This window comes from Dama dama, chromosome 21, assembly GCF_033118175.1.
Source record: "Dama dama isolate Ldn47 chromosome 21, ASM3311817v1, whole genome shotgun sequence".
Classification (NCBI taxonomy): domain Eukaryota; kingdom Metazoa; phylum Chordata; class Mammalia; order Artiodactyla; family Cervidae; genus Dama; species Dama dama.
Genome location: NC_083701.1, coordinates 16,919,014 through 16,976,336, shown reverse-complemented (window position 1 = coordinate 16,976,336; position 57,323 = coordinate 16,919,014). Strand labels below are relative to the sequence as shown.

The 57,323-nt window shown below is 44.1% G+C and overlaps 1 protein-coding gene and 2 non-coding genes across 4 annotated transcripts; 1 reads left to right on the top strand and 2 right to left on the bottom strand.

Moving 5' to 3' along the window:
• Positions 1 to 13,035: 13,035 nt before the first annotated feature.
• Positions 13,036 to 13,171, bottom strand: LOC133042914 (small nucleolar RNA SNORA21). Its single transcript, XR_009689617.1, has one exon. It is a non-coding gene; the product is annotated as a small nucleolar RNA SNORA21 (small nucleolar RNA).
• Positions 13,172 to 14,451: 1,280 nt separating this feature from the next.
• On the top strand, positions 14,452 to 32,836 carry NTAQ1 (N-terminal glutamine amidase 1). 2 transcript variants are annotated; one of them, XM_061123256.1, is made up of 6 exons: positions 14,454 to 14,654; positions 19,705 to 19,804; positions 20,604 to 20,654; positions 24,758 to 24,906; positions 25,902 to 26,026; positions 32,184 to 32,836. In XM_061123256.1, exons 1-6 carry the CDS (start codon positions 14,566 to 14,568, stop codon positions 32,291 to 32,293), a joined length of 624 nt encoding a protein of 207 aa, XP_060979239.1. In that variant the 5' UTR covers positions 14,454 to 14,565; the 3' UTR covers positions 32,294 to 32,836. The 2 variants fall into 2 exon arrangements, with proteins under 2 accessions (XP_060979240.1, XP_060979239.1); XM_061123257.1 differs by lacking the exon at positions 20,604 to 20,654 and having other exon boundaries at positions 14,452 to 14,654.
• A 20,053-nt stretch (positions 32,837 to 52,889) lies between these two features.
• On the bottom strand, positions 52,890 to 52,962 carry TRNAG-CCC (transfer RNA glycine (anticodon CCC)). Its single transcript has one exon. It is a non-coding gene; the product is annotated as a tRNA-Gly (tRNA).
• Positions 52,963 to 57,323: the final 4,361 nt, after the last annotated feature.

Sequence of the window (57,323 nt, the reverse complement as noted above, 5' to 3'; positions counted from 1 at the left end):
ACTGATGACCCAGACGAGTTTAAGAGACAGAGTTAGAAGCGAGCGGGTAGAGTATTATAGTTAAAAGCAGGTTCTGTAACCCAGCGCCACCGGTTCCCGCGATCTTGAGCAAACGATTCGCCCCGCCTGGTCTTAAATCTCCTAATCTGTAAATTAACTCTAATTTTTAACACCTAAGGTTCTAAGATATTATTATGCCTTATATATAAATGTTGGCTACTATTCCCGAAGACAATAACTTATCTGAAAATAAAGCTGTTACACGACTACTTTGATAATAGCATGCTGAATGATCAGAATGTGAGCGGAGCCCTAGCAAAACAGAAACAAAAACTATTTATTGATTTGGACGTCTGCGTTTCCTTAACTCTAGGTGTATTAAATATTTATTGAGCACCTATTACGTGCCAGGCAGTATTCTAAGCAGTCGGAATGCAGGTGTTAACAAAAAGCAAAAATGCCCTCGTGGAACTTAAATTCTGGTGAAAGGAAGACTAAATACATGATATGTTTGTTACAAGGTAGTAAGTGTTAACACAGAAATGTGAAGTAGGGAAGGTGAACGGAAGCTGAGATTTTAAATAGCGATTAGAGAGAGTTTCATGAAGTTTAAGCAGAGATCTAAAGGAGGTTATGTATATCTGGGAGAAGAGAGATGTAAGCAGAAGGGTGGGGGCGGGGAGGTACAGCGGGCCAGTGAGATCAAAGAGGAAAATGCTGCTAGAAGCAGATCCTGCAAGGCCTCAAAGGTTTTTTTGCTTTTTATTATAAGTGAGATGAAAAGACATCACAGGGTTTGAACAGAGGAGTGACCTATTCGGACTTTTGGAAAGAATCCCTTTCACTGCTGCCTTGAGAATGCAATATTGGGGACAAACTTATGGGTTTTTTTAAAAAAAAAAAAATGAAACTCAGTTTTAACTGGGTCTCCTGTATTTTTTGGTAAATCTGGCAATTATACCTAGGAGGGCACCAGGATTATCCAGGCAACAGATGAAGTGACACAGACCAGAATGAGAGCCGTGGAGGTAATGAGACATGGTCAAATACTAGGCATGTTTGGAAGAAAGAGCCAACTGAATTTGCTCATTAATTGGATTTAGGCATGAGGGAAAGAGAGGAGTCGAAGAAGATTACCCCAGTATCTGGTTGCTTGTTTGCTTCAGCTAATGGCAAGATGAAGCTGTACTTAACTTAGAGAAAGCTATGGCTAAAGCAAGTTTGGAGGGAATATCTGAAATTCCTTTCCATTCACACCTAAGATACAGAGGTTATTAAATATTCAGCACTTAAAATTTGACCTTTTAAGAGATTTTAGAAATGTATGCACCGTGATATTTACCTACCACGGCATTATTTATAATGTCAAAAAGCAAAGAACAACTTGAATGGCCCTCAGAGGATCCTTGAGAAGACTGCGATACAGTAGAATTACAATGCAGGACTTCCCTGGTGGTCCAATGGCTAAGACTGTGTCCTTAATGCAGGGGGCCCAGGTTCGATCCTTTGTTAGGGATATAGATCCCACATGCCACGACTAAAGATCCTGTATGCCATAACTAAGATTTGGTACAGCCACATAAATAAACATTTTTAAAAATTATGACCAGCTGTTTTAATTACATGGAAAGTTGTGCATAATACATTGTAACTTGTTAAGAAAGTACAAAGACTTATATACAATTCCATCTTTGTTTAAAAAAAGGATATGTGTATATTCGCATTGGAAAAAGTCCAAAAGAAACTACAACAAAATATTAATGGTTAGTTTCTGGATGGCAATATTATGGTGGTTGTGTAGTTTCTTGGTACTTTTATCAATTTTTCTGATTTTTTTTGCACTAAATATGTATTACTTTTACAACAGAAAAAAAAAAAAGCTTTCAGATGATTGTTTACCCAATGTAAATGAAAGCAAAAACGAACAATATTTAAATCAGCCTAGTCTGTTCCCTTTTCTTTATGCATTGCTGTACCTTGATTGTTGTTAAGAGCCCCTAAGTCCTGTCTGACTCTGTTCCAACCCCATGGACTGTAGCCTGCCAGGCTCCTTTGTCCTAGGGATTTCCCAGGCAAGAATACTGGAATAAGTTTCCATTTCCTTCTTCAGGGGATCTTCCTGGACCAGGGATCTAAACTGTGTCTCCTGCATTGGCAGATAGGTTCTTTACCACTGAGTCACCAGGGAAGCCCTTATACCTCGATAAGCATTTATAAAAAGAACTTCCACCCCCAAAACATGCGCATTTATGATTTTGTTTGATACTACCAAATTGACCTCCACAGAAGTTGTCATTTTAGGTTTTAGTTTTGTTTTAAATAAGCAATGAATAAAAATTTCAGAACACCAAGAGACAGAGGCAGCCAAATGGTTTTCTCTGTTCAACATTAAGAAATATCACACTTGCTTTAGCCTTTAGTTGATGTAGTGGGTGATATGTGTACCCCAACAGGATACATCCAAGTCCTAAACTCTGGCATCTGAAAACATGACCTAATTTGAAATAGGGCTTTTGCAGCTGTAATTAAGATCTTGAAATGAGGTCATCCTGGGTATATCAGTTCAGTTCAGTCACTCAATCCGACTCTTTGCGATCCCATGAGTTGCAGCATGCCAGGCCTCCCTGTCCATCACCAACTCCCGGAGTTTACTCAAACTCATGTCCATCGAGTCGGTGATGCCATCCAGCCATCTCATCCTCTGTCGTCCCCTTCTCCTCCTGCCCCCAATCCCTCCCAGCATCAGGGTCTTTTCCAATGAGTCAACTCTTCACATGATGTGGCCAAAGTATTGGAGTTTCAGCTTCAGCATGAGTCCTTCCAATGAACATCCAGGACTGATCTCCTTTAGGATGGACTGGTTGGATCTCCTTGCAATCCAAGGGACTCTCAAGAGTCTTCTCCAACATCACAGTTCAAAAGCATCAATTCTTTGGCGCTCAGCTTTCTTCACAGTCCAACTCTCACATCCATACATGACCACTGGTAAAACCGTGGCCTTGACTAGATGGACATTTGTTAGCAAAGTAATGTCTCTGCTTTTTAATATGCTATCTAGATTGGTCATAACTTTACTTCCAAGGAGTAAGCGTCTTTTAATTTCATGGCTGCAATCACCATCTGCAGTGATTTTGGAGCCCCCCAAAATAAAGTCTGACACTATTTTCACTGTTTCCCCATCTATTTCCAATGAAGTCATGGGACCAGATGCCATGATCTTAGTTTTCTGAATGTTGAGCTTTAAGCCAACTTTTTCACTCTCCTCTTTCACTTTCATCAAGAGGCTTTTTAGTTCTTCTTCACTTTCTGCCATAAGGGTGGTGTCATCTGCATATCTGAGGTTATTGATATTTCTCCTGGATATCTTGATTCCAGCTTGTGCTTCTTCCAGCCCAGCATTTCTCATGATGTACTCTGCATATAAGTTAAATAAGCAGGGTGACAATATACAGCCTTGACTTACTCTTTTTCCTATTTGGAACCAGTCTGTTGTTCCATGTCCAGTTCTAACTGTTGCTTCCTGACCTGCACACAGGTTTCTCAAGAGGCAGGTCAGGTGGTCTGGTAGTTCCATCTCTTTCAGAATTTTCCACACTTTATTGTGATCCACACAGACAATGGCTTTGGCATAGTCAATAAAGCAGAAATAGATGTTTTTCTGGAACTCTCTTGCTTTTTTGATGATCCAGAAGATGTTGGCAATTTGATCTCTGGTTCCTCTGCCTTTTCTAAAACCAGATTGAACATCTGGAAGTTGACGGTTCATGTATTGCTGAAGACTGGCTTGGAGAATTTTGAGCTTTACTTTCCTAGTGTGTGAGATGAGTGCAATTGTGTGGTAGTTGGAGCATTCTTTGGCATTGCCTTTCTTTGGGATTGGAATGAAAACTGACCTTTTCCAGTCCTGTGGCCACTGCTGAGTTTTCCAAATTTGCTCTGCAGCACTTTCTCAGCATCATCTTTCAGGATTTGAAATAACTCAACTGGAATTCCATCACATCCACTACCTTTGTTCGTAGTGATGCTTTCTAAGGCCCACTTGATTTCACATTCCAGGATGTCTGGCTCTAGGTGAGTGATCACACCATCATGATTATCTGGGTCATGAAGATCTTTTTTGTACAGTTCCTCTGTGTTTTCTTGCCACCTCTTCTTAATATCTTCTGTTTCTGTTAGGTCCATACCATTTCTGTCCTTTATGGAGCCCATCTTTGCATGAAATGTTCCCTTGCTATGTCTAATTTTCTTGAAGAGATCTCTAGTCTTTCCCATTCTGTTGTTTTCCTCTATTTCTTTGCACTGATCACTGAGGAAGGCTTTCTTATCTCTCCTGGCTATTCTTTGGAACTCTGCATTCAAATAGGAATATCTTTCCTTTTCTCCTTTGCTTTTCGCTTCTCTTCTTTTCACAGCTATTTGTAAGGCCTCCTCAGACAACCATTTTGCTTTTTTGCATTTCTTTTCCATGCTGATGGTCTTAATCCCTGTCTCCTGTACAATGTCACAAAACTCTGTTGTCCATAGTTCATCAGGCACACTGTCTATCAGATCTAGTCCCTTAAGTCTATTTCTCATTTCCATTGTATAATCATAAGGGACTTGATTTAGGTCATACCTGAAGGGTCTAGTGGTTTTCCCTACTTTCTTCAATTTAAGTCTGAATTTGGCAATAAGGAGTTCATGATCTGAGCCACAGTCAGCTCCCAGTCTTGTTTTTGCTGACTGTATAGAGCTTCTCCATCTTTGGTTGCAAAGAATATAATCAATCTGATTTCGGTGTTGACCATCTGGTGATGTCCACGTGTAGAGTCTTCTCTTGTGTTGTTGGAAGAGGGTGTTTGCTATGACCAGGGCGTTATCTTGGCAGAACTCTATTAGCCTTTGCCCTGCTTCATTCTGTACTCCAAGGCCAAATTTGCCTGTTATTCCAGGTGTTTCTTGACTTCCTACTTTTGCATTCCAGTCCCCTATAATGAAAAGGACATCTTTATTGGGTGTTAGTTCTAAAAGGTCTTGTAGGTCTTCAAAGAACCGTTCGACTTCAGCTTCTTCAGTGTTACTGGTCGGGGCATAGGCTTGGATTACCATGATAGTGAATGGTTTGCCTTGGAAATGAACAAAGATCATTCTGTCATTTTTGAGACTGCATCTAAGTACTGCATTTTGGACTCTTTTTTGTTGACCATGATGGCTACTCCATTTCTTCTAAGGGATTCCTGCCCACAGTAGTAGATATAATGGTCATCTGAGTTAAATTCACCCATTCCAGTCCATTTTAGTTCACTGATTCCTAGAATGTCGACATTCACTCTTGCCATCTCTTGTTTGACTACTTCCAATTTGCCTTGATTCATGGACCTAACATTCTAGGTTCCTATGCAATATTGCTCTTTACAGCATCAGACCTTGCTTCTATCACCAGTCACATCCATAACTGGGTATTGTTTTTGCTTTGGCTCCATCCCTTTATTCTTGCTGGAGTTATTTCTCCATGATCTCCAGTAGCATATTGGGCACCTACCGACCTGGGGAGTTCCTCTCAGTATCCTATCTTTTTACCTTTTCATACTGTTCATGGGGTTCTCAAGGCAAGAATACTGAAGTGGTTTTCCATTCCCTTCTCCAGGGGACCACATTCTGTCAGACCTCTCCACCATGACCTGACCGTCTTGGGTGGCCCCACACGGCATGGCTTAGTTTCATTGAGTTAGACAAGGCTGTGATCCATGTGCTCAGATTGGCTAGTTTTCTGTGATTATGGTTTTAGTGTGTCTGCCCTCTGATGCCCTCTCGCAACACCTACCGTCTTACTTGGGTTTCTCTTACCTCGGACGTGGGGTATCTCTTTACGGCTGCTCCAGCAAAGTGCAGCTGCTGCTCCTTACCTTGGGATGAGGGGTATCTCCTCACGGCCGCCCCTCCTAACCTTGAACCTGGTCAGGAGGAGGAGGAGGATATATGGTGGACCCTAAATCCAAGTCTGGTGTCCTAACAGAAAGGAAAGGAAGCTTTGACACAGAGACACACGTAGGGAAGAAGGTGATGTGAAGATGGAGGCAGAAATTGGAGTGGTGCCTCTGTAAGCCCAGGAACACCAAGGACTGCCAGCAACCACCAGAAGCTCAGAGAGAAGTACAGGGCATTCTCTCTAAGAGTCTGCGGACAGAACCAGTGGTACTGACACCTTGATTTTAGGCTTCTGGCCTCCTGAACTGTGAGAACAAATGTCTCCCTGTGTGTGTGTGTGTGTGTGTGTGTGTGTGTGTTTAAGGCACATTATTTGTGGTAATTTGTTACAGCAGCCTTAGGAAACAGAATTGGTCTGGAATTGGTCTTTATTCTTGCTTAGTGGCTATCTAGTCCAACTCTTGTGACCCCATGGACTGTAGCCTGCCAGACTTGTGTCCATGGAATTTTCCCAGCTAAGAACACTGCAGTGGGTTGCCATTTCCTACTCCAAGGGATCTTCCCCACCCAAGGATTGAACCAAATCTCCTGTGTTACAGGTGGATTGCCTGGAACTGGTATTCAGCAAGTCATATTTCTTTCTTTTGCTGAAGTCTTAGCTATGGTTAATAGGAATGTCTTTAGGAAAAGAGGAGGGGGAGCAGAAACTCAGGTTCTTTCCTCCCCACCCCCACCCCCACTTCCTAAAGAGGGTCAGTGTTCTTAGCTCACATGAGACAGAAAAGAGGGCTGAAGTCAGAGTTAATCATAATTCCATGACCTCACTTGACATGAGGTCAGAGGTGGGACCCTTTCTGTTCTTCAGTAACAATTAGAAAGCAAGTATCAGTTTGAAGAGGGATTTCTCTCAATGTTATAAATCTGACCTTAGTTAAATTTGATAGCTAATTTCAGTGATTTCCCACAAAAGAGGAGAAAATCATTAATCATGTGGGGTGGGGGGCTGCAGTTGACAGTGTCCGTTTTTCAGCTACTCCAAATTTAAACATCTCTCCTACATGAGAGATTTTCTCTTTGGGTGGGTTTGGGTGAGGAGGGCCCACCTCCTTTGATGGGAATCCCATAGGGATTGATACTTCATTTCCCTGTTGACCTGGCCTCCAGGGCTCAGGCATGTTATCTCATCTCAATTACTAAGCCTCTCCTACCTGAGACATTCATCACATCTTGAAGTGACCCAAAGATTCAGGGACAGAGATTATTCACCACCACCGTTCTTGAATCCTTGGAGCATTTTATCAGTGTGATCTGGCTGTGCTTCCCCAAGCCCACCCCACTCTCCTCCCCATTCTTCTTGTAAATTTGATTTCCTGTTTAAGTCAGCCAGAGATGGTTTGTGGGGACTTTCCTGGTAGTCCAGTGGTTAAGACCTCGTGCTTCCAATGCCAGGGGTACAGGTTCAATCCCTGGTCGGGGGACTAAAATCTCACATGCCTTGTAGCATGGCCAAAATTTTTTTTGTTTTTAAAAAGAACTCTGGTACAGACGCTTCAGGTCAGAACAGGGACTTTTACCAGTGGTTTCCTATAAGGGGCACAGCATGAGACAGACACCCCTATCAGATGTGGAGGAGGGAAGGCCAGGAGAGAGGATGTGAAGTGAGCCAGACAGACATGTCATAATTCTAGGATGTGGTTTTCAGACATTCTGTCTTTATCAGCCTCCCCTGAATATACTTCAGTTTCTCAATTTGCCCATGTAAGGTGTGGTTCACAGCCCTGAGGCATAAGCACGGGTCCTGGTACCATTGCTCCCTTTCCACCCCATTCTAAGTAAGATTGGTAATAATAGTATTGCATTCCAAGCCAGCCCAACTCCCCACCCTCAATGATGAGGTGCTACACCCCTGCCCAGAGCTCACATAGCACATGGCTGCCTTAGCATTTATCGCTTTATGTTAAAATTATCCTTTAACATGGGAAAACTGAAAGTGAAGTAGCTCAGTCGTGTCCGACTCTTTGAGACCCCATGGACTGTAGCGTGCCAGACTCCTCTGTCCATGGGATTTTCCAGGCAAGAATACTGGAGTGGGTTGCCATTTCCTTCTCCATAACATGGAAAAGTCGTAATCAGATAAATGCAAAAGAAATGACAATAGGAATGCCATATTTTACCTATACTTTTATTTTTTTAATAAACATACTCAATGTGATATTGAGGTAGAGGTTTGTTTCTTAAAAGTAACATAGCCACATATATTAAGGGACCTGGAAAATATTTAAAGCTGTTAATCCAGGAATTCTACTTCTAGGACTCCTTCCAAACATAAATAATCAGAGGCTCAGAGGTGAGGATGAAGGTTTATGTGCAAAGATGTTGAGTGCAGCTTTATTTATAATAGTAAGACCTGAAAACAAACTAAAGGTACAACAATAGGGGGAAAGTTGAAGCTGCACAGGTGGCTCAGTGGTAAAGAATCTGCCTGCCTATGCAGGAATGCAGGTTCAATCCCAGGGTCGGGAAGATCCCCTGGAGAAGGAAATGGCAACCCTCTCCAGTATTCTTGCCTGGAGAATCCCATGGACAGAGGTGCCTCATGGATCACAGTCGGTGGGGTCACAGAGTCAGACACGACTGAGCAACTCAACAACAAGGGGAAGAGCTAAGTAAACAATAGTCTGTCCATGTAGCTTTTTTTTTTTTTCCATGTAGCTTTTTATACTGCTGTTGATAACTTTGATTTTTTAGAAACGTATTAAAAATTTATTAAAAAAGTATCCCATGTGAAAAATTCATTCAGTACAGAAATGTGAAAAATAAAGGTACAAGTCACTCTGTGTGATTGCCATGAGGAAAAAGAAGTTTTCTCTTTCCACAAGGGTTGCCAAGCTTGGAAAATATGAATAGGGGGTTGCCAGTGGCCATCCTCCTACAGCAAGAAGTGAAGTCACGTCAGGATGAAGCCAAGCACTGAGCAGACAGAGATGGGGAGCAAGAAGGCCTGGGGGAAGTGAGTGCCACTTCTGGTCCTTTGAGACCCTGGTTTCTGCAGCTCATCTTTCAACTGTGAGAGCCACTTCAGTGTCCTTCCTGTTCAACAGACTAATAAACAGCCTCCCTGCCTTGACTTTTAACTGACTGAGTCATGACTAATACAATAGGGACAGCTGCTGTGCTGGAATCAAATTATATTCTGTTTGTGCTATAATCCTCTTCTAATGATCAATTAATTCTTCCAACAACATGAAGTGAGGTCCATTTGGCATGAAGTGGGCTTGGCAAATCAGTAGAGGCCTCTAAATAATAACTGTTTTTTTTTTTTTTTCATGGTCACAAATCATCCTGGGAATAGACATCAAGTTCATCAGGGTGTAGTGTCTGGAATACATATATATATATTTTTTCCTTTTATGAATCTGAAGACAGCAACTATTCATATTTAGTCTTATGTCATCTTTTCCAACATACTTTCTCAAAGATCCATAAGAAAGGCTTTGGGGTCATAAACTAAAGCACTTTAAGTATACTGGAATGTAACTCATCTGAGTCTAAACATTTTTTTAACCCCTTTAATACAGCTTGGTGATTTCTACCACTGCACCTATCTTAGCTTTTTTAAATTTTTCCCAGACTTTTTATTTTGTATTGTGGTAGAGCCGATTAACAATTATCTCGGCTTTAATTTCCTCTTACAGCTATTTTCTTTATTCTTTACAGCTTGAGGATTTTTTCTTTTTTTTTTTTTTTTGATAGAGAAAATGCTAGCAAAATAGACACTGGGTATTTCTGTTTTCTTTCAGTTGTCTGATCACATTTGGTCTCAAGCAATGAGATTCTCTTTCTTTTTCTTCTAGCTCTTAATACTGAGCATTAAAATACCCCCTCCCCTAACAAAAAATAAAAGCCCCTTTTGTTCTTAAACCCGACTGTATTCCTGAATCTCCCCTTTCACGTCTGTGGCCCTTTTTTGTATTTTCCTTTGTTATGAGTTACTCCTCCAAACCCCTGCCCTTTAACATCCTGATTTTATTGGGCATTGACTTGTGAGTGCATCTCTTTTCTTCCACATTCACATCACTAGGGTTTGCAGGTCAGAATCTGGGTCTATGTACTTCCCAACTCCTCTGAGACCATACTCTTTTTAATAGACTTTACCATGAAATCATGTGTGTTTTAAAAATACAATCTTTTATCCCCCCAATTTAAAAATTGCTGCTTTTAAGAAAAGGTTTAGTAGCTTAAAGAAAGCACCTTATAGCAGAGACTTCTGACTCTCTGAATATCCATCCTTCCTTCTGCTTGAGATACTGTTGTTACCCGGGCTGCCCAGAATCAACCCTACATCTCCTCATCTCCCTTGCATGTGGATGTGACCTTGTGATTATCTTTTAGACAGTGGAATGTGAGCAGAAGTGATATGTACCATTTTGTGGATTTTTGTTCTTAAACCTTCTGCTACTCCTTTTTCCTGATTTTGCTGGCCAGAATGAAATTGCAGCTGATTTGGTGGTGAGCATTCTTCAACTAGGCTCAGCTGTAAAGAATCTGCCTGCAATGCAGGAGACATAAGAGATATGGGTTCGATCCCTGGATTAGGAAGATCCCCTGGAGGAGGGCATGGCATTCCATTCCAGTATTCTTGCTTGGAGGACCCCATGAACAGAGGAACCAGGGGGGCTACAGTCCATAGGGTCGCCAAGAGTCAGGCATGACTGAAGCGATTTTTTTTTAACTATGTGCAACCAGGGCAACATCCTAGATATGGTCTTCCATCCAGATCTCAGGCGCCTGGGTACAGACACTGTGGAGACAGTCTATCGGCTCTGGAATGTAAACATCCAGGGTGTTATATAAGAAATGCATTTGTATCTCCCCTAAACCAAATTTTTGGGTTTGTGACAGTAACCTCACTTGTATCTTAGCAAAACAGTTGTTAATTCAATAGGGATTTATCCCAGTCACAGTGCTTACACTTTGTTCACAAAGAACCATAATGATGATGATTATAGTTGCAACACTTGGTAGTTGTTTACTCCATAGGGTACTTCTCTGTTGTGCCAGGCGCTATGCTTTTTGCACAGATTAGTTTATTTAATGCTCATGACAACTTTGTTAGGTAGATACTATACTTGTATTACTCTCATTTTACAAAAAAAATTTGACACACAGGAAGATTGGTGAATTGTCTAAGGTCACACAGGACAGTTAGCCGAGAAAGGATTTGAGTCAGTCTGTCTGACTCTGGAGCTATTATTTTGTACTGTCTCAAGACAAGACCATGTCATGGTGCTGCTCATGGCAGATCCTGAGACAGGTCAAGTTACTTAGCATGATAATAATAGTAAAGACATATGACTAAAATGTTGTGGCAAAACAGAAAAAAAAAAGCTGTGCAGAATTGGAAGGCAGCAATGAACTTTCCCTGGGAAAAGCTGAAAATAAGGAAAGTGAAAGAGCACACATTAGATAGAAGATACATGCATCTTCTGCAAAGGTTTATCTGAGTAGTAAGACACTCAGTGATGGGAATTAGGATCTATTGGAGATAATGGAGTGAAACTATACCATAAATCATGACTGCTACCATTTATCATTATGTGTTGGGTTTCCCTGGTGGTTCAGATGGTAAAGAATCAGCCTGCAACAGGGGAAACCTGGGTTCAATCCCTGGGTTGGGAAGATTCCCTGGAGGAGGGCATGGGAACCCGCCCCAGTATTCTTGCCTGGAGAATCCCCATGGACCAGAGGAGCCTGGTGGGCTGCAATCCACAGGATCGCAAAGAGTGGAACATGACTGAGTGACTAAGCACGTCATTATGTGTCAGTACATATTCGTTCTACTTTATATACATAAATTCAGTCAATCCTCATAACAGCCCTCTGAGGTAGGTGTTGTTATCATTAACTTCATTTTAGATGAAGACACTGAGCCACAGAGAGGTGAAGTAACTTGGCCCAAGGTCACACAACTAGTAAGTAATAGAACCTACTAGTTTGGCTTCAGAGTCCTGCAGCAGTCTAGGTCCAATCAGAAGAAACCACATGGTAGGTTAAAGAGGGGATGTGAATGTCAAGAATTAGATAAAAGTAAAATGTGAGATAAAAGGAAACTATGGTATCTTGGGCTGAGAAAGGGTCCTCAAGGACAAATTTGAGAGGGGTCTGGATCTCACTGGAGAGAGCATTGGCTACCAGATAGCAGAGACATTTGCTCATTTAGCAGGTTGGAGGCAGTCCAGGTAGCTGGGTAAACAAGAGAGAAGAGGGTGGAGGAGCGTGATCACTAACCAGACTCGCGGGGAGCCATGGGAATCTGGGAGCCAGCAAGGACAGAAGACCTTTAAGACGCTGGGGACTGGAGAGATGGAGGCAGAAGGACTGCTCAGTGTGTCACCTGCCCCACTGAAAGGCTTGCTAGGTGGCTGCCTGCAGCCCTTGCAGGGCTCTAGTTTCTGAGTCAAGAGGGCTGCATAAAGGTTATTGCAAGGCTAGAGCTGCAAGGTCACAGAAGGACAGATCTTGGGGCTGTGGCTGGAGCAGACCCTATTGGATGTTTTTGAGACCACACTCCTAACCCTGGTTGGTTCCCAGAAACCGCAGGAAGCTTCTTCCTTCAGTGCATTTTTTTTTTTTTGGGGGGGAGCAAGTAATATTTATTTTTTACAAATACACCAAAGAATCATGCAATGCTGCCAGCATTGGATGCAATCCTGGGCCACAAGTCTGCACATTCCTTTGCAACTGGTCCTGTGATGGCAGAACCTTTCATCTCGCCTTTATTGTTTACTATGACCCCTGCATTATCTTCAAAATAAAGAAACACACCATCTTTTCTCCGGTATGACTTTCGTTGTCGAATTACCACCGCTGGATGTACCTTCTTTCTGAGCTCTGGTTTGCCTTTCTTGACTGTGGCCATCACCATGTCACCCACACCAGCAGCAGGAAGTCTATTCAATCGTCCCTTGATCCCCTTTACAGAGATGATATACAGATTTTTGGCTCCTATAAAACAATGTAAACAAAAATGGAGACTAGTTTTGAGGGCCAATCAGGCAGTGCTGCGATTTTCCAACATCACCTCCTCCAGTCACACTCCCTAGCAGTTAGTCCCCACTAGGTGGAACACCTTGTCACACCACCGATTGAAGCAGAACAACACAACGTGCTGCTGCTTCACCCAAAAGCGGTGTTTTCACTCTGCCCTTTCTTGACGGCTCAGCGGGTCATCAGCAAAAGGCCCACTGAGTGCATTTAAAAGGGTGTTCCTTCAGTGCATTTAATAGAGAAGGTTTAACACTGTGCTCATTTTAAAGGATAAACACTTAAAGGAATTCCATTATTTATTATTAAGTCTGTTGAAGTATGTATTTGGACCTGAGAGGTAATACACTGATAACTGACACAACGACTTATATTAAGTCTTGAGGACTTTTGGGCTTTAGAACTCATGAGACTGGGAGAATCGGACTGCATATATATATATATATATATATATATATATATATACACATATATATATGATCTATAATCCAATCTAACAATTTCGGTTTTCAGAATGGGAAATACCCGATCAGCTGTATATGTCCCTTGCAAATATAAACATTCAGAAGGATACAAATCTAAAGTGAAAGTCCTCCATGCCATTCATTCACCAGAGATAAACACTTTTAACAATCTGGTGTCTTTCCTTCCAGACTGCTGGCAAATAAATATATGATTAACACTAAAAGGGCACTATGAGGACTTTCAAAACTGTTCTTACTTACTCTACGAAAGAATCAATATATCTTTTTGAGTCAGTATATTTGGAATGAACATCCCTCCACCATTCCACCATCCTTTTCGTTCCCCGCGCCCCCTCGCCTCTCTCAAAAATAAACCTTTTTCACACACAAGGTCCTCTTATTTCACTTGCACACGTGAAGCTTTCCCAATCTCATCGGCCGCAGCTGGCAAGGGGTTAAAGGGTGTCAGACTCCTCCGGGACTCATGAAGCACCGTTTACCAATTCCAAGCCCTCCCCTGACTCCCCTCTCAAGCGGCCAGCCGGTGACCTCTTTTTTTCCCACGCTGATCGAAACCACGCTGTTCCAAGTCTCCAACACTCTCGGCACACTGCCGCTCTAGGACCACGTGCCGCGTGGCCCCGCCCCTAGCCCCCGACCCCACCCACCTGGCGGGGTTTCGCAAACCAGGAACCACAAGATCCTCCACGTTCCTGGCTCCGCCCACTATGAACTCAAGCTGCTGTCGCTCAGACTCCACCCTCAACCGCACTGCCACGGAGCGCCTCGAGCTCCGCCCACCTCTTTCCGCGCCAGGACTTTGCATCGCTCGCCCCGCCCAAGCTCCGCCCACCAGAACCTGCCCAGCCAATCCAGGGCCGCCCGAGTCCAGCCACTGACAACAACTCTCTCCCTCCCGGAACCTGCCACGGGCCTCTCGAGCTTCTGCGCGGGATCTTGCGCTTTCAGCCACTCAGGCTCCGCCCACCCTGCCCCAGGCCCCATCACCCGGGGGCGCCACCGGCGGCCTCGGGCTCCTCCCAGTCCGCCCAGCGAACCAGCGCTGCGTGTGGTGCGCCGGCTCCTCCTCCGAAGCCCGCCGGCGGGGCCGGTCTGTTTCGTACGCCTCTGGCCCGTGCCCAGGCCCGCCATGGAAGGGGACGCCCCCGTCGCCGCAGCCGCCCACTACCAGCCGGCCAGCCCCCCGCGGGACGCCTGTGTCTACAACAGCTGCTACTGGTGAGGGGGCGCGGGGGCAGCCCCCGGCGTCTCCGCGGCCCACTCGGCGGTGGAGACGCAGCCGGGCTCCGCCTCTTCCCGGCCCCTCCCCGGGGGCGCTCTGGGCCTGGCTTGAGGGTTTTCCGGTTTGAGAGGCGGAGGGAGCCAGAATGGCAGACCTAGAGTCTTGCGTGGAGCGTGGGCATTCGGAGGGTGTTGGGGGAGGGGGGTGGTATCCGCCAGGAAGGGTCGAGTCGCTGGTGGTTTAATTCTGCCTGGCCTTTTTCTCCTGGACCTTTCTCAGGGGATCTCAGTGCTTGGGGGCGCCTGGAAGGGGAGTTGGAGGCGGAGGGTGGAGGGTAGAGAGCCTTTGAAGATTATTGTACTAAATTAAAGCCCAAGTGGTTTCGCACTGATATGAAGGTCATTTTAATTTTGGAAGAGAATGAAAGCACAGAGATTTTGCAATAACATTCCCAAGGTCACTCATTGAAGGCAGCCAGGATTCCAAGTCAGGCCCCGTTGTAACAGAAACTAGGAGCCTAAAGACCACCACGTCGTTACTATAATAGTGGTTACGTTTACACGTGGTACTCAGTATATGCCGAGCATTGTTCCCAGACGTTTCAGTAAATGAATTCGTTTCTCCCTACAGTGCATTAGGAGGAAGGTACTATTACTCCCGTTTTAAGGGTGAGCACGTCGAAGCACAGAGGGTTGCAAGAAATTTGCCTACGGCCGCATAACTTGTGAGGGACAGGGAGGCCTAGCTGTAGTCCGTAGGATGGCAAAGAGTCGGATACAACTTAGCGACTGAACAACAACAGCATAGCTTGTGAGTGAAGGAAGGCAGATTGGGAACAGAGTCCACACACTGTACCCCTTTCCTAGACTTCTGTGATGGAATAACAACCCTTAATCTTAGTCTTTTTCACTCCCACGCCTACCATTCCCTTGCTTGAATGGAGACTTCCAGTCCTGCACAAGAAACCTCAGGGTCCTCTGAAACTACCTTTCCTCCTTCAGCTGGTCACCAAACCAGTGCTACGAAGAGCTGGAGTTTGTTCAGCTCTGACTGCATGTCAGGCCCAGTGCCAAGTACTTCCTTTCAGGTTTAGGAGATAGATCTTTTATTATCCTTTTTCTCATTTCCTTTCCTAATGAAAATACTGAATCACAGGGAGGTCTTTAGTTTGCCCAAGGTCACACATCTAGCAAGGGCTTCCCTCGCGGCTCCGGTGGTAAAGAATCTACCTGCATTGCAGGAAACCTGGGTTCGATCCGAGTTGGGAAGATCCCCTGGAGAAGGGAAAGGCTACCCACTCCAGTATTCTGGCCTGGAGAATCCCATGGATTCTAGGGTCGCAAGGAGTGGGACAGGACTGAGTGACTTTCACTTTCACACATCTAGCAAGTGGTGGTGCTGAACTTGGAACCTCCAGGATAGGTGCTGCTTCTACATTTTATTTCTGCCCCTCCTCTCACCTCAGTCCTCTTAGTTCTTGTCTCTGAGATCCATTCATTTTTTTATTCATTAATTCAATAAATGTTTACAGAGGATGTGAAGCAGGATCCTAGACACTAGGGATACTGCAGTGAACAATGTAGACATATTCCCTGGTAAGATTTCATAGTTCGTACATTTTTGTTGGGGGAAAGCAGACAAAAGCAAGTTTAACCACACTTGGGTGTGTTGAGTGCTGTGAGAAAAATAGAACAAGATAAGAGATGATGACTCACTATATTATTAGGATACTTAAAGACGTTGATAAAATGACATTTGAACAGAGAGCTGACGAAAGAGGGCAGGAGCTTTGTGGATATTGGCAGGAGATTCCTCCAGGCAGGGGGACAGCAGGTACAGAGGCTCTCAGAAGGAAGCAGGCGAGAGTATTCGAGGAATAACACAGAGGCTGACATAATAGGAGTGCAGTGATTCAGTGGAAAAATACTAGGAGATGAATATCTGTTCAGTTGATCGTCTCCTCTTGGTTCCTTTGGCCGTAGATAGGTCTGTCCCTCCTCGGGTCTGGCCACTGGGGCCTGTTCTGGTCCTTCCTAACAGGCATCTCTGCCCAGCTCTCCCATAGCCCATTAAGTCTTTAGTTTTCAGCTGGCTTCATACTGCTCAAAGCCAGTCTAAATTTGAATGTACCCAGAGAGCCACCTGGAGCTTATAGAATATGCAGATCTTAGGGTCCAACCCCTGAGAGCCTGGATGTGTGAGCTGCACGGTAGAGCAGTCTGAGTCTGGCCCATTGATCCTGTTTCAGGATCTCAGGGCCAGACAAAAAAGTCTATCTCCTGCGTATAGCAAGCACTCTGAAGATCTGGTCACCATCTGTTCCTGTGACCTATTCGTGAACCTGGCTTCTCTGCTCTGCCCAAGGGTTTCTCAGCCTTGCCTCTGTTGACATTTTGAGCATGGAGATTCTTTGTTTGGGCATCTGTTCTGTGTAGGGCAGGCTCTACCCATTAGATGCCCACCCTCCCCCAATCTGTCACAACCCAAAATGTCACCAGCTATTGCCAAATGTTCCTTGGGGGACAAGATTACCTCTGATGGAGAACCAGTGCTCTATCCTGTCCAAACGCATCAGGCTGGCACACCTTTCTGTCTGCTCCTGCGGATTCTTCGAACTTGGAATAAATCCCTCCTCTTGATGTCTGTTAGCTTCTGTCAAATGTCACTTAGCTTTTAAGACCCAGCTTAATGATAATAGTGGTAGATAATGTTTGTGTTTCTGCGCAGTTTGCAAAGCATTTAAAAATTATTTATTTGGCTGCACCAGGTCTTTGTTGCAGCATTCAGGATCTTTAGTTGTGGCATGTGAACTCTTATGAGTTGTGGCATGTGGGATTTAGTTCCCTGACCAGGGCTCAAACCCAGGCCCCCTGCATTGGAAGCACAGAGTCTTAGCCCCTGGACTACCAGGGAAGTCTCCTGCAAAGCATTTTTGATTCCGTTGTAATTGTTTCAGATTTTTCAAATAGTTGTTAAGCACTTGTGTTCCAGGGATCCTCCCCTTCTGCATGCTTCTCTATCAGCTCATCACCAGTCACCCCTGCAGAATCCCAGTCCCAGTACTGCTTTGTCAGCGTCTCTGCTACCCACTCAGCTGACAGCCTGGGGCATTATTGTTATCACCCCCCCCCCCCCCCAGCCCATTTTTTTAAACCAATTAAATGAGTTGCAGGACTCACAGCTAATCTGCAGCACTTTCTATTCCAGTGATGACTCCCAGCATTTTCAAGGATGAGGCCCTGGTTTTTTTTTTTTAAATTAGCATCAAAAGTTTTATGAGATCCTCCTTCATGATATTAGTTGTACTCTTGAAAACAAAATTGTTGATTAAAAGGGACTACAAATTCAATATCTCTTAGGGTTAATTTTTTTCTCTGTGTAATGTTGACTTATGTTTGAAAAGTAATAAGCAAAATATGTCCAAGCTACATGTGTATTTAGCCAACCAGTAGTGCTCATGGTGCATATGGCTTTGAGGACTTTTGGGGTTAACTCTTTGTCCATTCTTGGGAGGGGAAAGAAGAACACACACGGAGAACCCGCTGACCTATTTCCTCCATCATCCTGTATCCCTCAAAATGAATGACTCCCTCCTCTGCACTTGCTCTATGCATCTTTTATGGTCTCCTGTGATGCTCGATTATTTATGGATATGTGTGACTCCTCTCATTGTCTGCGACTCTGATTTATCATTCTAAACTCCAAGCTCTTAGCACAGTGATTTGTACATCACTGGCTGTTGTTGGTAGTCAGTGCTCCTGAATGTCTCTAGGTTGGAAGGACAAATGTCTTCTCAAAGCTCTGTCTGAGAACATCCAGGTTAAAAAAATTTTAGCTACTACATTGTTATATGTCATATTGAAACAGTTAACATATTATTACTCTGTGCTGCACGTCCCATAGAATTATTAGCATTCTCCTGTTGGTATCTCTGCCACCATTTTTTTCCCCCATAAGACTTCTTAGATATTCTAGGGAAAAACAAAATCATGGGAGAAAAATACAGACACTTAACGGGTACTTTAAGTCTGGCTGTGTGAAGTGTTGAGGCAGGTGGACAAGGGCAAGGCTGAGTGAAAAGTGTTTCTGCACAGAATTGTACCAGTCCTCACTGCCACTTCCCGGTTGCATGGTGTAGGTGGCTGGAATGAAGGTTTTGACAAATTGAGTCACTTGTGTGAGCAGAATATTGGCGTAGCTCGTTTTGAGCAAAGCTGCTGTGTGCCCCGATAGAAGGAGACGGGAACCCAAAGCTTGGGCTGTGAATACTGCCAAGGAGTGCTGGAGTGTGACTGCCAGCGTGGCTTGGCTTTATGCACTGGGCATTGCTCTACTTCGGTAGTTCCACCATTGCTTCATAACAGCTGAAGGCCTCTCATACAGAAGAGAGATTCTTCTAGGGTAGGAGAATAAGAAAGATGGATTTCAGTTCAGCCTGAGGAAGAGCTTTCTAAAAGTCAGGACCTCCTCCATACCAGAGGGGCTTGGGGAATAGCATTCACAAGAGGCTCCCTCTAGAAGAATTCCTGGACATATCCCATAACCATCCTGATCTTTTCCAGGCAGGAGCCCTCCTACACAATACCCATCCTGCCATTTCCAAAGGGAAGCAGGCAATCAATGTTAAGATTTATTGAGTATTGATGATATGATTATGCGCACTTTACAGAGGAGAAAATCAGACACTCAGAGAGGTCAAGGTGTCCAAAACTTACTACCTTGTAAGTGGCTGAACTGGAATTCAAGTCCCTGGACTCAGAACTTTTAGAATATTGATGGAGCATTTGAGCACTTAAAATGCCTCTGGTAACAGAGGCAGTGAGCTCTGTGTGCGCAGAGGGGTCCACGCACAGTTCAGGTTGGTAACAGCTGTTGCTGGGGATGTTTCGGAGGAGGTACAATTGTTAGCCAGTTTTTGGAGGAGGTGGTGTTTAAGGTCTCTGCCAACTTTTTTTTTTTAATGTAATAATCAGTCTTTTGTTCAAATGTGAAAGACACTGAGTGTTCTTGCTTAATTATATTGCTTAAACAATTATTTTATTCCAGTGAAGAAAATATTTGGAAGCTCTGTGAATACATCAAAAACCATGACCAGTATCCTTTAGAAGAGTGTTACGCTGTCTTCATATCTAATGAGAGGAAGATGGTAAGTTGGGGAGTGATTACAGAAAGAACACAAATTCAGGATGACATTTGAAGCTAAACAGAGGATGGGTTTAGCTTATTCTAAAATGTGCTTTAAAAAATAAATAAATAAAATGTGCTTTTATAAAATATGGCAACAGTTCAAAGTTTGTTTTTGAATCAGATTTTTTTCCTACAAGGATGTAGTTAAGAGTTTAGTTTCTAACTTGCAGGTAGGGAAATATGTGATGGTATGTTTATGCGAATTCAGTTCCCTTTCTTTAAGTATTAAGTTAGAGCTTTTTAAAATGCTTAGATTAGAAGTACATATGCTCAGGTTTGAAGGAAAAGTTTCTTTTCCTGAGTTTTATGGAACTACATTAAACTTCTATAAAGTATTAAAAAAAAAAAGTAAACTCTTCATAGTTTGTAAAGCACTTTTGTGAACATCATGTTGTTTGATTCCAGTGGATACCTTGTGAAGTAGTCAGGGTCTGGACAGCTGTTTCCGTTTTGTAGATGAGGAAATAGAGACTTAGGAAGATTCCGTGAATGATTAAGTGGGCGAGCAAGAGGTGAACCTGCCAGGACTTCCGATCCCTAGTTTGGGTCTCTTTCTACTCTCCAGAGAACATCTTAACAATGAATTATTGCTCCTTCGTCATTAAGGACCCTTGGAAAGATTTGGATTCTTCTTATCTGTTCATTCTTACATCTCACTTGTTGGTTGTTTTGAAATATTTTACTTTTCACGTGTGTGTTGCCTAAAGGAAGTGGTTGCTCTGTAAAGTTGTGACTCAGGAACTGTATTGTATTTGTAGATACCTATCTGGAAGCAGCAGGCACGACCTGGAGATGGACCCGTCATCTGGGTAAGATGGTTAGCACAGACAGCCTCTGATGCAGCAGTACTTGTAATCCTGTGTTTTGGTAAAGCAGAAATGATGGGGCAGTAGAGAAAGACTATGATAGTTATTAATAATTGGACCTTTGGATGACAGATGTTATTTGGTCTAAGGCAGAAGCACTGACGGGCATGTTTTCTTTTAACTTTCAAATTATTATAGAAGTGATTTTAAATGGCTGATGTAGCAGATATAATTGTTGTCTAGACTCTTGTCTGTCTAGCACTGGAAGGAACTTCAGCAGCATCTCATCCATCTTCACAGTAGAGTTATCCAGAGACTGTGAAAAATACAGGTTTCTGAGAATTCCAGTGTTTAGGACTCAGGGCTTTCACTGGCAGAAGCCTAGGTTCAATCCCTAATTGGGAAACTAAGATCCTGCTTGTTGCCTGATATGGCCAAAAAAAAAAAATATATATATATATAGGCTTCTAATCTAGTTGATCTAAAGGTTTGGGAATTTGTGTTCTTGGCAAACTTCTGAGAGCATGATTGGCATTTGAAAAACACAGATCTGTTCCAACCCATTCATTTTTCAGGTGAAGAAACAAGCCCAGAAAGGCAAAGTGACTAGGTCAGGGTCACCTGGCTGATCGGTGGCAGAATAGGGTCCTTTCCAGCACACATCCATATGTCACCTTAACCTGAAGAATGGTGCCCTGAAGAATGGAATTGTTTGTGCTAAGAAACATGGAGATAAAATAAAAGCTCCATTCATGATAATGTAACAAACATCAAGTTTCTGATGCATATTTAGGATAAGACATCATTTGAATTGGCTTCATTTATTTATTTAACATGTATGTATTGAGTGCGTGTTATATACGAGGCACAAAATAGACTGAAACTCTTGGCCTCATGGAGCTCACACTCATGCTTCCTTCACCAGCAGGAGACTCCCTGCTCTAAAGTGCGAATCCAGCAGTGTTGGGCTGGGAGCACAGGCTGAGTGAGGCACATTGGGGTTAAGCCCAAGTCCCCTCCTGGTGGGCTGTGTGAGCTGGACGGGTTAGTTACCGTCCTTCTTTGGTGTCCTCTGGTCACTGCAGGCCTCAGGGAGATGCTTATTTGAAGCATCACTCTGGTATCTGCACCAGCGCTCTAAAAGCGTTAGCAGTTTTTGTTGGCAGAGCAGTAGAAGCCCAGCTGTGGACTGTCCATCTGCCCTAGCATCATGCCCCTTGCTGAAGTGCTCAGCTTCCGGGCTTCAGGGAATTTGCAGGGAAAGGACCTGTGGTCATGCCCTCCTTACACAGCAGCTCATGGCAGCTCCTGGTGGAGAATCCTGTCTCAGGAAGTCGCCCACACACTTCCTGTGTGGAATGCACCTCTGGCAGTTGATCTATGCCTCACTGCTGTTCTGTTGTAGGCGATGGGTGAGCCTCCCTCAGTGGGTGGAGACCAACCCCCCAGGAAGAGGTCACTTTCTAAGTGGGCGCTCCTGCCTCTAGCCTGTGGTGTCTTTCCCAGGTGTTTGGACAAGCTCTTCACCTGGCTCAGAGTGATGCTGCTTCTCGAGTCTGTACTCCTTGGTCCCCATCTCTGCCTCTTCTCGTGGAAGTGGCCTGCTTTCCCTCTCGAGTTCATTGGCTATCTGCTATGTAGGAACATAGAGCTAAGCTAGCCAGAAGGATATTCCTTGTTTATGCCTTTCCATTTTTAAAAATTTTTTTTGCAGTATGCAGGATCTTAGTTCCCCAACTAGGGATCAAACCTGTCATCCCTTTGGTAGAAGAGCAGAGTCCTAAGCACTGGACTGCCTAGAAAGTCTCTGTTTATGCCTTTCCACAAGCTATGTCCTCTTTCTGGAAAGCTCTCCCCTTTAGGCAAGATACAGCCTTTCCTCAGTGAAACTCCCCTTATTAGTTGGGTCCCCATCCCCCTTGTGGGGGCCTCCTGCCACTTTGGTTGGTTTTTAAGAAGGCTGAGTATTTACATAATAATTTCATTAATTCTCTCAGTAACACTGTGAGTAATACTATGAGGTAAACACTACAGTTGGGCTTCCCTTGTGGCTCAGCTGGTAAAGAATCCGCCTGCAATGCAGAAGACCCTGGTTTGCTTCCTGAGTTGGGAAGATCCCCTGGGAAAGGGAATGGCTACCCACTCCAGTATTCTGGCCTGGAGAAGATTCTAGCGGGCTACAGTTCATGGAGCCACAAAGAGTTGGACACAACTGAGCAACTTTCACTTTCAAACACTACAGTTATCCCCATTTTACAGAAGAGGAAATGGAGGCAGGTTGGTGGTGGGGCTGAGGTTGAACTGGGTGATCCTGCCTCACATGCCCTAACCTGCAGGCTCTCCTGCCTCCTGCCTTCCCTCATCCTCTCACTTCTCTGCCACCGTTGACTTGGGATTCCCACTCACTTCTCCAGCAGCTTCTTGAATGTTTGGACCTATCTTTCTCATCTCTGTATCTGTATTTTAATAGCAGGGTTTCCCACAAGTAATTGGGAATATGTATTTAAAAAAAAAATAACATGAAGTAGATGTCAGGAGAGAACCCGATTTGGGATATGGCAGAGACTACTGCTGGCAGGGATGGGAGAAGATCAAAGATGGACTGCTGGGTGGGGAAAGCATTTGAGCCGGAGCTGGAGTGATGAATTGGGGGAGAGCAGTGGAGACGGCAGTGCAGGTGGAGTGGAATAACATGAAGAAGCCCAGGGGGCCGAAGTCGTGGACTGTTACAGTGGAGGGTTGGATGCATTAAAGGGAGGATAGGGGAGAAGCGTTCATTTCTGATGCTCTTTCTGCTTTCCTAAGATAGAATTGGAGCCAAAGGAAGCACTTTGGGCTCTGATGGCGCAGTGTCTCCAGTCTCAATTAATTGTCTTCTCCCTACCTCACAGGGTCAAATGAAACATCATTTAAGAAAGTGCTTTGCAAGCTCTGAAGTACTAGAAACGTATGGTATTCCTAACATTGTACTAATGTGATTGGACTTTTTAATCTCACGGTGCTGTTCTCTGTGCGAGCGTTTTTCCGAGGCACTGTAGGCATCAGACTGCCCTCATGTCCATTGATAAATCTTCCTGACATCCGTTCCACCTCTTAGCTGGCTTGGGCAGTACCCCGTGTCTGGGGGTGAAAGTGAGAGTTCACATGCATGCTGGGACCCAGCTCTGTGGGAGAAGCTCTCCATGTCCTTTTTAATGGCTCCAGATTAGGGCATGGCTGATTGAAAATCAATAGCAGCAATATTTAAAAAAATTTATTTCTTGAGCTGCGCTGGGTCTTGGTTGCAGCATGAGGGATCTTTTATCTTCCTTGCAGCATGAGAACTCTCAGTTGTGGCATGTGGGATCCAGTTCCTTGACCAGGGGTTGAACCCAGGCCCTCTGCATTGGGAGCACGGAGTCTTAGTCACTGGACCACCAGAGAAGTCCCAGCAACAACATTTTAAAGTCCTTCTTCCCCTCTCCAGGCTGACCTCAGGCCGTTCCCCTTTGTTAATGGTTTCTAGGATATCCTTATAGACTTTTTCTCTGTACTCATATGCATGCCTGTGTACTTCTGAACACACACATCTGTCTTTATATACACATCAATTTTAAAATAATGTATGATACATAATCTGCAATTTGCTTTTTCCATCCAACTGTGTAACACAGAGTTAATCCAGTTTCCACAGAAGTTCACCTAATTCTTTTTAGCAACTGCACAGTACCCCATCTTATGGCTGCCTTGTGGTTTGTTAGCCTTTCCCCTCTTGGTGGACTTCTAATTGTTTCTGAATCTTCACTGTTAAAAACAGCACTTCAGAGATTTTCTTTGAATATATACCTTTACTTGCATATGGCAGTTTTTCTCTAGGATGAATTCCTAATGGTAAAATTGCTGGGTTCAAGGTATACATTTAATGTACATGAACATTTCCACTTTGATGTAACTGTTCCCTGTCACTGGACATCTGGTCTGTTTTCAGGGTTTTGTATTTGCTTTGTTATTTTAAGGAGGGCTGTATTAGTTTTGTATATGTTTTTGGTGGGAGATAGGCATTATTACTATAACCTTGGAATACTCCATCATAAGGTAACCTGGTTAACTTCAACTTTTACTTCTAGGATTACCATGTTGTCTTGCTTCATGTTTCAAGCGGAGGACAGAGCTTCATTTATGACCTTGACACTGTCCTGCCATTCCCCTGCCCCTTTGACACATACGTGGAAGATGCCTTTAAGTCTGACGAGGACATCCATCCACAGTTCAGAAGGTGAGGAAATTCAGGGTGGATTTACCTACTTTTCTGAAGTTAGACTTTGACGATTATACAGTTACTTTCTTTGCGTGTTTGTTTCTGCGTTGGTTTTGTAAAGATTGCTTGTCTTGGCTTCACCATTGAGTTGATATTTGAGAGTCATGTACTACACAGAAGATTCAAAATATTTTGAAGTTTTAAAGGTTGTCCGTCATATGAAAGGCTGGCAGTCTTTAAAACTTTGTGTGATGAGATCCAAAACATTTTCTGTAAGTCAGTTTCAGAATGTCTCTCATACTCCTTATTTTTGGGTGTGTGGGTGGTGGGGTAGTGTGGGTTGGGGGAGCTGGATGCCATATGATGCCAAAATTGGGAGGACTATGATAGACTTCCTTGGTAGCTTAGATGGTAAAGAATCTTCCCACAATGCAGGAGACCCAGGTTCAACCCCTAGGTCAGGAAGATCCCCTGGAAAAGGGAATGGCAACCCACTCCAGTATTCTTATCTGGAGAATCCCATGGACAGAGGAGCCTGGCGGGCTCCAGTCCTTGGGGTCACAAAGTGTCCGACACGACTGAGTGACTAACACTTTCATGATATCAGCACCTGAAAATTATGCCCTTGACCCCTGATATATTCATTGAGTAAGTAAAGGCAACTGGATAGATTTCCATGCCTTTGTAGTTTGGAATGTCAGCTGATCATTTCTCATGGCATCTTTAACAGGTGTTATAGCCACATATCTGTTTGTGTATCACTGATAGTGGAGAAGGAAATGGCAACTGACTCCAGTATTCTTGCCTGGACAATTCCATGGACAGAGGAACCTGGTCGGCTATAGCCCATGGGGTTGCAAGAGTCGGACAAGACTTAGCAACTAAACTATCTGCCTGTCACTAATAGTAAAAAAATGTCTGCCTAGTTTTGTTCATGTCATAGAAGATGAGTCTCTATAAGAATTGAGTTAGAATTTCAACTGTTACATAAATGAGTGTTGGTTTACGTGCAGGAAATTTAGAGTGATCCGTGCAGACTCGTATCTGAAGAACTTTGCTTCTGACCGATCTCACATGAAAGACTCCAGCGGGAACTGGAGAGAGCCTCCCCCGTCGTATCCCTGCATCGAGACTGGAGGTGAGCCAGGGGCACCCTCTCAGAGGGGTTTCCCATCAGCGTGCCGGTGAGCGAGTTCCCTTAACCAAGGACAGGAAGTGCACTCTCGTTGGGGTAAGACTCCCGGGGTGGTCCGGAGGTGAGAGGGAGTGTAGTTGTGTGTATTTATCAGACTCGGGAAGGGAGGCTCAGAGAGCAGGATTGGACGGTTTCATGGGAGAGGAAAGGCTTCAGGGAGCCAAACCACAATCCTGTTGCCGGAGTATCAGCCGTCCCTGCCTCTGGTCCACCAGACTTGGGGAGGACTGTGTTTGTGCCACTTCACCATGGGACTTGTAGAGCCTCCCCGTGGTGGGGCTTCGTGTTGTGGTGAAGGGAATCCCCTGGCGCCTCTTTGAGGCCTGTGAAATCGCTGCAGTAAAATCCGCATTAGAAAGACAGTGAGGGCCAGCCGGTTTTATTGCCCCGCTCATCTCACTTATGTTCTTCTGGCATCAGTCCAGTTAATAATTTCTCAACACTTAAGTAGATCAAGGGTTCTTCACCATATTACTGTTGTCTGGCATTCACCTGGGTGAATTTATGGTGGGAAGTAATTCACAAGGTTGCCATTAATTGGTAAAAACCATCCTATGATGAGGATGCTGCTGTCTGAGTCAAGATGCTCTGCAGGCTATAAAGGAGGCCAGAGAAATAAGACATTAGAGTTCAGAGTTCAGCAGGGAAGAAAGTAAAAAGTGTATTTGGTATATTTGAAGGAAGTGAACACTGAAGGAGGATTCCATCTCTGATTTTTGAGGCTCTCTGTGGAAAGCTGTCATGATTTTTAAAGTTCACATTGGCATTGCTTTGGGTCCACCAACCTGGTTCCCAGGCTCAGCATCAGAACTGGGCTAGCTTAGGTCAAGAGAGGGCTTCGTGGGTCTTGCTTTCATCTCGCACACCCTACTGGGTGTGGTCTGGACAGTGCCCGTGTGGCTCGCTATGTCTCTTCCACATAGGAGCACCGACATAGACGCTGACATGTCGTAAGCCTTCAGCAAACCTTGTCAGCCCCCGTCCTCTCTGAGGTGTTCCTTTGGGTTTTGGTGACTGCTTCCCAGGAGGTGCTGTTTGTGCCAGCCCCCTCCTATCTTATGTTCGCCTCCTCTTCACTCGGCCGACACGAACACTGGAGCCCATGGAGGTCCAGCCCTCTGCCTGCCCCCGGGCACAGCTGGAGGAGAGTGGCAGGGTCTGTTACCTCCCTGTGCTCGAGAGCAGGGAAGGGGATGTCTTTTTTTGCCTCTGTGTAACTAGCTCATCGGTGGCCTCCTGAACTTGAGGTTGGAACTCAAAAGAATCTGCTCTGAAGTGTGGGGTAAACATACTGGTTTCTCATGTAGTAATTTAACCACGTGGCCATGTTCTCTTGTGTGGTCAATCCATTAATTCAAGCCCTGTATTTATCAATTGAACCGACCCAGGAGTGGACCTGGGGTCTCCTGCATTGCAGGCGGATTCTTTACCAGCTGATCTGCCAGGGAAGCTCCATTTATCAAAGGAATGTGTTTGAAGCTGGGATAAGGGAGAATTACTTTTAGCTCAGTTGTGTCCAACTCTTTGCAACCCAATGGACTATACAGTCCATGGACTTCTCCAGGCCAGAATATTGCAATAGGTAGCTGTTCCCTTTTCCAGGGGATCTTCCCAACCCAGGGGTCGAACCCAGGTCTGCACTGCAGGCGGATTCTTTACCAGCTGAGCCACCAGGGAAGCCCTGCTTATCAAAGGAATGTGTTTGAAGTTAGGATAAAGGGGGATTACTTTTAGCTAATTAGTATTGCTTTATTTAAAAAAAAAAAGTTAAAAAAGGTTCCAAGAAGACATCAAACTTTCAATTAATCCCTGTTTTAGATACTTTCATAGCAGCTTTACTTGGTTCCCTGCATTTAGTTGTGGAATTGGCCCTTAGGGGCTTAAAATTTATCACATTTCATACATTTCACATTATATTTTGGCCCCAATATTTAATAATTTTGGTGGCCATGTGTCTGCAGGCCCCGTTTTTAATTTAGCATTTAGTGTATTTTAGATAAAGGAAACTACCCCCTCCTTTTTTGCCCATCTCTGATAAGAAGGAAAACGAGATTCAGTCTTGCAGCCTTGCCCTAAAGGCTCAGTTCCAGCACTAGCCTTTGATGGCTCAGTTTTTAAGGACCTTTCCCAAGTCTTGGACTGAACTCTAGGGTACACCGTGACTGTCCCTTTCTCTTTCTAAGCCCTTTGCTGCCTCTCATCCTTTCATTTCCTGTTCTCAAATGATGTGTTATAGTGACACTGGCTCATTTGAGCTCAGCTGGCGGATCAATGTTATACGTAAATAGAAATATTATAGTGCCTCTTAGGAGGTATAGGCAAATGCTGATTTGTTACACACTGATCTTTAAAAATTTTATTTTTATACACTGGTAGGTAATGAATGCCTGCAGATAATCATTTTTTATTTAATTACATTAAAAAGTCCTAGAAAATGAATACCACTGTATTTCAGAACTTGAGGTTTCCTTTAGCCATTTGTTAAAGATTTTAGCTGACTTACATGGAATAAGTCAAGTAAGTAAGTACATCTACCCCATCTAAGCAAGAACTTTTGCCCCTTTTCTCCTGGGAGGCGCATGTGTTTCCTTTATTTTGGATTACTGGTCATCCGGCATCCCTGGCTGTCTGATCACGTCAGCAGAAGTCCTGGTTTTGCTGATTATCTAGCCTTTTTGTTGTAAGACTCTGTTTCTCGTGTTCTGTATCCTAAGTGTTTACCTGCATTTTTGAAAAGATGTATTTGTTAGATAATATACGCTAGTTTTACATGTTTTTTCTTTCAGTTTTTTAAAGGTGTCTTTCTGCTTGCTTAGTTTCTGATCAAGAAGCATGCTGTTGTTCTTATATTTGTTTCTCTAAACGTAGTGTATCTCCCCCCCCGCCCTGCCCCCGGCTGCTTTTTAAGGTTTTTTTCTCTTTCTCATTTTCAGCAATCTGATTATGATGGACTTTAGTTTTCTTTAGACTTAGTCCACATGAGGTTTGTTCAGATTCTTAGATTGGTAGATTTATGGTTTTCATCAAATTTGGGAACATTTGGCCATTATTTCTTCAAATATTTTCTTTGACTGCCACCTTTACCTCCCCTTTTAAAAATAATTCTTGTCCTTTACCTACACATACATTAGATGACTTGTTCTTATCCTCTTAAGTCAGTGATCACTTTTTTCCAGATTTTTTCTGTATGTGTTTCATTTTGAATAATTATTTTGTCTGTAAATTCATTCATCTTTTTTGCTGCATTAATTTGCTGTTAATCCCATCCAGTGCGTTTTTTTTTTTCATTTTACATATTTTATTTTTTCATCTTTAAAAATTCCACTTGAGGCTGATTTAATATCTCCCATTTCTCTCTGTTGTGCCCATGTTTTCCTCTACTCTTTTGAATGTACAGAGTGTGTTTATAATAGCTGATCCATGTCTGCTGGTTGCGTTCTGTTATTTCAGTCTGTTTACGTTGATGGATTTTGTTCCTGATGTTGAGTCGCGTTTTCCTGTTTCTTTGTGTGATTCATGATATTTGGTTGGGTGCTGGACTTCGTGAATTTTACATTGTTAGTTGCTAGATCTTGCTGGTGCTGCTGCTGCTGCTAAGTCGCTTCAGTCGTGTCCGACTCTGTGTGACCCCGTAGACAGCAGCCCACCAGGCTCCACCATCCCTGGGATTCTCCAGGCAAGAACACTGGAGTGGGTTGCCATTTCCTTCTCCAGTGCATGAAAGTGAAAAGTGAAAGTGAAGTCGCTCATTCGTGTCTGACTTTGTGCGACCCCATGAACTGCAGCCTACCAGGCTCCTCCGTCCATGGGATTTTCCAGGCAAGAGCACTGGAGTGGGTTTCCATTGCCTTCTCCGTGCTAGATCTTGAGGTACTTTTAAAAACAATGTTGGATTCGGTTCTGGCATACAGTTAAATTATAGGGGTCAGGTGTACTTGAAGGCTTACTGTGTTAGTACGGGCTTCCCAGGTGGCACTGGTAGTAAAGAACCCACCTGCCAGTGCAGGAGACATAAGAGTTGTGGGCTTGATCCCTGGGTCGAGAAGATCCCCTGGAGGGGGAAATGGCAACCCACTCCAGTATTCTTGCCTGGGAAATCCCATGGACAGAGGAGCCTGGCTGGCTACAGTCCATGGGGTCACAAAGAGCTGGACACGACTGAAGTGACTGAGTGCAGATTCTCAGCAGCCTTTCACCCTGCGCTCATTTAGCCCTGCTGCTCAGGTGTAACCTTTCTGAGGTTTCTGCCAAATGCCCATGTGTTACGAATTCTCTCCCCCCTTGGCTGGTGGGGACCGTGGAAGTTCTGGGAGTTACTAGACCAACTGCTTTCTGGGCTTCTTTCCTAGCTTCATGAGTTCAGTCCGTAGGCAGACTTGGGGGTAGAGGGTGAGTCCCCTCTGCAGAAATCTAGAACACTGTCTGCATAGTTCGTCTTCTTCCACACTCTGTCCCCTACACGTAGCTGCTGTGCCCTCCTGGACTCCGGTCTCTGTCTTCCCGTGGGCAGAACCCCCGTGCTGTTCGTGTGGCTCCTTCTGTGCTGTGGTCTGGAAATGCCCCCTGAGCAGTGAACTGGGGGATCCTAGGGCTCCCTCCCTGTTTCTGCTTTCTTAGCGGTCAGTCATGTTGCCCGTTGTCTGGCTTGTGGAAAGGGTTGCTGAATATACTTTGTCCACTTTCCTGATGGTTTTTGATAGGAGTACAGTTCTATAACTATTCTTGAATGAGGACAAGAAGAAATGTGTACACACTTTTAAAATATGTATGGTATGGAAAATTTAAATAATAAACAAAACTAGACAGAAAATTAGACTTGTCAACAGTTATCAGCTCATGGCTGATAGCCCATCCAATTTCCCCCTTCTTGTGTTATGTTGAAGTGAACTCCAGATAGTATGTCCTTTCAACTCTAAATATTTCAGTATGAATCTCTAAAGTATAAGGATTAGTTTATTTAAAGTATGACCACAGTGTCATTATTATAGCTAAAAAATTAACAGTTCTTTAACATCAGCATTTATCTCTCTAGTCAGTGTTTACATTCACAGTCATCTCATAAAGTCATAATCTTTTTCTTATAGTTCATTTATTTAAATTATTATCCAAATAAAACCCCTACCTTATGCTTAGTTGTTATGTCTCTGAGGAGTCTTTTTTTAATATGTAGAGATTCCTAGTCAAGCTCTTTTTTTTCCTTGTAATTTATTTGTTGAAGAAATGAATCTGGGAGAAAAGATCTGGCTTTGCGGATTGTATCTCTTGTATCCTCTTAATTTCCTATAAATTGGGAGTCATATCCAGTAGATCGGCAGTTTATTTGTGCATTGTTTCATTTGCTTTTTATTTTGACATAACTTCAGATTGCTAGAGAATTGGGTAAAACAGCACAGAAAGTTCCTTTGTACCTTTTGCTCAGATTCCAGGGTATCTAAGAAAACCATGGTGTAATTATCTAAAGAAAGAAAATAATAAATCAATACAAAAGTATCAGTGCAGTACTGTTCACTTACAGACCTTATTTATAGTTTGCGACTTTTACCCCAATTTCTTTTTTCTGGTCCAGAATCTAACCCAGGATGTTACATGTAGTTGTCACGTCTCCTCACACTCCTTCAATGTGTGACAATTTCTTTTTTCCTTTACTTTTACACTTTTGCCCTTTCGAAGGGGCTTCCCTGGTGGCTCAGCGGTAAAGAATTTTCCTTCCAGTGCAGAAGATGTGGGTTTGGTCTCTGGGTTGGAAAGATCCCCTTGCGATAGAAATGGCAACCCACTCCAGCATTCTTGCCTGGGAAGTCCCATGGACAGAGGAGCCTGGTGGGCTGCAGTCCATGGGGTCGCAAGTCAGACACAACTTAGCAACTAAACAACAGACCTTTCAAAGGATGCTGATCAGTGACTGTGTGTGGTGTCCCTCAGTTTGGGTTTGTGTGATGTTTTTCATGATTCAGTTGAGGTTATACTTGGAGACAAGAATATCACAGAATGATATTGATCCCTTATGAAACCTTTGAATAATTTTCCCTACTTTTGGTCTTTGGGGCTGTTAAACCAGAGTTGTGCCTGCAGTGGACATTTCTTTCATGTATTTTTTTAGATTCCAAGATGAACCTGAATGATTTTATCAGCATGGATCCTGAGGTCGGATGGGGAGCCGTCTACTCGCTGTCTGAGTTTGTACATCGGTTTAGCAGCCAGAACTACTGAACTTGACCTCGGGATGTGGTGCTGCGGGGAAACACTAGAACCTGAACCATCCACCCCTTCATCTGAGACAGCAAACATTATGGTACATTTGGCTTGGAATTATGCTTTCCCCTTTTAATTCAGTTGAGTTGAAAAAAATAGAAACCATTTTTTCGATATGTCAGGTTGAAACTTGATGTAGTTGCTCAGATATTCCTACTGTTCATTTGTTAAAACCTGTGAAGACTTATGCCAGTAATTGCTTTTGTTTTGATGTTGATACATGGACTTTGTGTCTCTTTTGGATGTATCATGTCTCTCTAGTTCCACCGTAAGCTCCTTGAGGGCAGGGCCGTGGCCCATTGCTTTGTGAATCTCTGATGCCCATAAAATGTTCGCTTGTAACTGTGCTGCTGCTTGAAGAGGGCTGCCATTGTGAGCTGAATCAGCAATAAATGTTAGTCTTTTGGGACCATTATGTTCTTAGAAAAGTTTGCAGCCCTCTCAGGCTTAAGTGTTCTTTGGCCTATTTATATGTTTTTAAATAAAATTGACGTAAATTAATTTTGTTTTGAAGATTTTGTGTCCCTCTTGATAATCTGGGATACTCAAGACTGTCTCAGTTGTAGACAGGAACCCTTGCTTCAAAATGCATTGATCAGTCTTCCTTCTTGAAGATGTGTTTGGAACTTTGGCTTTCATCATCTAATTCCAAATAAAAGACGTTTGGCATTAAAGCAGCATATAGTGATAGTTCTCATTCACATACTCCTTGGTTCTGTTCTAAAAAGGAGCACATTTCTTATAATAGGGCTATGCAAGTGTTTGCTCTTAGGTGTGTTTTCTGCTTACCAAGAAATAGATAAATAGAAATGGAGAAGGCACTGGCGACCCACTCCAGTACTGTTGCCTGGAAAATCCCATGGACGGAAGAGTCTAGTAGGCTGCAGTCCATGGGGTCGCTAAGAGTCGGACACGACTGAGCGACTTCACTTTCTGCTTACTAACAAACTTCCATTCACATCCCCTGCCTTGTGTTTTGGAGGGACACCTGCAGTCATTTCCTCGAGAATCAGTCTCAGGAAATACCACGTATCCAGCTGGTTCAGCTGACCTGGAAGATGCTGAGAGAAAGTGAATCAGCTCTGGTAAGAGGAACATAAATACAGCCTATATTATGTTTATAAATTAGAGTTCAATATAGACCGTATACTTGGATGACTTTGTTGAGTTTCAGATGGTCATTTAAAAAGTATGTGACTATTGTAATAAAGAAGATAAGTTTTGGCAGGTTGGACTCCAGAAATACTTGCCTTGAGCAGAAACATTCAGAGGGAACAAAGGATTGTGATCTGATTTATAAATTGCATCTCTGAAGGTTTTTTCCCCCTTGCCAATTAGTGAGCAGGTTTCCAATCTGGTATTTAAAATTATGTCTGGTGCAGACCAGTCAGGCAATCTGTGTGTGTGAAGTTTGAACTTTCCAACCACCTTGCCTTGAAATTGAAAACCCCCTACTTCTAATCAGTGTGGTGAGCAAACTTTATAGGTTTTGTCAACATATCCAGTGGCCGTTGTCATGACTTGCTGGAGGAAGTAGAGGGCATTTGTTTTTTTCTACCTACCACTCCTGCAGTACCCTTTGAGAAACTTCTTCGCATATTTCATAGAGTCCCCATGGCCATAAATAAAGGCATGTAGCCTAAGCTGGACCAGGCGTGGACTCCAGCCCTGGACAAGTCTAAGAGTGACCTGTCCCAGGGTTCTCTGGAATTGCTGTGTTGACATTCAGAGAGAGACGTTCTCGCTCCTTCAGGACTACTGGGCCAGGGGCCTGGGAGTTTGGGGCTGCTGGGGGGCATGCTGACTGCAGGAGAAGGGCCTAACTGCTCACTGCAGCCCAGCAGAGCAGGCGCCCGGGGCATTTCTCAGGGCCTGCATCTTCCTGGGCTTCAAGCCAGCCCCAGCCTTTGAACTTGCTGGTTACACAGACCAGAAGGTTCCTTTTCCTCTCCAGCTTGTGTGAGGAGGAGTGCTGTCACTTCTCACTGATGGATAGCTTCCCTCGCAAGAATTTTTCTTCAGAACGGTTGATTTTGTCAGAAAACTGTAACCATTGTCTCTCTATGCTTTTCTTTTTCTCTGAGGTCAGATTCGCTTTTCTTTATCCTTAGCGTGTGTGAGAGAACTGAATAAATACTGATAAATGCTGTGGAAAGAGGAACTTTCAAGAAATGCAGGGGACTAAAAAGTAGAATTTATTTTTTTGGGCTCCAAAATCACTGCGAATGGTGACTGCAGCCATGAAATTAAAAGACGTTTACTCCTTGGAAGGAAAGTTATGACCAACCTAGATAGCATATTAAAAAGCAGAGACATTACTTTGCCAACAAAGGTCCGTCTGGTCAAGGCTATGGTTTTTCCAGTGGTCATGTATGGATGTGAGAGTTGGACTGTGAAGAAAGCTGAGTGCCGAAAAATTGATGCTTTTGAACTGTGGTGTTGGAGAAGACTCTTGAGAGTCCCTTGGACTGCAAGGAGATCCAACCAGTCCATCCTAAAGGAGATCAGTCCTGGGTGTTCATTGGAAGGACTGATGCTGAAGCTGAAACTCCAATACTTTGGCCACCTCATGCGAAGAGTTGACTTGTTGGAAAAGACCCTGATGCTGGGAGGGATTGGGGGCAGGAGGAGAGGGGGACGACAGAGGATGAGATAGTTGGATGGCATCACCGACTCAATGGGCATGAGTTTGAGTAAACTCCGGGAGTTGGTGATGGACAGGGAGGCCTGGGCGTGCTGTGATTCATGGGGTCGCAAAGAGTCGGACACGACTGAGCGACTGAACTGAACTGAACTGAAAGTAGAATTTGTAGTTGACTCTGAAAATAAGAGAAATAAGACATCTCTGGGAATCTTGACAGGGAAGCAATTACATGATATAAAATGGCTCCCAGGTCAGTAGAACTGACTATAGCTGATTGTGGGTATAACCATGGCTTTTACAAATGATTGTGTCTTTCAGAAGAAAGGCTCACTAGCAGTGGAAGTAAAGACAAACTCTGTGGTTTTAAATTAAAAATTAATTAATTTTTAATTGTTGTTTAGTCGCTAAGTTGTGTTTGACTTTTATGACCCTATGGACTGAAGCCTGCCAGGGTCCTTTGTCCATGGAACTCTCCAGACAAGAATACTGGAGTGGGTTGCTATTTCCTTTTCCAGGCTCTCTTTCCCATGCAGGAATCAAACCCAAGTCTCCTGCATTGGCAGGCAGATTCTTTACCACTGAGCCACCAGGAAAGCCTCTCAATAGCTTTCTTGAGATGGAGTTCAAATAATAAGCAATTTACCCTTTTCAAGTGTACAGTCTCATGGCTTTTAATTTGTTCGGAGTTGTGTGTCAATTTCAGAACACTTTCCTTACTCCCAAAAGGATCCCTGCACCCCTTAGCTGTCACTCTCCATTTCCCCTCCCTCCACCCCAGGCAGCCACTAATCTACTTTTTCTTTGTCTTCTGGATATTTCACATACATGAAATAAGATACCGTGTGGCCTTTGGGGACTGGCTGCTTTCACCGAGCATCATGGTTTCAAGACTCGGTCATGTTGTAGGGTGTGTTAGTGCTTCATTTCTTTTCACTGGCGAATAATTAAATTATTTAAAAATAGATGGTACATGCACATTGTACAAATCCAAAAGAGAAGGGAAAGATATATGATAGTACTCTTCCCTCCCATTCTCACCTTAAATTTCCCTTCTGATTTCCCTACCTCCAGAAGTAACGTGTTTTCTGTTTCTTTTTTGGCCTTGCGGGAATGTTTTAGTGCCCATGAAAGCATATATGTTTAATGTATTAATTATTGTGTATTATTATTATTAGTTATTATGTATTCTGGTTTTTGTTTTCTTCCACAAATGGTAACATTCTAAAAGTACCATTCTGCATCTTTTAAAAGTTAATATATTTGGATATTTCCCAATCAGTACATGCTGAACTTCCTCATTCCTTTTAAAGGATATATTGCAGTCTGTGGTGTGCATGGTTCATAATTTAAGAGTCCTGAAGTTGTTTTAGTCTCTTGGTACAACCAAAAAAAAAAAAGTTCAGGGAGTATTTTTGGCTATGCATCTTTATAGCAGTTTTTGAGATAAGTTTTTAAAGTGTAGACAGCTACTTGTCCCACTGAATCCATTCTTTTTTTTCTAGAAAAGGGGATACAAATGTTTTCTATTAATATAAAGGGCCAAATAGTAACTATTTTAGGTTTTGCAGGCTACAAGGTCTCATCCATAACTAACTGCTCAGCTGAGCCTTGGCCTTCCTAGCAGGTAAGCAGCCATAGACAGTGTGTAAATGAGTGGGTGTGGCTGTGCTCCATAAAACTTTGTAAAATCTGGGGGCTGGAGGGTTTGACCATTGGGCTATAGTTTGCTGTCCCCTGTTCTAGAGTCTCGGAGTTGTAGCTGCTCTGCCAGAGACTACATTTCCCAGTGCCCTTTGCGGCTAGGTGTTGCCATGTGACCCAGGTTCTCACCTTGGGATCTAAGGGGAGGGGGGTGCATGCCACTTACAGGGCTGACTTGTGAAACATTGTCCGTCCCCTCCTTCACATCTCTCCCCCTTGCCTACTGCATGATATTGAAAGGTTGTTGCTAAACCACGAAAGAGGCCAGGATTCTTGGCCTCCAGAGGAGAAGAATTCAATCCAGGGCCAGTGAGACTTGATTGTTCAGAGCTTTTGTGTAATCAAGTTTTTATTAAAGTATAAAAGAGATAGAGAAAACTTCTGACATAGACATCAGAAGGGGGCAGAAAGAGTGCCCCTCTGCTAGTCTTTAGCTGGATGTTATATACCTACTAGCAGTCTGCTAAGTAGGGAAAGGAAATGTCTCAAAACTCAGAGAATGGCACCAGGCCCCTCCCCCACAATATGCATTGAGATAACATTAGCACCAGGTGAGTCATCCTGGGCCATAAGACAATTGACATGAATCTTGAAGGAAGGCAGATTTCCAAGCAATATGTATTTTCATTAACATAGATTAGGAGAACAATGTAAGAGTAAAAAATACTGGTTTGTCAAGTTGCTTGAGTCTTATTCAGAACTGACTTGAAGACAGTCTAGGGTAAATACATAGTACATTAACATAGCTTAAGACAAACATTTTCATGAGAAAAGCACATTGGTTAGCTCAAGGTTTGAGAAAAGTTAAGTTCTGGTGGAGCTGGATGTCGTTATGGCAACACAGAATTTTAAATTTGTATAGAGAAGGGGAAAAAAATTTAACACTTGTTTGTTTCCTCCTGCCACTTAAGAGACAGATAAAAAATGTCTGACACTTGCAGCCTGTTTCCTGTGTTTGGAGACCCCTGGCCTTCCTGCCTGTTACCCTCTCGATATGAGAGGTGACTAGGATGACCTTGGAAGCCACCCACTGAAGATGGCAAAGCCACTTCAGCCTGGATTCCTGAATGACCCCATGGAGCTGAGCTGCAGGCCTGCCTGAAGAGTGTGTTGTAGAATGCTTCCTTAAGAGACACACTCGTGTACCTTTTTAAGTCACAGAGTTATTGATGCACCTTGATTCTGCAGTTTAGCCACCACCACTGCCCATTTAAGACTTATCAGGGTATTTCTACAGGGTTGGAAATAAGACTGATGTTCCAGGTGGAGTTAGATCCATGGTGTTCTCACGCAAGCTGCCCCTTCAGTGTCCTACAGTGTTTGTGGGATTATTGCTTTTCACAGAATGTTCAGGAACACTGCTGTCCATCCATACCTTTTGCATGAGGTTCGAGAGCCTTGTGGGAAGGAAGCCAAGTGAATCTTGCCTTTATTTACAGTTTAGCTATGTGCAGGCTTGTCTGATGAACTAGGAGGCCTCTGAACCCTCTGAGCCAGAGGAGAGGAAAACAGATTCCTGAGAGAGAGTCAGCCGGAGTGAGGAAGACACCCAGCTGAGTGGACCAGACTGGGCAACGGAGGCCTGGTGGTTAGAGGGACCACGGGTGGCACAGACAGCATGGGGCATGTTCCTCACTGCTCCCCTTCGTGCAGCGCACCCTCGGCCCCACTCCCACCCTCTTGGAAGCTCTGTCCTCTGGTAATGAAGGGAATGAACTGTGTCACTAGGGGCCCAGTTCGGCCCTGGGCAGCCTTGAAAGTAGCTGGTCTTGGGCGTCAAAGGAGAACTGGCCTCCACTGGGATTTGAGTGGTTGACTCAGAGCAACAGAATAGAAGCATGATAAAGCCTGAGGCTGTGGCTCTTATTTTCTGTGAAACTGTTTCACAGTTTTTAGGGAGTTGCTCTTCAGTTCAAGTGGACATCTATTGAGCCCACATTAAAAGGGGGCATATGAGGCCCCTCTTCTGTCTGGGTATAATTCCTGCTATTCTGTTTGTCCTCATACTGTATGTCTCACTACTCTTTTTTGCGATTATTCAAGCTCCTATTAAGGAGTGGTAGGCTTGTTCACAGGCTTCCCTGGTAGCTCGGCTGGTATAGAATCCCCCCTGCAATGCAGGAGACCCCAGTTCGATTTCTGGGTTGGGAAGTTCCCCCTGGAGAAGAGATAGGCTACCCACTCCAGTATTCTTGGGCTTCCCTGGTGGCCCAGATGGTAAAGGATCAGCCTGCAGTGTGGGAGACCTGGGTTCGATCCCTGGATTGGGAAGATCCCCTAGAGGAGGGCATGGCAACCCACTCCAATATTCTTGTCTGGAGAATCCCCAGTGGACAGAGAAGCCTGGTGGGCTACAGTCCACGAGGTTGCAGAGAGTCGGACACGACTGAGTGACTAAGCCCAGCACAGCACGGATTTGTTTAGAGGCTCAGAATCTCTGTACAAAGTTGGGGTTAGCAGAGTGATGGTCACAGCTAATGGAGAATTTGCTTCATTTTCGAAAAAACAAAACACTGAGCCAGACTTGTTTCTTCCCATGAAGATGCTGGGTTTATCTAGGGGTTCAGTCATGGGTTCTTTGGAAAAATCAGCAGTGATGTCGTCATAATTTTCTTCAGAGTTCTCTGTGTGAAGAGAATTGTAATCAGTGGTGGCCTCAGTGACTTCTTCAGAACTCGGGGTGTTGTTTAATTACACCTCAGCAGACAGAGTGAAAAGTCTGTGTTCTCCATGTGTGAATTAGCGGTCGTTTCCACCTCATCAGTGAAGCCTTGGTCAATGGTTCAGGCTGGTCAGTCAACGGTCGACTCTAGGTCGGTGATGAATTTTGGTAGCCCTGTGAGGTGGGGCATAGCCGCAGTGAACCAGGTGGAAGGGAGTGGGGTCAGTGGGTGCCGGTGGGAAGTGGGGGTCCTTGTGAGGGTGAGGCGGCCAAGGCTTTCTGCACCTCATCAGGACTTTGAAGTAGAAAATGACCTTACATAGGATTGATGAGCTAGTGGGGGGCTTGCTTACGTTCGGTTTATAATAGCAAGAACCCCTGACAATGCACAGAAATTGTTGGTGGAGAATGGTTATTAAAAAGCTGGACCTAGTGATGGTGAATATGTGCTTAAATCATCAAGATTTGGAATTACTATAAAAGTGACAGGTTTGTCGTCACTGATGTTTAGAAGCCTGGGACATACCAGGTACTTACCATTCAGGGAAGAGGAAGCCGCGGTCATTTGCCTTGAATACATTTTGGAGAAGAGTTAGAAGTTACAAGGTGACAGGTTCCATCCCTCCTTCCCTTCCTCCATCCGTCCGTCCATCCACCCACCCAGGGTGTATCACATGCCTACCATTTGCAAAGCTAGGCCCTGATGAATAAGACAGAACTGCCCTATAAGAGAAGACAGTGGAGAATGCTCAGGTTCAAGGGACAGAACCTCTGTCCTTTTTTAGTATGTCTTTTTTTTTTTTTTTTTTTTTAGTTTTTTTTTTTTTTTTTTTTAGTATGTCTTTTATTACCTCACTCTCATTCGCTTGTAAAGCAGAGGGCGAACCTTGGAGGAGCCTGTTGTATAGCAATCTTTTGGTAAAGACTTGGCACTTAGAGATTTCTCTTTGAACAAACATTGTATGCAAGCCAAAATGAAGAACTTTTCTGTAGTTACTTAAAAGGATCTTGAAGGAAGAAGTGATTATTCTAGTACAGATGTTACAGAACCAGAAAATTTGGGAACACATGAGCATCCCTAGGACCGGAAAAACAAATCCAGACTGGGCCAGAATCATTCACTTGGTTCCCCTGGTTAGGGGTTACTGTCAGCTCTTCAGTGGGCGAGAGCCGGAGACTCACGTTAGCACCACTGCCTCTTCTGTGTGGTGCTTGGTTACAGGTGTACGTATTTGAAAGTGAAATTTGCTCAGTTGTATCCGACTCTTTGCGCCCCCATGGAGTATACAGTCGATGGAATTCTCCAGGCCAGAATATTGGAGTGGGTAGCCTTTCCCTTCTCCAGGGGATCTTCCCAACCCAGGGATCGAACCCAGGTCTCCCGCATTGCAGGCAGATTCTTTACCAACTGAGCTGACTATATCATTCATTCTGGAGGTTAATGACAATTTCTCTAAGCAAGTCCTTTTGTCGCCTTCATAGGACCCGAGTGAAAGAAGCTGTCTAGTTATAACTGCAGTGTGGTGTTGAGGCTGTGTTATAACTATTCCAGATCAGCTTCTGATACTCTGTGGACAAAAAGTGCTAAGTAGTCCCCCATTCTGTTTGTCTTTCAGCGTGTGGCAGACAATAGATGCTCCGTGAGCATTTGCTGCATGAATGTATCTATATTTATGAGGTTCTCTCAGTGTGTTTCCAGTAGCGCTGCTTGTTATAAAATCAATGAAATGGTGTGTAATTGTGCACATAAAGCAGCCACAGTTGGTCGATGAGTTGTGAGGCAAACAACTGTTACTACTGTTTTTTTCTCTTGGCAGAGAAATGACGGGAATGCTCTGCGGGAGGGATTATCTCGGCCTATTCTTTTGCCCTTTGTCCCCCTGTTTTCCCTCCTGATCCTGTTTGGATGTGATTGTTTGTGCCATTTCTGAGAAGAGTGTTCAGAAATACCCCAGCTAATGAGAACATTTCGTCAGAATATCTATCAATACTTCCCTGTGTGCCTTGACCAAACAGACGTAGAGAAGGAACAATATCACTGTATTTCACCCTGGTGAACTGCATAGTAGCTTTAGCCTGTTGGAATTCAGCAAGGATGCTATGCCCTGAATATCTGTATCTCCCCCAATCCACTCCCTGAACTCATATGGTATAATCTTGACCCCCAAAGGCAATGGTATTAGGAGGTGGCATGTATCTGTGTGTGTGAGGGAGATTAGAGATTAGGAGACGGGTGGGGGGACTTCCCTGGTGGTCCAATGGCTAAGATTTTTTGCTTCCAATGCAGGGAGCCTGGGTTTGATCCCTTGTTGAGGAATTAGATCCCGCATACCACAACTAAATATCCTGAGTGCCTCAACTAAAAGATTCCACATGCCACAAGTAAAGATGCCACGTGCTGCAACTGTAGATTCCATATGCTGTGGTGAAGATCAAGACCTGTGTTGCAACTAAGACCTGGCACAGCCAAATAAAATAAGTATTTTTTTAAAAAGATTAGGAATGTGGGGCTCTCATGAAGGGGATTAGTGGCCTTATCAAAGAAATCCCCTAAAGTGCCCTAGCCCCTTCTGCCATGTGAGGATACAATGACAAACCTGTAACCTGTGATTTTAGCCAACCATGCTGGCACCCTGATTGGACTTGCAGCCTCTAGAACCGCGAGTAATAGATTACTGAGGCTTATTAACTACCCAGTCTGTGGCATTTTGTAAGAGCAACCTGAATGTAAAGGGTCCCTAACCTGGAGTCCTAACACACACTGAGAGTGTATATGAGTGTATTTTTCTGGAGAGAGAACCCCTAGCCTATATTATCTGTTTATTCATTTAACAATCTCTAGGGACTTACTTGGTGGTCCAGTGGCTAAGACCCTGAGCTCCCAATGCAGGGGGCCTGGGTTCAATCCCTGTTCAGGGAACTAGATCCCACATGCTGCAACTAAGAGTTCTCACACTGCAATTAAAAATCCTGCATGTTGCCACAAAGGGTGAAGATCCTGTGTGCTGCAGTTAAGACTCAGCACAGCCAAGTAAATATTGAAAAAAAACACCAATATTATTGTTTTTAACCTATTGAGGGCCTACTCTATAACCTTAGGCCCCAGGATAGATGCTGGTAACTGAAACCCGAGTAGCTTCTGCTCGTCTGGAGCTTATAGACTCATGATGGAGAGTAGCAGCAATCAAATGACTGTGCGATTGCATCTGTGAGAGTGCTGTCACAGAGAGGTAGCTGTTCTCAGGATGTGTGAGCACGCGTGCGTGCATGCTCAGTCGCTCAGCCGTGTTGGACTCCTTGCGACCCCATAGACTGTAGCTTGCCAGGTGCCTCTGTCCATGGGATTTCCCAGGCAAAAATACTGGAGTGGGTTGCCGTTTCCTTCTCCAGAGGATCTTCCCAAGGACTCAGGGATTGAACCTGCAGCTCCTGCTTGGTAGGCGGATTCTTTACCATTGAGCCACTTGGGAAGCCCCATGAGAATGTGTAATGGGGGAAATTATCTGGTTAAAGGGGACTGGGAGGCTTCCTTGAGGAAGTGTTTCATCCAACAAGTAGCCCTTACTATGTGCCGAGCAGCATTCCTGCCCTGGTGATTGAGCAGTGAAGAAAACAAGCTCCTGCACTCATGGAGACCACATTCTGGTGGAGAAGATGGGCAGTGGACACACACTGTGTGTGGAAGAATGGTGGCTACTTACCGAGTTGGGGAAGATGGTAGGTGGAGAAATCTTGGGGAGGAGGAGTGTTGAGGAGAATCAAGTTTTATTTTGGGCATCTTAAATTTGAGATGCTGGTTAGATGTCTCAGAAGAGATGTCAAATAGTTGGATAAAGGCATTCAGGGGAGAGGTTCAGGCTGGAAATATAAAGTGGGGAGACTTCAGTTAATAGTATATAAAAGCACAGGACTCAATGAGATCATTGACTGAAGGAGTGTAGACTGAAGATGTGGGGGCCCTAGTCCTGGGAGCTTTTATACTTAGAGGTCAGGAGATGAAGGGACTCCAGAAAGAGGATGGAAGGAGGGGCTGGTCAGGGTAGGGAGGGGGAGAAGATAGGAAAGCTCAGAGAAGAATAATTCAAGAGGGAGTCAGATGTTGCTGATCAATTGAGTAAGCTGAGGACTGAGATGACCACCAGCCTTGGCAAATGTCTTCAGAGCAAGTTCAGAGGAGCGGTGGGGATGAAAGCCTCCTTGAAATGGGTTTAGGAGAGAAGGGGAGGCAGGAGGCAGAATGGTCTGATGAAAGGAATAGAGAAGTGGGGCTGTCCTGAAGTGGGATATGGGTCAAGAGGGGCTGCCCTGATCATGGCCATCATCAAATTCTTCCTTCATGATGAACAAATTTACCACTTCTAGCCCTTCAGAGAGACCTCGAGGGACATCAGAGACCTGTCCTTCAGGCCCACCATTCTCACTCAGGGTGAACACTTCTGTGTTCTTGACTAGATCCATCCATCAGTTCATACCACCTTCCTCAGCATCGACTGGAGGAAAGAAAGTTGGATACCCCAGAGGGATAGTCATCCTTTGATTCCCATGGGGAATTGGTTCCTGGACCCCTATGGATACCAAGCCCCTTGGATGTTCAAGTTCCTTATATAAAATGGTGTCATACAGCCGGCCCTCAGCAACTGTGGGTTCCACATCAGTGGACTCAACCAACCACCGATGGAAGATTGCAGATTGAAATCCACAGATGGGGAAGCTTTGCGCTGGCTATGTTTCATCCAGGTCTTAGAGAAGTCTAGGCACCACCCCTAATGGACTCCCTGCTTTTTCCTTTGTCCCCTTCCCACCGTTCAGTGTTTTCTCCACAAAGCAGCCAGAGTGGTCTTTTAAACATATAAACAGATGATCTCACTTCCTTGTTTCGAAACAACCACCACTACCAGGACTTCACACTAGCTTCAACATATACTTAAGATAAGATTCAGGACTTCCCTGGTGGCCCAGTGGTTAAGACTCCGCCTGCCAATGCAGGGGACACAGGCAAGATCCCGGGTCTTGGAAGATCCCACATGCCACGGAGCAGCTAAACCCGTGCGTCATACTGAAGTCTGCTCTCTAGAGCCTGTGCTTTACAACAGGAGAAGCCCCCACAATGAGAAGCCCACACACAGCAACTAGAGAGTAGCCCCTGCTGCTGCAACTAGAGAAAGCCTGTTCATAGCAATGAAGACCAGCAGAGCCAAGCATAAATAAATAAGTGAGCATGCTTAAAAAAAAAAATCAGTGTTTAAAAAAAGGGGAAAAGATCAAATCCACTGTTCTTACTCTCGCCCACAATGCCCTGTAGGGCCTGGACATGACTGCCTCTGTGATTCCAGCGCCCCTGCTCCTGGCCGTTTCCTGTCGTGCCTCACTGGTGAGTTTGCTATTCCTAAGAAGGAGGAACTCATTCCTTCCTTAGGGACCTCACATGCTATTTGCTCTAATTTGACCCCTTTTCTGCCCCTTCATATTTTCTCTTGGCTGTCGGCTCCCTGACAGTTGAGCTAATCCTTTCCTGGTCACGTGTCAGAAGCTGCCCGCCCCAGTAAGTATCAGACTGCTTCACCACCTCCCCCTTCCCAGCAGTTATCACTTAACTGAAGTGATTTGCTATATTTATTTGTGTAAAGTCTGTTTTTATCTCCCGTCACTAGACTGTGAGCTCTCTCTGCCTTGCCTAGCATGTTGTCTGCCACTGTGTAGGTGCCCAACAAACATGCCTGGAACATTTAATGAAGGAGCAATCCCTACTACCTCAGGGGTCTGGAAGATCAGGGTTCCCCCCCACCCCACCTGATCTCTGGGTAATGCCAGAAAATTGTTGCTAAATTCTTGCTCTTTGCATTCTTCCTTTTGACCAGGTTCTGTTCCATTTTCAGATTGTACTGTCCTTTTGCAAACAGTACTGTACTGTTTAGAAAAGGTATATAATTCTTATTTAGATGGTATTATCCTTTTTTCTTTTTTGGTCTCTCAAGCCTCCACTCCACTACTCTTTCACTTTTTGGTCTAGAAAGGACATCACAAATGGCAGATAGCAAAGATTATTGTGAGTTGATTTAATCGGCGTCACTCTGACACTCTTGGTGGGTTCTTCACTCTAGTCTCCAGTTGTAAACATATATTGAAAGCGCCTTGTCCTGTGTGTCTGCTCGTGAAGGTTGGGGAAGGCATTACTTTTTCCTTCTGTCCTCTAAACTTGACCACGTAGCCTAGCATCAGAGGGTTATTTCTTTTCGCCCTGTCAGTCCAAAAAGAATGTGGCTCTCGCCATGAGCTATAGCAGGCTTCCATTTGAGCCAGGCTTTTAATAGCATCCGTTTGTTATCAAGGGAGCAGTCGTAGCAGCATCACACGTAGAGTCAATAGGCAGTCTTTCCAATGGTTTCCATGGGGACCTGGAGTTTTAGAGCAATTTCTGGGAAGAACGTTGGAAAGAAATTGACGGTAAAAATGTTAATAAAGTCACATTGTTCTGACAGACACCATTTCTAGGAACATGGGTGATATATGAGTCATTTTCCACTCAAGGCCCATGGGGTACAGAGCTGTGTGTGACCTCCTTGGGGCCAGGTACAGAGGGGACCTAGTGCCTGCACTCAGAATGCAGGAAAAATCAGGTTTGAGTCTTTAGTCCCCATTATAATTGTGCTTTTGTTAGTCACTTGCTGAGTGACCTTGAGAAAGTCACTTAACCTCTCTGGGCTTTCATTGCTTCATTTAAGAAAGAGTTATTTTGTTCTTCCCTGGTGGTCCAGTGGTTAAATATCTCTCTGCCAAGGCAAAGGACAACAGCTCGATCCCTAGCCTGGGAAGATCCCAAATGCCACAGAGCAACTTAAGCTCCACAATCACTGAAGCCTGCACACCTAGGGCCTCTGCTCCACAAAAAGAGAAGCCACTGAAATGAGAAGTCCATGCACCACAACTGGAGAGTAGCCGCCATTCACCGCAACTAGAGGAAGCCTACACACACACACACACACACACACACACACGCATGCGCACGCACGCACACACACACACACACACACACACATAAAAGGCTGATGTTCAGAGCCCTAGCCGCCATTCACCACAACTAGAGGAAGCCTACACACACACACGCATGCACACGCACACACACACACACACACATAAAAGGCTGATGTTCAGAGCCCTAGCCGCCATTCACTGCAACTAGAGGAAGCCTACACACACACACACACACGCACCCGCACACACACACACACACATAAAAGGCTGATGTTCAGAGCCCTATCTGAGAGGTGTTGATTCAGTAAGCATACCAGTCAGGCTTCAGTTGCAGATAACAGAAGTCATTCTTGCTGCTTGAAGCCAAAAAGAGTTTGATTCAAATCACAGAGAAGGGAGGCAAACATTTGGAGAGGGGATCATTGGGTGTAGCGGCCAGAGATGCTTCACACATATCCTTTGGTGCCAGGAATTCTGGCAGCACCATCATGGCTTACTGCATTCTTGAGGACAGGAGGTCAGCATCACCAGGTGGTGTCTCTCTGCTGGTGCTGTGCCTAAGCCTTCGACAGGCCATTTATTCTACCTTCCAGAAGATCAGCTACTTCTGGGTTATGAGGAGCGTGGTAAAACCAGAGAATCCTAGGGTACCAACTCACTGACTTACTCCTTTTGCTGTAGGTGGATTCGTGATCAAAAGTAATGTTGGCTTTGGAACTTCACTGGTGGTCCAGTGGTTAAGAATCCACTTTGCAATGCAAGGGATGTAGGTTTGATCCCTGGTTGGGGAACTAAGCCCATAAGCCACAACTAGAGAGCCCATGGACTGCAAGGGAAGATCTGCTTGATGCCGTGAGATCCTGTGTACTGCAACTAAACCCAAAGCAGCCAAATAAATAAATGCTGCTCTTGCTGTTTAGTTGCTCAGTCGTGTCTGACTCTCTACAGCCCCATGGACTGCAGCACACCAGGCTCCTCTGTCCGTGGAATTCTCCAGGCAAGAATACTGGAGTGGGTTGCCATTTCCTTCCCCAGAGGATCTTCCTGACCCAGGGATCCTGCGTCTGCTGCATTGGCAGACAGATTCTTTACATCTGAGCCACCAGGGAAGCCCAAATAAGTAAATAAATAATAAATATATATACACATATATGTATATACATATAAGTAATGTTGGCTTTAAGTAAGTCACTTCATTGTTTTTCTTAAATTTATTTTTAATTGGAGGATAATTGCTTTATAATATTGGAGTAAGTCACTTTAACTCACTGTACTTATTTACAGGAATGCCAAATTCCGGAGGCTGTGACATTCCATTTCATAGTTCCTTATAATCTGACAGTGGTTATATTTCCAGATAAACAATTCAGTTAATAGTCAACTTGCTTATTCCTGATGCTATTAAATGTCAGGAGAACTTACATGTCACAAGGACTTTTATTTCAAAACTTGGAGCACAAGATGCACTTCTTAAATACCTAAAGCATTAGTCATTTTTAAGTAAACAGAATTACAATAAACTGTTGCTGAACTTGATTAATTACATCATTACCTCATTACAGGAAATAATTATTTTGGTCAGTTCTGAATAACATCAACCCTTACAGGAATTATGCCAGAATGAAGTGTGTACCTGGACTCTTTACCAAGTATTGAAGGAAAAGCCAAGAGTTGCTTTATGTGATTACCTCAGGGTGAAACAGAAAAATGATATTTAGCTCATCCTTTGAAAAAATGTCACTTTAAAGTGATGATTCTTTCACTTTCCCAACCTCTTAGCTCTGTAACTTAAATGATGTTGCCAAGTATTAAACTTCTAGGCATCTTGGAAATTTTCAAACATAAAAAAAATCAATTTGTTTCAAACTCTGTGGAAGGCAGTCCCAAATCACTGCATATGGTGAGTGTAGCCATGAAATTAAAAGATACTTGTTCCTTGGAAGAAAAGCTATGACAAACCTAGACAGCATATTGCAAAGCAGAGACATCATTTTGCCAACAAAAGTCTGTATAGTCAAAGCTATGATTTTTCCAGTAGTTGTGTACAGATGTGAGAGTTGGACCATAAAGAAAACTGAGCACTGAAGAATTGATGCTTTCGAATTGTGGCGCTGGAGAAGACACTTGAGAGTTCCTTGGACACTAAGGAGATCAAAGCAATCAATCCCTGAATATTCATTGGAAGGCCTGAAGCTGAAGCGCCATTACTTTGGTCACCTGATGTGAAGAGCTGATTCTCTGGAAAAGACCCTGATGCTGGGAAAGATTGAGGGCAGGGGAAGAGGAAGACAGAGGATGAAATGGTTGGATGGCATCACTGACTCAATTTACTTTAGTTTGAGCAAACTCCAGGAAATAATGAAGGACAGGGAAGCCTGGCGTGCTGCCGTTCTTGGAGTCACAAAGAGTTGGACGCGACTTAGCAACTGAACAACAACATGGAAGAAAACATCATGAAGCTACGAAAACAAATGAAGCTTATGTTTCTTAAGCTGACTGGTAGTGTTTTTACTCTTTAAGTTTATATTATATTCTTTCACATGTATTAAATATTTAGTAAAATTAAATTTAAAAAGCGATTGAAAAAGTGTGTATTAAAAGAGAAAATAATAGGGACTTCTCTGGTGGTCTAGGCGCTAAGACTCTGTGCTCCCAGTGCAGGGGACTGAGTTTGATCCCTGGCTAGGGAACCAGATCCCACATGCAGCAACTAAGAGTTTGCATGTTGCAACCAAAGAATTCTGCATGCTGCAACCAAGACCCAGCACAGCCAAATAAATGAATAAATATTTAAAAACAGATAAAATTCAATCCATCTTTACTTTGGAAGGACCCTAGAACATATATGTATCTGCTACCTTTGTGTCTTGGTTAAAGAAAAAAAAAGAGAGAGAGAAAATAGGTATATATTTGCTTGTATTTGTATAGAACATCTAAAAGAATTTTCAATATCCCAAAGAAACTGGTGATAGTAGTGGCCTCTGGAGAGGAGAACTGGGTGGCTGGCATCAGAGGAAGAAGGGAAACTCCATCATATATCCTTTTGTGTTTTTAAGAGTCATGAGCCTCCTTTGCTGTCCTGAAACTAAGACAACATTGTCAATCAACTTGTTACGGAAAAGTATGCATGGGGGTCTGGCTGCTCACCATGGCTGCTCGCCACTCAAAAGCCAATAAACAGGCCAGGTTGGTGGAAAGGAAAGTTTACTGTATTTCAGATGCTGGCAACTGGGGGAAGGGTGGCAGATATCTGGCCAAAGGCCGACTCCCACCCCCGCCCCGCCCCCGCCGCCACCCCCTCCCTGCCCCCGACAAGCAGGGGGTGAGGGCTTTTATAGACAGAGTAGGGGAGTTCACATGCAGAAACAGCACAGTCATCTCTAACAGTCCTCTTCAAATTGGTCATCACTGGTCTGACTAGCATCATCTTGGTTGTTTTAGGTGCAGTTAATCTTCAGTTCCGGGGTGCACTTGTTCCCATTTCCTTGCAACTAAAGAATTCTGCATGCCGCAACTAAGACCCAACGCAGCCAAATAAATGAGTAAGTATTTTAAAATGCATTGTGGCACAGTCATCAAGACAGTATGGTACTGGCACAAAGACAGAAATATAGATCAATGGAACAGAATAGAAAGCCTAGAGATAAATCCACGAACCTATGGACACCTTATCTTTGACAAAGGAGGCAAGGATATACAATGGAAAAAAGACAACCTCTTTAACAAGTGGTGCTGGGAAAACTGGTCAACCACTTGTAAAAGAATGAAACTAGAACACTTTCTAACACCATACAGAAAAATAAACTCAAAATGGATTAAAGATCTAAATGTAAGACCAGAAACTATAAAACTCCTAGAGGAGAACATAGGCAAAACACTCTCCGACATAAATCACAGCAAGATCCTCTATGACCCACCTCCCAGAATATTGGAAATAAAAGCAAAACTAAACAAATGGGACCTAATGAAACTTAAAAGCTTTTGCACTACAAAGGAAACTATAAGTAAGGTGAAAAGACAGCCCTCAGATTGGGAGAAAATAATAGCAAATGAAGAAACAGACAAAGGATTAATCTCAAAAATATACAAGCAACTCCTACAGCTCAATTCCAGAAAAATAAATGACCCAGTCAAAAAATGGGCCAAAGAACTAAACAGACATTTCTCCAAAGAAGACATACAGATGGCTAACAAACACATGAAAAGATGCTCAACATCACTCAGTATCAGAGAAATGCAAATCAAAACCACAATGAGGTACCATTACATGCCAGTCAGGATGGCTGCTATCCAAAAGTCTACAAGCAATAAATGCTGGAGAGGGTGTGGAGAAAAGGGAACCCTCTTACACTGTTGGTGGGAAGGCAAACTAATACAGCCACTATGGAAAACAGTGTGGAGATTTCTTAAAAAACTGGAAATAGAACTGCCATATGACCCAGCAATACCACTTCTGGGCATACACACTGAGGAAACCAGATCTGAAAGAGACATGTGCACCCCAATGTTCATCACAGCACTGTTTATAATAGCCAGGACATGGAAGCAACCTAGATGCCCATCAGCAGATGAATGGATAAGGAAGCTGTGGTACATATACACCATGGAATATTACTCAGCCGTTAAAAAGAATTCATTTGAACCAGTCCTAATGAGATGGATGAAACTGGAGCCCCTTATACAGAGTGAAGTAAGCCAGAAAGATAAAGAACATTACAGCATACTAACACATATATATGGAATTTAGAAAGATGGTAACGATAACCCTATATGCAAAACAGAAAAAGAGACACAGAAATACAAAACAGACTTTTGAACTCTGTGGGAGAAGGTGAGGGTGGGATATTTCAAAAGAACAGCATGTATACTATCTATGGTGAAACAGATCACCAGCCCAGGTGGGATGCGTGAGACAAGTGCTCGGGCCTGGTGCACTGGGAAGACCCAGAGGAATCGGGTGGAGAGGGAGGTGGGAGGGGGGATCGGGATGGGGAGTACGTGTAAATCTATGGCTGATTCATATCAATGTATGACAAAACCCACTGAAATGTTGTGAAGTAATTAGCCTCCAACTAATAAAAAAAAATAAAATAAAATGCATTGTGGCAGCTCATATCCTGGGTAGTCTGGTCATCATGTAGTTAACTTTTCTACCTGCTGTTCTAGTGTCTATAGGACAGCTCACAGGATATAGGTCAGAATATTCTCTATAGCCCTTGAGAAAGAACTGAAGATCCTTGATTGTGTTTAATGACAACATTACTATTAGTTAGTCTCCTTTGACTGTTTTCCTTTGTTTCCACATTTCTGATTTCTCTGATTAAACTTATTCTTTGACTAAAGTTTCCCACAGGCAAAAGGCATGCAGAGGACACGGTGGTGGTGGGGGGCAAGGACCATGTGGTCCTGCTCCATTTCACACTGTACCCCTATCAAAAGGAAAAAAGTTGTGAGCCCCATCAAGAATTTTACTCATTAATAAATAAATAGTATTTTATTTAAAATATTGAAAATAATAATACAATAAATAATAAATAAAATTAAAAAATATATAAATCACACCTTCCCTCATTCACACATTTACCCATAGGACCTTTTTTTTTTTTTTTTTTTAATAAGCAAAGCAGAGCTTTTAACAGTTGCATCCTGAGGTGTTCTCTGGAGTGAAAGTGGGGTGGACCAGCAGCACGGGAAGCCAGAATGTGTGACACACACCTAGAGAACTTGACAGCAACATCCATACGCTGAGAGAGACTGAGTAACCGGGAAACATGCCTCCATTGTTTTCCTATCATACCGATCTCAGCCTTCTGCTCAGCAGTGCTAACCTTTGATTTGGCTGCTGTGGGTAAAGGTGGGACCTTTCAAGGGTTGGCTGAGGAGCTGTCTGTGCTCATGAGGAATGTGTTTTGGTGCCTTATATGGCTTTGAGCTGCAGCCTAGGGGCAGAAAGGCTCAGAAAGCATGAGCTCATGCAGAGAAAAAACCTTCTTAGTAGATAGATCGCTCTTGAATTTAAGAATCTTAAAATAACCCCTTGTGGGAACCCATCATGATAGCCAATATTTATTGGGCTCTCAGTTTGTACCAGTGCGGGTCAAAGCTACTGCCTGTATATGAAATGATTCATCCTCACAACAACCATATGAAGTAGGGATTATTATTATCTATTTCTCAAATGAGGAAACAGGTGCGGGCAATGTTCCCCAAGGAGCACAGTCAACACGCAGATGAATGTCATCTGAACCTGGGTCTGACTCCAGGATTGCTACCCCCTGAGATGAAGATCCAGTCACATTGGAATAAATCCAAAGGCGGAATTAGAGCATTGCTTCTCCTGCTGGTCTCAGGACTGAGATGCTGAGTGGATTATAGAAGTGAGAGCCTGGGGAAGTAATGGGGTGGCCTGTCTTTGGAATGTGGTGTGTCTTTACAATGTAAGAGCCTCGACAAGATGAGATTTAGGGCTTAATCATCTTTTAAAAAATTTATTTGGCTGCCATAGTTGTGGTATGCGGGATCTTCTGTCTTTGTTGTGGCGGGCAGGACGTTTAGTTGAGGCTTGTGGGATCTAGTTCCCTGACCAGGGATCGAACCTGGGCTCCCTGCATTGGGAGTGCAGAGTCTTAGTCATTGGACCACCAGGGAAGTCCCATTAGGGCTTAATCTTATAGTAAAAAAAAAAAAGGATGGGGGCCTCTGGGGTCAAGCTCTTAAACAGGGGAAGGATGTGGGGAAACTAGCATTGTGTAGGGTGTCCTTGGACTGTGATTGGCAGGTGGGAGTGTGATTGGCAGAGGGGAGACCAAAGGAAAGAGGCCTCTGCATACAGACAGAAGAGGGTCAGGACTAGGGAGGCCGTTGTGGAAACTGGAGGAAGGATAGATCTGGAAGATTTTGTCTTGAGGACTTGGTGGGGCTCATACCAGTTGAAAGCTGAAGAGGAAGCAAGGAGATAAGAACATGCTTAAGTTGCTCTGTCACCCAGGGGTCAGTGGAGGAGGTACTTCATCCTGCTTTTACATCCATGTGCATTTAATGCTTCTGTTCAGGGCTCCCTGAGTTTCTCATTTGTCCGCAAAACAGTTCTTCTAGAAGGTGTAACAGCTGCTGTCAGTCCCTCCCTCCCATCGAGGGCCCATCTCCCCTTACTCTTTCTCACCTGAGTGAAGCCCTGGTGCATCCGTAAGGGCTTTCCTTGGTCCTGGTGCACTTGACCCTGACTTGGTCAGGCTGGATACAGGAAGGAGTTAAAACGGCTGGAGCAGCCTTCAGCCTCTGCTGATATGCGGAGCTGGTGGATACAGGCTTCTGCTTTCTTTCTCCTTGAAGGGCACAGCTCCCAGTGGGGTGCTGCAGCTTCTCCCAGGGGTACCCAGCAGGGTGAAGACCCCACTACCTGCTCATTGCCTTCACAGTAACCCGCTCCCTTGCCTCTCCCACCTCAATTCTCCACTCCAGGCCTCTGCTTCCTAGGATCACCTCCCAGATAAACCACCTGTACTCCAGGCCCTGTCTCAGTTCCTGCTTTGGGGGAACCCAACCTAAGACAGTTGAGAGATGGTATGTCGAGGTCGCTCAATCATGTCCGACTCTTTGTGACCCCGTGGACTGTAGCCCTCCAGGCTCCTCTGTCCTCATCAGTGGGACAGAGATTTTTCTGATGGGATTTTTCTGGCAAAAATAATATAGTGAGTTGCCATTTCCTTCTCCAGGGGATCTTCCCAACCCAGGGATCAAACCCAGGTCTCCCTCATTGTAGGCAGATTCTTTACCATCTGAACCACCAGGGAAGCCCAGAGAGGTTATTTCACTTGTTCAAGTTCACAAAGCCAGTCTGTAGGGAATCTAGGATTTTAATTCAGCTTTCCTAAACCCAGTGGGCTCCTGATGTTCTCTGATACTAACCAGTCTTTGTATTCACTGTAATGTCTCCCTGGATCTTTTTACACGTTTGGCTTTCCTGCTAGAGTCTGGCCTATTAGACACCAGTATAAACTCATAAAAGGCAGGAAGTATGGTCCGGATAATTTAGTACCCAAGACCAACAAGACTTGTGTCTTTCAGAGACAGATGCTCAGTGAGGATTTGTGGAAAGGAAGAGACAGAGCAAAAGGAGGAGGAGGCATAGGCACTTGGGTCCATGAAGCAGGAGCATGAATGAGAGCCTCCAGGCATCTTGTCATGGGGCTGGAGAGTGACCTGCCTTAAAGGAGACCATGGTTAGGCTGTCAAGCAGAAGATCCAGAGGAGGCACAATGGTGAGCAGAAAACTTGGTAGAGAACTCAAAAATCCATTTTCTTGGAAATCGCTGATGAGGAAAGCTATCCCTAATGTCCTTTTCAGTGCATGAATCTCTGAAGGAGAGTTTCGTTTTTTCTTATCTGTTTATTTGAAAACCCTTTATTTATTTAATTTTTGGCTGTATTCGGTCTCCGTCGCTTTTCTCTAATTGCAGCGATCGGTGGGGCGGGGTGGGGGGGCTGCTCTTTAGTTGCAGTGTGCGAGCTTCTCATTGTGGTGGCTTCTCTCGTTGTGGAGCACATCCTCTCAGGTGCACGGGCTTCAGTAGTTGTGTGAGGCGGGCTCAGTAGTTGTGGCTCCCTGGTTCTAGAGCACAGGCTCAGTAGTTGTGGCTTAGTTGCTCCGCAGCATGTGGGATCTTCCCGGATCAGGGATCGAACCCATGTCTCTTGCATTGGCAGGCCGATTCTTTACCACTACCACCAGGGAGGCCCTATTTTTTGTTTTTAATATACGATAGTAACGTTAGCTTTGTAGAAAAAACGTTGGATGTATTCTACCCAAGAATAAATTCTACAAATCAGATACTCAGGGCAGTATTTTTCAAATGATGCTCTACAAGGCAGTAAGACTTCTAAAGAACTCTCTTACAAGCCTCCTCAAGAAGAGGTTAGTAGATCATAATAATTGATTAATACTTACTGAGCTTTAAATCTTTTTTTTTTGTTTTTGTCATCCCACGTGGTTTGCAGGATCTTAACTCCCCAAGCAGGGATTGAACTCTGGTCCCTGGCAGTGAAAGTGCTGAGTCCTAACCACTGGACTGCCAAGGAGTTCCTAATATTTGCTAAACTTTATTAGAACATAGACCAAGCCCTAGGCTGTGTCTTGGGTTGCATTATCTCAGTTGATTCTCCCAGTTACTCTTTGATAGGTACTACTATCATCCCTGGCTCACAGATGAGGAAGCTGATGCTCAAAGAGGTCACTCAGCTAAGTAAGACTGAGTGGGATTTAGCCTCCGGGCTATTTGACTCAGGAGCCCACGACCTTTATGGGCAAGGTTATAGGTACCCTCCTCCCCACCTCTTGGCTAACCATACACTCCCTCCATCAGAACTGAAATTCAGCTTTTGACCTTATGAGACACAGTCTGGGGAACGGGAACCTGTCCACTGTTGGTTGGGGGTTGGGAGAGAGGGCATTAAAGTGTGCCACACTTGTACTGCCTTCTCTGCAAGTCTTGGAGCTTTGCCTCCTATTGTGCTGGGGAGTTTTAAAATGCATTCTGATGAATGTGGTCTGCTCTCTTGGTACACAAGGGGGAGCGTTTAGCACAGGAATGGGAATAAGATCTCTGCAGGGAGTGAGTTCTTGTTCTTGGCGAGAAAGAGTTTCTCTTTCTCTTTCTCTCTTAATAGGATTTTCTAAGAACGAAGACAGTTTTCTACCTAATCCCAATATTGTTATTATGATGTCCAAGAAATTAATATTGATGAAACCACATAATCTATATATAACTATCTATATCCAGATTTTTCCGATCATTGCCAAGATGCCCTTTATTGCTTTTTCTTTCTAAAAATTCTTCTGTTTTTTTTTCCCCATAAAATGTTTATTTATTTGGCTGCACCAGGTCTTAGATGTAGCATGTGGGATCTTTGATTTTCATTGCACTATGTGGGGTCTTTAGTTGCAGCATGCAAACTCTTATCTGCAGCATGTGGGGTCTAGCTCCCTGATCAGGGATTGAACCTGGGGCCCCTGCATTGGGAGTGCATGGAGTCTTAGCCACTGGATCACCAGGGAAGTCCCTCTTTTTCTATTTTTGATCCAGAATCAATTTTCTGTTCTCTTAATCCTAGACCATAGTCATTTTTCTGAAATATTTTGGTGTAAAATGTTCATGATTTTTCCTGACTCTTTACTATTCCATGAAGCTGATTTGCTGTGATTTATTAATAAATTTCTCTTCAGTTATTTCTGTTAGAAGCATAACATGGTGTCATGTGGGACTTTTCCTTTCTCAGTTTTGACTCAGGTACTGATTCAATAGGTATCAGATTGCAATTATATGAGACTGATAATCATAGATGGAATTTGTCAAGTGTCACAGATCAGGTTCCCTGATGAAGATTTCTGTCCAGGAGGTTTATTGAGAGTACTGGAGATCAATGCCTATAGAGGAATAAAGGAAGTTGGGACTGGGCTGAAGGAATAGTTGAACTTCAACCCAGTTACTACAAAGGCCTCAGCCAGCCCTCCACTGGCTCTGGAGCTAAGATCGTCTTGCAGAATTGTTCTGTACTGGGGCGAGGAGATTGGGTCTTTTTACCTCTCCAGGGACCAGTCATTGGATGCGCTTACCCCTGGGAAGTGGCCTTGACCTTGGGTGAGGTAGTTAGCTTAGATCAATTTTCAGAGACTCAGGGTGACAATGAGGGCCTCAGTCCTGTGGGCAGAGACCACAGCATCCACTATACCAGGGGAATTCTCATGAATCTGTCATGCAGGTCCTAGATTCCCGCAGCCAGACGGAATGCACAGGTGTGTGTGTGGAGATGAGAGGAGGATGGGAGGAGGTAGAGAGAGCATTGCATGCTGGGACTCCTCCCTCCATCCCCAGAGGAAAGACAGGGTTCTACCTCCTTTTCTGAAAGTATATGATGGGGGCTTCCTCAGGTCCACATATTGAACTTGAAGTACTTTTTTCTATAATTGGAGACAAAGAAAACCAGTTGGGTGGGCTGTGGCTGCAGGACAC

Bases quoted from the DNA above. Each gene is read 5' to 3' on its own strand.
- NTAQ1 (XM_061123256.1), top strand. From the start codon at position 14,566: ATGGAAGGGGACGCCCCCGTCGCCGCAGCCGCCCACTACCAGCCGGCC. The intron at 24,907-25,901 runs GTGAGGAAATTC...GTTTACGTGCAG, and splicing joins ATCCATCCACAGTTCAGAAG to GAAATTTAGAGTGATCCGTG. The intron at 26,027-32,183 runs GTGAGCCAGGGG...GTATTTTTTTAG, and splicing joins TCCCTGCATCGAGACTGGAG to ATTCCAAGATGAACCTGAAT.